The sequence below is a fragment of the Numida meleagris genome, chromosome 20, assembly GCF_002078875.1.
Source record: "Numida meleagris isolate 19003 breed g44 Domestic line chromosome 20, NumMel1.0, whole genome shotgun sequence".
Classification (NCBI taxonomy): Eukaryota; Metazoa; Chordata; class Aves; order Galliformes; family Numididae; genus Numida; species Numida meleagris.
Window position 1 is genome coordinate 2,725,895 of NC_034428.1, and position 69,092 is coordinate 2,794,986.

General features: G+C 50.2%; 3 protein-coding genes and 2 long non-coding RNA genes across 31 annotated transcripts in view; 2 read left to right on the plus strand and 3 right to left on the minus strand.

The window, feature by feature from the left end:
- Positions 1,193–11,849, plus strand: LOC110408532. 21 transcript variants are annotated; one of them, XR_002444398.1, is made up of 9 exons: positions 1,193–2,957; positions 3,225–6,410; positions 6,991–7,225; positions 7,380–7,947; positions 8,054–8,166; positions 8,240–8,386; positions 8,511–8,639; positions 8,746–8,836; positions 10,029–10,602. It is a non-coding gene; the product is annotated as an uncharacterized LOC110408532 (long non-coding RNA). The 21 variants fall into 21 exon arrangements; XR_002444400.1 differs by having other exon boundaries at positions 3,766–6,410; XR_002444388.1 differs by adding an exon at positions 11,477–11,849 and having other exon boundaries at positions 1,194–6,410; positions 10,029–10,807.
- LOC110408534 lies at positions 11,170–13,301 on the minus strand. Its single transcript, XR_002444401.1, has 3 exons — positions 13,103–13,301; positions 11,848–12,040; positions 11,170–11,297 (listed from the first exon to the last, which is right to left on the minus strand). It is a non-coding gene; the product is annotated as an uncharacterized LOC110408534 (long non-coding RNA).
- C20H1orf159 (chromosome 20 C1orf159 homolog) lies at positions 16,932–32,886 on the minus strand. 6 transcript variants are annotated; one of them, XM_021417332.1, is made up of 12 exons: positions 32,666–32,786; positions 31,967–32,088; positions 28,335–28,490; positions 28,109–28,199; positions 26,242–26,542; positions 25,964–26,039; positions 23,968–24,072; positions 23,060–23,125; positions 22,239–22,373; positions 21,107–21,132; positions 20,747–20,777; positions 16,932–19,695 (listed from the first exon to the last, which is right to left on the minus strand). In XM_021417332.1, the coding sequence occupies exons 6-12, from the start codon at positions 26,010–26,012 to the stop codon at positions 19,598–19,600; spliced, it is 510 nt and encodes a 169-aa protein (XP_021273007.1). In that variant the 5' UTR covers positions 26,013–26,039; positions 26,242–26,542; positions 28,109–28,199; positions 28,335–28,490; positions 31,967–32,088; positions 32,666–32,786; the 3' UTR covers positions 16,932–19,597. The 6 variants fall into 6 exon arrangements, with proteins under 6 accessions (XP_021273007.1, XP_021273002.1, XP_021273001.1 ...); XM_021417327.1 differs by lacking the exons at positions 26,242–26,542; positions 32,666–32,786 and adding an exon at positions 32,788–32,886; XM_021417326.1 differs by lacking the exon at positions 26,242–26,542.
- RNF223 (ring finger protein 223) lies at positions 42,291–49,743 on the plus strand. 2 transcript variants are annotated; one of them, XR_002444379.1, is made up of 2 exons: positions 42,291–45,571; positions 47,973–48,107. XR_002444379.1 is itself a non-coding variant. In XM_021417333.1 (2 exons), exons 1-2 carry the CDS (start codon positions 47,610–47,612, stop codon positions 48,818–48,820), a joined length of 900 nt encoding a protein of 299 aa, XP_021273008.1. In that variant the 5' UTR covers positions 45,578–47,609; the 3' UTR covers positions 48,821–49,743. The 2 variants fall into 2 exon arrangements, 1 of the variants encoding a protein (XP_021273008.1); XM_021417333.1 differs by lacking the exon at positions 42,291–45,571 and adding an exon at positions 45,578–47,661 and having other exon boundaries at positions 47,973–49,743.
- The window catches only part of LOC110408529 (tyrosine-protein phosphatase non-receptor type 11-like), a 27,482-nt gene continuing 9,006 nt past the window's right edge, over positions 50,617–69,092 (minus strand). Inside the window, exons 2-16 of the mRNA XM_021417325.1 lie at positions 63,850–63,972; positions 58,505–58,699; positions 57,266–57,458; positions 57,054–57,173; positions 56,775–56,888; positions 56,292–56,388; positions 55,692–55,771; positions 54,897–55,052; positions 54,302–54,433; positions 53,844–53,998; positions 53,609–53,676; positions 53,144–53,295; positions 52,829–52,929; positions 52,348–52,467; positions 50,617–51,987 (exon numbers count right to left, since the gene is read on the minus strand). Of these exons, the coding sequence (XP_021273000.1) occupies positions 52,383–52,467; positions 52,829–52,929; positions 53,144–53,295; positions 53,609–53,676; positions 53,844–53,998; positions 54,302–54,433; positions 54,897–55,052; positions 55,692–55,771; positions 56,292–56,388; positions 56,775–56,888; positions 57,054–57,173; positions 57,266–57,458; positions 58,505–58,699; positions 63,850–63,972 (1,771 nt within the window). The 3' untranslated portion in view covers positions 50,617–51,987; positions 52,348–52,382. The remainder of the gene's footprint in view (positions 51,988–52,347; positions 52,468–52,828; positions 52,930–53,143; positions 53,296–53,608; positions 53,677–53,843; positions 53,999–54,301; positions 54,434–54,896; positions 55,053–55,691; positions 55,772–56,291; positions 56,389–56,774; positions 56,889–57,053; positions 57,174–57,265; positions 57,459–58,504; positions 58,700–63,849; positions 63,973–69,092) is intronic.

Below are 69,092 nucleotides of genomic sequence, written 5' to 3' on the forward strand. Positions count from 1 at the left end.
AGGGGGGCTGCAAATGATTCGTGCCGTGCTCCCTCGGGTGAGCAGCGTCCGTCTGAATTTGCAGCACCGTGCCCGGCTCTGCTTGGATTTCATTTCCTTCCTGTAAAAACCATTCCCCTCCCCTGCCGTTGTCGGACGCTCACTCAGCTGAACACACAGACTCTACGTTAGCCCTGCTTTGCGGAGGGAGTCACTGCGTTTCCATCCCACGGATGGCCAGCACGGCCACAGCAGAGCTGGGAGCCCTGCAAGGAGCGGCTTTCGCTGCTCACATCGCCAGGTCCAAGGCACGGCTGCCATCAGTGGCAATCACCGCCGACCCTCATGTTTTAAAAAAAGCAGAAAACAAGCGTTTTTGTCCTTTTATTCCACTGGTGGTTTCTCTCCTTGCTTCTTGAGCAACCCTACCGGTGTCTGAGCGCTTTCAGAAGCGGGTGGGAAGGTGGGAAGTCACCTGCGGCCACAGCTTTTAATGCGCAAAGGGCAGCAACGGGAACCGCCCCGCCACTCATTTCAATGACCCCAGTCCCTTTTCTTCCTGAACCACTTCCCAGGCTCCCTCAGAACACCGCAAAGCGCAACTGCCACCATCCCTCGAGAAAACCCTTCCTTAAGAAAAGATAAAGTCAGGCACTTACTTGCTCTCTCCCGCCGTTCACGTCTATTAAAGCACACACAAAAAAAAACCTCGAACCAAACAAACCAAAGCAAATTCCCGCTTCGTTCGGCCTTGTTCACCTTGAGAAAAATAAAAGACAGGGCAAATGCCACCCAATACCTTACGAAGCACGGGGAAATCAGGGCGGGAGAGGAGCACCCCGGAGGAATCTCGGAAGAGCGGATTTCTTCCAAGTGCTTCTCAGCGCTGTTATCTCCGCCTTGGCTAAGCGGAATGCTGGTGAAAATCTTTGCCTGGTACAGTGCGGAGCCTCTGGTTCACAGGCCAGGAATTCTACGCTGAATAATTTTTAACTTCGGCTCTGGGAGGAAAAACAGCCTCGTACATTCTGCCCGCTCGAGTAGGCTTTGTCTATTTATTTCACGGAAGGAGAGCTCCTGATTTTCGGGGGAGGTGGGGGACGGGGACCTGCGTGCAGCGCACCCTGAGCTGCCTGGGGCGGGGGGCACGGGGGCACGGGGGCAGAGCAAAGCTGAGGGGGCTTGGGGGGAAATGAGAGGGCTGAGAAGCGGACTTTCAAGAGCTGTATATGATGACTTCCCAGTTCTTTGTTCTCACTTTTTAAAAAATAATTCTACTGATGTGCAGATGATCCCATCTCACCCACCCGGAGCCACTAAAGCAACAGCAGTTGGTAATTCCAACGGACCACATTGTTCTACCTGTCATGTTCCCTCGTTAGAGGGCTGGCTGAAATTCGGGCCACACCGTGCCACGTTGCCACCAGAGACAGGAGAGCCTGCCTGAAGCCACAGAGTCAGCGTGCAAAGATCTGGGGCAATAAACAAGCAAGGGAGCGAGCCACCTTGGCTCTGCAGGAATCGCGTCGCCAACCGGGAGAGCTGGGAGCAGACCCCATCTCCTGAGCTGTACCCGGGCGTGCCGAGTTGGACACCATGACCCTCATGGGTCCCTTCCACTTTTTGGGTTATTCTGTGATATAAAAGATCAGATTTCGGAGCGGAGCATTCTGCAGGGCCCCCTCCCACCTGGAAACATGGGCCGGGAATGCTGGGAACGAGGTGCGGCCAAGCGCTGCCCAGCATCATCCCATGAGAGCCACCAAACCGGCGGCCAGCAAGACAGTCTAATCCTACACCTTGGAGCATCTGTCCTCCTCGGGGAGATGGAAACGGAGCGTGGCCAGACAGGTTCCAGAGAAGGGGGAAACGCTCACTGGAAACAACACTTGGCTCCAACGACTGTGTCTGGAAGCTGTGGCCACGCGCCTCTCTGGGATGTGCAAACAGCCACGCGTGGGGTTGTAACACGGACGCATCCACCCGCACCGACAGCAAAAAGCAAGAATTGAGAGGAAGGAAAACCCCACGGAACTGCCCAGGTGGACGATGGGGCAGGTCTGGCAAGGGAAGAATTAGTCAGGAACACATTCAACACTGTTTAAAAAGGGGTTCTCCGTGTGCGTCTGCATTGAAGTGTGACTTCAAAGACGTACAGACGAAGGGTCCCCACCAGCAATGCCCTCCTTGACAAATGCACGCAAATCCTCCCGTGCACCTCGAGAAAAAACCTTCCCCCAGACCCCCCCGGTCACCAGCACGCCTCCCGGGGCTGTGTTTGTACAACACGGCCGCTTCCAAAGCAAACAGACACCATCAAACCGCAGCGGCTATTCCATATTGAGACGCATCAATAAAATGTGATTTATAGCATTGTCACGGGAACGTTTTGTCCTTATCGAGCTCAAGATAAGATAGGAGGCATTGAGAAAGGCTCGTTAAAGCGCAGTCTGGCAGTCGGCACATTAACGAACTTGCTTTTCAAAGCTTATTAGCAAAGAGGCAACCGGTGTAAAGGAACAGCTTGCAGGAGTGGGTGGGAGAGGGAAAGCGGTGCTCACACCACGGCTTCTACCTTCAAGAAGCCCACTTGTTTTGTGATCCTGAACTATTCCGGAGCTCCCGTGCGGATGAAGAGCTCGCTGGGCTCCTCCCGTCCCTATCTTTTTCTGGCTCAGAGTTTAATGGGAGTATCTCAGAAGCCGTTTGAGTTTTTCCTCCTCTAGGAGCGCCCTGCAGCCGCACTTGTTTGTCGAGGGGAGGTTTTCAGAGCAGAAAGCCCAGGCTTGAAGGCGGACCCAGTGATAGCGATAGGGAAGGCCTTGTGCAAAGAAGCAGCAAACCGTGCGGCGTCGGTAGCTCTGCAAGCTCTGCAAGGAGACTGCTTTGCGGCACGCAGCCTCACACCCCCCAGTGCACGAAATCTTCGGCCTCTGAGCCCCTCTGGCACCAGCAGAACGCTGAGTTACATCCTTCAGGTTCGGGACGTCCCCTTCTCGGTCACCTCGCTTTCATCCCTGTGCCCTCTGACTTCTGCCCCCCGCCCTTTTCCCCACCTCGATGAGCCGTCCTTATCGTCCTCTTCCTATTTTTGAGTGTGCGTTGAGATAAGGCAAACAGATAAGCGATCCCTCCCACAGAGATTTACTTGCATAATCTGAACGTTTACTCCAATTAGAGCACAAAAGGCCTCAGTCCCTCCATCCCCTTTAACTCCATTGCTAAGGTCAATATTTGCCTGGCAGCAGCTCCCACCACCCAGGCAGCGGGGACGGACACGGCAGACGCTGGGAAACAGATCGCTTTTCATCGTGCATTCATTCGAAAGCCGCCTGCAAATGGGAAAGCATTGCAGAAGTCATCACGAGAGAAAGGACAGCACGGGAGCGGTTGACTCAAGGGCACGGGGAATTCCCCCGCTTGAAAGGCCGAGGACCAAGGGCGGGCGTCTTCTAGGAAGGCACAGGATGGTGGCTATTTAGTTCCCAATGCCCTGAGCATGAGATGCATCCCAGGTCCCCAAATCCCCCCTTCCTGCGGCCGCGCGTCCTGCCCATCAGCCTCTCGTGTCTCTCTATTTCTCTGCTGAGGATAAAACGACCGTGGGAGAGACCGCCGCTGCCAGCAGAGCTTTTACAGACAGCTTGCCCAATAGGTGCTCCTACGGCCACAGCCGTCCCGACCGCTGGGTCAGAAGGAGGGTTCTCCATAAAGGAGAGAGAGGCTCGGCCTCCGAAGGCCCATTCTCCACTCTCCGTGGGCTTTGCAGGACCTCGGGCTTTGCAGGACCTTGGGCTCTCCGGTTGTCCCAGGACATCTCCCGCAGCCCGAGCGTGGTGAACGGCTGCTGACACCTGGTGGTGAGGCCCACGGGCCAGCCCGGCGCTGCAGAGGACGGAAGCACCTGTAGGGGCTCATATGGGCAACGTCTGCAGGGAGACGGGGTACAGAGAAATCCCGCTGCTCCGGGACGGGGGAAAGCATCCAGCAGCCAAAGCGCTGGGGGAAAAGGAAGCAGCTCCAGGCAGAGCATCTCTTGCGAGGCTTTAAAGTCCATTTGATGTCTGCTCGCAAACGGGAGGAATCATTATGAATGTATGTGAAGCGATTAGCAAACATCCACATCTATTAGGCATAAAGGAAAAAAAAAAAAATCCGGACCAAAATAGCTGTCAGAATGGCTCCCTTTGCTCCTTTATGCTATTTGAGCTCATCGTTTGCAGAAACTCAATCTCAGCTCTTTAAACGAGCATATGGTGGGGAAACAAGAGGGAAAGGCAAAACGTTTCTGCCCGGCTTTACGCGCAGAGCAGGCTTTGTGCGATCAGAGCGGGGAGGCTGCAGAACGTAAACACGGTAATTAAGGCACTCGTTCTAATTGCAGGCAGTTAATTGCGCTGTACGCTGCATAACTGAGCCACCCCGAGCGCCGCGAGCCGCACATCGTCGGAAATCCCTCGTGTGTTCTTTAGCCCGACTTCGGGGATCCTCCGTTCCCGCGTCGGCTTTTCGTCCTCGCTCAGCTCTTTGGTATCAGGATCGGGCCCCGCATCTTCATTTTCTTACACTAAAACGTATTTGCATGGGGTATACCCGCGGTTTCCAACCACGCCTTTGGACCTTGCCAAAATCCAGAAGCCTTCAAGCCAACGTTCAGCGTCAAGCCTGTCATCGCGACGGATCGCGAGCTCTTATTGCTCCGTCTCCCTCTCCATCAGAAATCAATCGAATGAACCGCGTGGTAGAATGAGGACACCATCTCCGCTGGAAAAAAATAAAGCCACCCCCATTATTTCACACCCCAAAGGACTCGCGGCGACGGGGCACCCCGTGGGGCCGCGTGGGTACCACTAGGGGTCACCCCCGTCCGCCGACGGTCCCGGTGCCGAAGCAGGGTCGCCTCCTGGGGCGGTGAGCATCTGGTGTACGGGTGTACTGGTGGTAGGGGACTGTTGGACTGGATGAGCTTAGGGGTCTTTTCCAACCTCGAGGATGGAATGATTCCACGATGGGAGGGCCGGGTCTGTCCCCGCGCGGCGTGCTGGCGGGGTGTGTTGGGATCACACGGCACGCACTGACGGAGGCGTGCAGCTGCCCGGCTGTGTTTTGAGAGGAGGAACCTCTGGCAGCTCATCCACGCTATCCCATCGCACCCTCCTCGTGGCCGTAGCGCTCTTTAGACACGCTGGAGGCCAGCTCCATCCATCAGGCTGCAGGTGGCACTGAGGTCTGACCGGAGGCCTTCTCCTCCCCTCCAGGCACCGCTCGGCCGCTGCGCAGCCGCGGGGCTGCTGGGTGCACGCAGCCTTCGACAAAGCCCCGTGTGAGCACGCAGCACAGGGCCAGCTTTGTCCTCCCGAACAGGCTCGCCTTTCTTCCCACCAAGAAACACTGCTGCGGGACTCCGCACCTCCCAGGGAAAGCAGGAGCTCCCAGGGAACAAGAAAAGCCCCGTTCTGTGCTGCGGAACAAAGGAAACACGGAGCAAAAAGCGGCCTCCGCTCCGCAGCGCACCCCAGCTCCTGCTCCAGCTGCTCTGCACCGGGGGAACACCAGCACCGAGCCCTCCCGGGTCCCGCAGGACTGCAAAGCGGCGCAGGAGCGAGGAGCCGGCACCGGTGCCGGACTGCAGGTTGTCAGCAGACCCCACCATCCCATAACGTTAGGGTTGCAGAGCCGCATCGGCAGGGTGGTCTTTCCTCCTGTGTGTTCCTGTCCAAGGGACGCTGCAGGCTGTAGCTAGACAAGGAACAAACGGATTGCATCATTCTGCCACGGTGAAAGGGGTGTTGTGGGTACAGCACCACGGAGCTGCTCCCATTGTCCAGCTCTCCTTGCTGCCCCACATCCAAGCCATCGGATGAATCCATGAGTCCGGAGGTGCCGGTTAGCACCCCTGCTTGACAGGACGCCTGAGAAGATAATTAGCGCCCGTTTGCTGCTTTCAGAGAGCAGATTCTGAGTGTCGCCACGTCTCCAAAGAGCAGGGTTACAGAGGGGCTCTGAGGATCTTTGACAGCCCACAGCGAGCAGAACGCGTGCAGGATCGGGGCAGCGCAGGGAGCCGAGCCGCCGAGCGAGAGCGACCGAGAACCCGGGCGCCTGCTAAGCGGGGGATGCGGGGTTTCACCCTTTGGATGCAATGGGAGAGTGCAAGCGCTCACACCGTGTGGAAGGGCAGAAATCTGCTTTGCGTCTTGAAATAGTGACGTGCTAAAAGTCCTGCCCGCAACCTGCACACCGAGGCTCTCGGGAACCCGGCACAGCATCGTACCGCTGCCGGGTTCCCCCGGCTCTTCGGGGCGCATTGCATGCACAGGGACATCATTGTCAGGGAGAGCCAAGCCTGATGGTTTTAGCACAGCTGTCAGGACCCAGGCCGGCCCTAACGAGGCCCCCAGGTGCCGCGGGGCTGGGCTGCCCCAGCACAGGTGTGCCTTGTTGGGAGCCCAGGGCAGGGCCTGCCCCGACGCCTCTTAAACCCCACCAGAGCCTGCTGGGAGTCACTGGGGGCTGCTGGGAGCTCCTGGGGCTCACTCCCTGCTTGCAGCAGCATGCTGCTGGGCTCCTGCTCTGCTGTCCCATTTTTTTGGGGGTGGTGCTGGGGTTCTGCTGGGCTTTTTTGGGTGCTGGTTTTTGCCGGGCTCCCCTGCTGTTGTGGAGCCAGCACGGGGATGGTGCTGCTGGGCTCTGCCCTTGCTTTCTTCTTTTTGGAGCTTTCTTCTTTTTAGAGGTGCCATGGGATTGCTGTTCCTGGGTGCCCTGCTTCTTACTCTTTGGAGCTGCTGGGTTCCCTCTGCTTTTCAGAGCCCATGTAGGTGCCTTTGTGAGGGGGACTGTTGGGAGTTTCCAGGAGCTGCAGCGATGAAGGTGAGCAGGTTTGGGCTGCACCCTTTAGCCTGATGCTGCTGGGGGTGAGAAGCATGGCAAGGGGCTGCTTCAAGAAAAGAGAATGCTGGAGCTATCTATTTAATCTTATTTGTTTTCTCTCCTTTTTGTCTCCTCTTGCAGGGTGAAGGCTGCAGCGAGGATCGGCCCAGACCGCTGAGCAGCTGTAGCAGCGATGGGACCACGGAGGGGAGCACGCTCCCTCATCCCCAAACCCTGGGGACCGTTGCACACTGGGGGTTCCCCTGCTCTTCCATTGGGGTCAATGCAGCGCTGCTGCCATGCTCCCCATCAGCTCTTTCTGGGGGTTGGCCCAGGGCTGCCGCCGAGCTCCCCGAGGCCGAGAGCAGCCCTGGGGGTGAGCAGGATGGGACCACGGTCCTCCCCAGCCCTATTGCTGCTGGGGGTGAGGAGCAGCACGAGGGTCAGTGAAGATCTCAGGCCCTGCCTTTGTGGTTGTGCTTTATCTCCCTCGATCTGCTTTTTTTTTTTTTCTTTGTCTGCTGTTGCAGTGAGGCGCTTTGCAGCAAGGATCAGCCCGAAGCCGTGAGCAGTTTCCTCAGCGCTGGGGCTGCCGAGGTGAGCGCTGGGGTGCGGGGGTGTGATTCTTTAATTTTTCACTTTCTTTTCCACAGACTTGTAGGGGTCGGAAGGGACCGCTAGAGATCATCGACTCCAACCCCCCTGCAAAGCAGGTGTCCAGATGGGTCTCGAATATCTCCAGAGAAGGGGACTGTGCCACCTCCATCTCCCTCCCATGAAGAAGCTCCTTTGCATATTGGTGCAGAACTTCCTACACTCCAGTTTATGGCTGTTTTTTTCCCCCCCCCTGTTGCTGTCCCTGCAGACCACTGAAAAGAGGTTGGCCGTGTCCCACCCTTAAGGCATCTATAAATGTGTATCAGATCCCGTCTCAGTTGTGTCTTCTCCAGGTTGAACAGACCTGGGTCCCCAAGCCTTTCCTCACAGAGAGCTGCTCCAGGCCCTGTATCATCTTTGCGGAGCTCTGCTGGACTCCTTTCCACGAGATTTTGGTCTGTTTTGTACCAAGCAGCCCAGAAGTGGATGCAGTACCTTCAGGTGAGGCCTGAGCAGAGCTGAGCGGAGGGGAGAGGATCCGCTCCCTTGACATGCTGGCCATGCTACTGTCTAATGCACCCCACTCATCTATCTTGTGCTTTTTCAGCTTTGTTATCAGGATGTTTTGGATGACAGTATGGCAAAACCCTGCTGGGTCAAGGTGGAAGACATCTCCTGCTCCCCCCCCATCTGTGCAGCTGGTGATGCCATTATAGAAAGGTATGAGGTTGACAGAGTAGGATTTCCCCATGGTGACTGTGTGCTGATTACTTATAACTTTCTTGTCTTCCAGTTGCTTGGAGATGGCAACCAGAGCAAGCCGTTCAGCCTTGTGGCCTGGGTGCGGGGTTCTCACCCCAGCAGCCCCTCAGAGGGGGTCTGTGGTGTTGGAGGGAGGATCCAGGTGCTGTGAAGCCATTGGGTGGCTCTGCAGAGCGAGGTGAGCGTGGTCTGCGCATCCCCAGCCCTCGGGACGGAGCAGCACAGCCCTGCCGTGCAGGAGCTCAGGGTGCCCGCACAGCTTCCTGCAGCGGGGCAGCCCTGAGTTGTTCTCTTTCCCCCAGGTCTATCTCCCGGAGGAAGGCTGCCAGCTCTTCCCTCATCCCCCTGCTGCGGAGATGGGGTGACAGAGCTGGGTTCCTAGAAGGCTGCTGAGGGTGTGCAGTGTCCAGGAGGAGCTGAGAGGTGTTATGGTGAGTGGTGTGTGATGGTGGCCCTCCTTTGGGTGGAGGGGAACCTGAACTTCCTCCCTTGGGTCCCAGCTGAGTGCTATATACTTATTCTTTTGTTTCCTTGCAGTCCTTGGAGGGAGCAGAGGCTTCTGCGGCCAGCGCAGGTCCCCCAGGGCAGCGGTCCACGTTTCCCAGGCTGCGGAGCAGCAGCATGACTGGTGAGTAGGTGCTTTCTTTTTTTTGGGTGCACTTGGTGTGTGTCAGTGTTAGTTGTTTCCACATTGGGTGCTTGGAGGCTTAAATTGGCAAGCGTGGTGTTGTTTTGTAAGGGAAGGAGTTGTGCTTGGGGCCCCTCCTGTTATTTGGGAGCTTTGGCCATGAAGTTAGTTAAGTTTGTTTTATTGTGACTGTCCTTGTTGTTTGATGGTGAAGAGGAGCACTTGTAAGGGTAGCAGGCAGAAAAGGCTGTTGTCTTGGTGTTGCTGGTTGTAATGTCCAGGGCTTTCTGTTTGGAGGCTGAGAGCAGAAGTGTTTTTGAAAGAGTGTGTTTTCTTTTGAGGGTTGTGTGTTGTCCCAGTTCTTTTTATGGAGGTGGTTGATGGGAGTTATTTTGTTAGTGTAAGATGTGTGTTTGAAAGTGGAGTATTATTGCTTGAGCTTGGTAGTGTTGCACAGATGCTGGGGGGGAAAAGAGAGAGGGGGGTGGTTTTTGGTTTTGTTTGGGTGCTGGAGGCCAGGGTTTGCACTATCTCAAAGAGATTATTTTTTTTGGGTGGGGGGTGGGTTCTGCTGTCTGTCATGGGGGGCCCCTTTGGGCCCTCCCCCTGGGGGGGAGGAGGGGGCCCCAGCTGTGGGGGGCCCCTGGGGGGGGTCAGCTCCCCCCAGGGGAGGAGTCTCCCCTGGGGGGCTGGGCTCAGGGGGACCCCCAGCTATAGGGGTCCCCCTGAGTGGGGGGGGTCAGCCCCTCCTGGAGGAGGGGACCCTGGGTGGGGGTCCTCCCCTCCTAAGGGGAGGGGTCTCCCCCTGGGGGGGTTTGAGGGGGACTCCCCCGGTGGGGGTTAGAGTCCCCTCTTAAAGGAGGGGTCTGAGGGAGTACCTTGGAGTTGAGGGGCTCCTGGGTGGTGGTGGCTGCTTTGTGATGGTGCTCTTAGTCCTGGGATGGAAGGTAGAAGCTGGGGCTCGGAGGAGTGGGGTTCTGCATGAGGAGAGAGTTAAGTTTGCTGCAAAGCGTAAGTAAAAGCCTTCTGAAAGGCACCTTGGTCTATGACTTAAGAGGTCAGCGAGCTGTGGGAATTGCTGCGTTAAGCTAGCAGGTTATAGCTGCTGACTTCTGCTGACAAACAACAAGCTATCTTTATTTGCTCATGTACTTAAACACTGCTAAACTTAAGTGCTTCCATGTTCTCACAGGGCTCCTGAGGTGGATACAAGGGTCTAAGCCTCTGCTGCTGCTCAGGGTGGCGTGGTTTCCCTTCCATCTGCAGAAAGACTGAGGTGGCAGCAGAAGTGGAAGACTTCAGAGAATGCGTGCGGGAGAATGCACTTGTGAATACCTGACATCTCTAAGCACCAGCGGTAGCTTACCAGCAGCTTGAGGCTTTCAGGTTCCCGGTAAAGCTGCTGCGTTCCAGGCACTGGGACTTGAAGTAATGCTCTTGAATGGGAAAGTTCTCTCTACTGTATAAAGAGAAACAAATCAGTAAATCGGTCCAGCAGAAAAATACAAAATACAAATGCTTCTAAATGTCCTTACCTTATCATAAGAGATGTGTTAGAAACTAGATGTATTCATCTATTTGTGCCTTTGTAAACAGCAAGTATAATTAACTATGACAAATGAAAACTAAGGTTCTGTGGCAGAACTGAAGTTTTTTGGGGGGAAAAAGCTGGGAGGTGATAAGATGCAACATCTTCATGGAAGAGGTCAAGCTAAATGTGTTCTCCTAGCTTTCATGTTAATAAACCTATGTATTCTTAAACTGTGCTCATGAGTGGAATTTCTGTTTAGTAACTTCCCTAATTTTATGAATGTCTGTGTACTCTTGTGCTGTACCTGAAATGTTGCAATGCTGTTTGCGAAATGTAATATTGCAATGTATGTTGGTGTTAATGCTATTCATGTAGTGTATTTCCTTCTCTTAGCAATACAGAGTTGCAGAACAGATTCATCTATGAGCAATGTAGGATAGGTGAGTACTTAAGAGAAGTTGTGCTTACTGATGATTTCTTGTTGTGGTCTTAACCTTTTGCTGTGTCTAATTCCTTTACTTTGAACCTATTTCTGATTAACTTTGTCTAACTTTTGTTATTCTCCCTTCAAAGAAGCAGGATTTAACTCCTCCTTTCACTGTGAATGTATCTGCCTTAGCTTGCTGTAACTGCTAGTTAAGTGCCTGTGCCCTGGAGTGCTAATAAACTTTCTCCTAGGCCAGGTTGTAAGTAGCAAAGGTTTCTCAGTTCCTTGAAAATTCAAAAGTAAAAAGAACTTACCTTCTCAAGAGGGCAAACTATATTGATAAATATATTTCTGTTACTGAATATGAAGTTAACTGTTCACAAAAAAATTAAATGCTTTTCTTTAGCAGAAGGCAGCTCACGAAGTCTGACGGAGGGGGAGAAAAAAATCTGCTACTCACCCTCTTTGCTCTCTCAAAGCTGCTGTGCTTTAGGCACCCTTAACTGAAAGAAAGCAAGTAGCTGCATTGGAAAACATGTTCTGTTATGTAAAAGTCTGTATTGATATTAATGATAAATAATTATTAATGATAAGTAATATCAATAAACCTCTAAGAGAAAACAGTCTTAGATAATGACTGGACCACTGCCACCCTTGTGCTGTGTCTGTATGTTTCTTCCAGGAGAACACAAATAAAGAACAAGCTGCATGGGGCTTTAACTACTGCTGGAGCTGTAGGGTGCCCTGCAGGAGAGCGGGACCGGGTTGCTCTGAAGGGTCCCTTCCACTTCAAACGATTCTGATTCTACTCTACCCCTCTTTCCTCACTGGTACTTCAGCATTCCTTTGCTGTTACAACAGTACTCGGCTAGGTCAAGGAGAGCAGGGGCTCACAAACAGAGCGCATGGAAGATGCTCAAGCGTGCATGTCTGAAGTAGTTCCCATTTACCTCTTGCTCCCTGAGTTTTCAAGTGGTGCTTGAATTCTGTATTCGCATTGCACTTTCTAACACCGTGCAGCTAGAAAGTCCAGATCCCATGTCACACGCTTACCGTGTGGAGCCTGAGCACTCACAGCCCTCAGTGTGCTCTCCAGTGAGCCTGAAGGTCACGCTGCCTTTTTGTTCGAGCAGCTGGTGTAGGTCAGTGAGCAACGACTGAAGAAAGCCCTTCTCGCTGCAGCACGGTCCCTCTGCTTGCCTCGTTCAGCCTGGATCTTGTTCCCCGTGTGGCACGAGCTTGAACGCTGAGGCACAAGGGAAAGGATGTGAGAAAAGAGAGCTAAGACTGCACGCTGTGTTTCCCAACCCTGAGCTGCGGGCATCCATTACAATGCAAACGCCAGCTGCAAGACAACATTCACAGTGACAGACGTGTATACAGGCTGATGAAAGCCGCTGGAAACTTGCACCGAGGCCCCGCCGGCCTGATTTGGTGCTGTTTCTTATTTCCACGTTTCTTGCCCAACCTCAACCCTCATTGCAATGGGATGGTAAAATGATAACGATTAACTGATAGCAACAGCAACAAACTTATTGTTATGAGCAGGGCTCGGCTGCTGCCTGTTGCGAGATAACAAAACCTCTCCCCCGTTATGAAAGTGGTGCTGCAATCGTTCTCTAAGCAGACTGGAACATCAGCTTCCATTGGGAAAGTGCTGGTTTGGCTGGGAAAGCCCTATTTTTTAATTACTATCATTTTTTAAAACATAGTGCCTCTCACACACTGCGTTTAATTTATTCCGTTTGAAAAAAGGAAAAAAAAAAAAAAGCTGACGATCCAAATGTTGTCAGCAGTGAAATACCCTGTGTGCTTCAGAGCTCACCCTAATCTATCATGCAATTAACTTAGTTAGTTAGGATCTTTGCCATCCTCCTTGGAAATTGATGAAAAAGTAATTAACAACGGATGCTCACTTGCAGTTGCTAGAAGCTGCCAGAATGATTGACAGCCTGGAAAGAACGGAGGACTTGGGCTGGTGATTTGCTGGCGTCAAAAAAGACACGGGATGCTCCTTTCTACCCCGTGTGCAAACTCACTGCGTGGCTGGCAGAACCGCCAGCAGCACCCTCATCATCACAAACTCTAGAGAGGAAGAAAGGCGAGGCGGAAATCTCAACACGGTCAAGCCAATGCCCACAGGAGAGGAAAATTAATAACAGATTGTGGCAGATGCATCAGGACAGCACCTCCTGGCTACGGGAGGAATCCACAACCCCCAAAGCAGCCCTTGGGTTGGGTTTTTTTCTTTTTTTTTTTTTCCCCACCCTTTTTTGGAATTAGACAGCATTAAATTAACTACCCATACCTAGCCGCCTCGCCTTCATCCAATTTGAAGAGCTGGAATATTGATGGCTGAAGCGCTGACTGATAAAGCCGCTGGCACCGGGGAGCTGAGCTGTTTCCTGCCTGACCGAAATGAGATTCAGCAGTGAAAACGAAAAGCAAGCTCTCCCGTGATCGTATATTTACAAGAGGAAATTCTCCTCCATTAAGTCTCCCCACTCTTTTTTCCACTTCCCGTCTCCAAGACCGAGACCGTTCAACCTGGACACGGAATCTCACCCTTTGAGACTCAGACTTGTGCTTCTACCAGAAGCGTAAGACAATCGTTGGCACTCAGCTGACCGAATTTGGCGGGGAGTTTCTTAAGAAAATAACACCCTTATTTTCACTTGATAAAAGCAACCTTCCTAATTCCGTACACCGGAGAGGAAGTCGAAGCACAAAACGGCAACCTTTGAAGATTTGGGACCACCAAATAAAGCAGAAAAAAGGGTTACGCTCAGCAAGGCGCGCTTTCCTGCAGCTGGAAAGAAGCCCTGGGCCGTTTTGCTTGGGTGTAACTTTGTGCAGCCAGGCCCACGCCAATGCACCAAGACACCACCCAGCCGGTGGCAGAACCCAAGCCCACAGGAAGGCCCGGGGCAGCAATGCCTTTGGAAGGCGACTGACCTCACCCGGTGCCACGCGGCAGCTGGATGGAGTTCTCCAGACTTGCCAAGGCTCAGGTCAGCCCTTGGAAACTCAGGAGAAAGGCCAGCGCTATTTTACTGGTTTATCTATCTAAAAGACAACGACCCGAAGCCTAAAAACAACGCGAAGCCTCTCAGCTACCAACTTCAGAAACCTGATGAAGTTAACGTCACGTAAATAATACTGACAGACGCCTGCTGAGGGATCAGTGCTCGGTGACCTGTGACACCGGCCGCCGAAAGAAAGGAGCCCTGCTGGAGAGCAGGGCAAAATCAACGCCGAGATACAATTCAGCTCATTCCGAATCCCAGCGCGTAACGCCAGGCTCCATCTAGACAACTGTATCACGACAGCGACAGAACCCAAGCTAACTATGTGGCCTGAGCAAAAGCCTGTCCTCCCTTGCCTTCGCTGGTTCTTCTGTTAAGATACAGACCCTAAGATACAGACCCTAAGCTCCCATCAACCGTGCATCAGCTCCCAGCAGCTCCGAGCCAGCAGGATGGAAACCAGCACCGACTGAGGAACTGTTTACACACAGAGCTAATAAGAACTCGTGCCTCTTGGGTGGCTGTGTGACCGTGGGCCCGCTGCCACGCCATCAAGGCCACAGGGTTTTCTGAAGGAGAACTTCTTCAAATCCTGCTGACTTACTTAGAACAAGGACAACGGCAAAGCTACCGCACGACTGTTTGCATCTAACTGTGTAAACCTGCCCTTATCAGACAAGGTTGTGCTAAAAATAATTCTGCGGCGATAGGGGTCCCTAGGACTGAAGGATCGTCTGTCTCATCCGTAATTTCCTGTGCCGCCACGGCTGAGTTGTAGTGTGGTTCTGATATTAAAGGTCACAGCCCACCACCAAAATACGACTAACTGGCTTTTTCTTGTTGTTTTTCCTACCTTCTTTTCCCTTGTTTACCAGCCGTGATGTACGCTCGATTTTCACGCAGAAAGCAGGGGATGCTGATGGGGAGCACAAATCGTGTCTTCTCGGATGCGAGACGCGATGCAGCTCTCCCACGAGGGTAACAGCGGGCTAGAGAAAAGGAACAGAAAGCAGAACAGGTGAATGAGTCTCCCCAGATCTCTCTCTCGCTGATGCCGTGTTAGCCTACAGCAGCACCCTATCTGGCAGAAACAGAAAGTTAAGGACAACTCTTGGTAAAAAATCAAACCAACCCAAGCTACTGTCGCATCCCTGTAGGCACCGCCTCGCCACGGCACAGCCCCGCTATCCCGCTGAGCTCAGCCATTTGCAGCAGGCAGCGTTTCCACGCGCAGCTGCATCTCACCACCCTGCACCTACAAAGCTCAAGCAGGGGAGAGGAATCCTCGGGACTACACCCACCAGCTTTGACTAATGCCTAAATGAAGGCGGGTAGGGCTGAGATCGTTACGGTTGCACAAAGCAAATTCATGCAGCTTGCACCTATTGGCCACAGAGCAAAGTACCTAAGTGTGTCTGTATGCAACGTCATTCCTGTTTTGTTCTTTACGCATATGCCACCAGCCTGCTGAAGTGCCCATCACTGCTGTAACGCAATGGAAAGCGCAGCAAGGACAGCAGAGTAGCAAAGTCCCAGGCCGCAGCAAGCGAGGGCTTGCTCAAATGCAACAGCCGAGGGCTCAGAAACAAAGGAAAGAAGCTGCTTGCCTTCAGAAAGCCTTCGGTACACAGAGAACTCCAGCAAGATGCTCTCACCTCGACTGCCAGCCCTTAAATGAGGCCTGGGAAGGGGTGGATCCTGGCTCCACCCCTTCCTATCACTCAGGAACCACATTGCATGCACCTGAGCTCCCCTGGGCTGGCCCTGCCTTCCCACCAGGTGCTCCATCACTGCTTCAGGCCGTGACTGAGCATTTCTGCTACAGCTGGATCTCAGATTTTAACGAACCGCGAGGTTTTAGACTTACGATTTTAAGAAACCATCGTCATCGCCTTTCACCTGCGGTGTGCTCACCTCCAGACAGGGTCATGTGCGTAAGGGAGGCAGCTCCTCTCGGGTGTGCAAAATGCATCTCACATTGCTCCCTGTTGTTACGATGCATCTTCTTACCATCCTCCCCACTTCACCTGCTGCCAGCTTCATCTGAATTCGGCCAGGTGGCTAATGGCAAGGAGGAAAGGACACTCGGCACCTCCTCCTCCCAAAACCTGCTGTATTTTGGGCTTGCCGGCGGTCAGAGTCCATTTAACTGACAAAACCACTTTGAAGTCTTCTTCCACCGGGATCATTTTCCAGGTCGGTTTCTCCTTGGATGTTACGCTGTCACCTTGGCTTTGACAACGGAGCTTTGACCCTTCACAGCACACGCAGGGTAGACATCAAGGCGTTTGGCTTCGCCTTCCTCGGCAGCGTACTTAACTAAAGGCAGCATCCCATAGGCGAGGCTATTCAGCTAGTTCTGTAAGGGGAGAAGTGCTGCCAAATGTCACCAGCCGTACTTCAGACCACGTGGCTCAGCATCCCAGTTTCTTTGGGCTCAGCTCTTGTGACTGCAGATTATGCTGGCGACTGCGGTGGAGAACACAAAGACGCGTTAGTACAAACAGCAAGATTTGCACAAAAAAAAAAGTGAGAAAGAGAAGTGCAACGAGAGCACCGAATTCCCGGGGAGGGAAGGGACGGGAGGAACGCTTCCTCCAAGGGAACGATTCCCAAAATGCCCAAATCCAAGCCCACGACCTTCCCTTCAGCTGGTAACTTATCCTGATGATCTCGACTTCTGGTACGCTCGGCGCTGTAGAGCAGCCTGCTCTTTTTGGACTTTTCTTGCCCCACCTGCTCTTCTCTTTGGATGAGAACAATTCAGCCGTTTACTAGAGCCGCCCTCTCCACTCAAGAGTTTGACTGTAGACTTTGTCACACTACAGGTAAGGTAATTCAGAGTTGCTTTTGTCCCACAGTTACACGCTACTGCAAACGCTTGTTCAGGGCCTATTTCTTCAGGAGCTAAAGAGGCAATCTGCAGCTGGGCAGCCTGGCTATTGCGCTCTTGAAGCAGGCAGCACCATCAGGACTTCTCTTCCCTTCAAGCTCCAGTTCTAGGGTAGGTAACGTGACATGCGAGCTGAAACACGGCTCCGCTTTGGGCGCTAATTTGGGTGCTCCCTTCGTTCTGCGTTTGAAAAGGAAATGTATGAACGACCTCCGGAGTCATTAAAAAAAGCTCAGAGATGTTTATTTTGGCACAATTAAAAAAGAAAGACACAAATACGTTAAATACCATGGTTCGTTAAAGCCAATGTTATATATTACATCTGGTATTACGGCGGAGGGAGACTGAAACCAAAACACAGCCTACATCGAGACTGACAGTGCAAATGAATACAGAACCGTTTAGATCAGGGGTTCACTGCATCGGAGAGCAATAACAAAAGGTGAGGAGATCCCGAAACAGAAAGAAGAAGACAGCAACACGTATTCACTGCGTTCAAAGAGCGTGCTGGGGAGAAGCAGCACAGAAAGGAGAAGAGATGAGGCTGAGGAAAGACTTGACCGCGCGGAGGTCGGACACGACCAAAGTTACAATACGCACTCGAGGAGAAGACAACACTATGACATGAACGGTCCTTCAATAATGAACGAGTAGAAAGAATGCATTAGCAACTAAGCCATACGTGGATGCGTTATCACGGACGGATTTGCGAGCAGAAACTCCCTCCTTTCAAGAGGTGCGGTTTCTTGGCGTTACGTTATTTGCATAGTTACTCCTTTTCCTCAAAAGGTTAAGACAATATTCAGCCACGAAGGGCAGGAAAAACCTACAACCTCCAAACAATTCCTACCTGCGGGGGTGGGGGGGGAAAAACACAACACAGCGGCACAAACACGGAAAGACATTGAAATCACAGCCAAAATTGCTGCTTCCTGAACAGGGAACGTACGAACTGCAAGCGCGTTTCATACCGAAAACTCAAGTGTCTCAAATGGCATTGCCTGCTGTCTTTAGTGCTGCCTGCTAGAACAAAAGCTTTTTAGATGCTTGGGACCAAAGGATGCTCTAAAGCTTTTTGGATGCCTGGGACAGGACGCTCTGAAGTTCCTCTGTGCAGCAGCTCGAGGTGGTGCGGGTTTTCTTTTGGCTTTGTTTTTCCCCTTGCTTCTTCATGGTTTTTTCTTTGCCCAAGCTTGTTGTTTGGATGCTACAAGGGATCTCGTTTACATTGTAAGGAGAGAGATGCGGGTACGTACAGCTGCACCGGGACTTGTATAAAAACAGGCCTAATCAATAAGATATCCCTGCCCAGCCCAGTTCTGTCCCTGTAACTCCAGATAAGCTTTTAACCCCGGAGAAAAGGAATCCGGATAGTAAGGTCCGTGCTCTCCATATGGGTATGCCATCAGCTTAAGACAGCTACGTTCCCGTTCTCTGAAGAGAACTGACTGTTCCAGTTTCCTGCCATTACGTTCGTGCCAGTGGCTGATGATGAAAAGCTTCAAAGTAATTTATTTTAGGAGCACAGACCCGTAACAGAGCTCCAGCTAAACTAAGACAGGCCATAGCAACACAGGTAGGTGGGAACGCACAAGCTGCTTAGAAATAATTCCACATATGGTGGCAGTGACGCTTCGACCGATTTAGCAACCTCCAGCTTTGCAGTCATTTCCCCGTCACCCACTCTCAGGCCCGTACCATTGTGCCCACCGTGCCAATTGAAACGTTCACATGGCAACAGTCAGCCATGCCAGGAACCAGTTTGATGAAAGGTAGCCTAGCCCAGCCAAGGAAGATTTTACAGCTACTTCAATTTCCTGAGCCACTACTCGGCTGGCATGAGACGGGCAAGAACGAGCATCTGAGCCTGGGGGCTATTTAGGCTGGTGCTTTCAACAAGGACTCTGCTGTAAGGTGCTGGCCTGCGGAAGTCAGGCATGTTAACGAAGGGCTTGACAAAAGAAACCCCTTATTGCGTCCACAGAAATTCACCTGACCTCTCCAGTTCATCTTGACACTCACTGACACGTCTAACAGATGCACAGATACCCTGGGGGAATTTTGGTTTCTTTTCAACTGCTTTGTGGAAGGAAGGAAGTTAGCAGAGACTGTCTTTGCGGGACAGATGTAGCAGCACACCAGCTACAAAGCCACAGCAAATGGTTCTTCACTCAAGGACTGAGCTGAAGCTATCTGAAAAGCTTCCAAAGCGTAAGAATCCGTTGGGATCCAGCCTATACCAGCCAGTTTTCAAAAGTACTAACAGTATCTGAACAGTGGGTATGTATTTAGAGTAAAAAACCAGGGTCAGCTACTTCAGCAGCTGAAGAGGATGCTTCAGGAGGTGTTTTTGTGTTGGTTTTTTTTGTTTGTTTGTTTTAATATTACACTTTAAGTATCGTTACATCATCCTATCACATTAAAGCAGTGGCACTTAGTGTTTGCTGTTACAAACGGGTTCCTACAAATAACTCCACATCCTCGCTTCCCCCCGGTATTTTGTGTCGGCCCGCAGCACCGAGACGTTCCACTCCGGGGACACAGAACACATCACAACACAGGAAGAACTTGCCAAAACCGAAAGCGTACCAAAGACAGACAGATTCTTTAAAGATTAAACGCAGCATCTGTGGGAGACAAATGAAACCACAGAGCTGGCGTAGTGCATTTCGAGATCACCAAAGCAGTTCACAGAACTGGATGTCTCTTGCCATCAGCATCTTTGCAGTAGTTCGTTTCCCTGCTAACATTTGGCACAAACTCTTTGACACAGTAATTTGGCTTCCATTTAGGTCCGCTGCTTGTTGCCTGGCACTTCAGTGGATTCAGAAGAAGTTTCTCCAACACTGCGCACAGTTACAAAGTCCCCAGTCGAGAGGGAAGGCTACACATTGCTGACCCTGGTTTCGGAAGAAGATATCATAGCAGCAGATGCAGACGTCACTAGGGAGCGTTCTCGTCTGACGTATCGCGGCTTCCGAACTGAAACGGAGGGCACGGAAACACCATTAGCACCTGCTGCAGAAGCGTGCCTTCCTCATTCACTCACAGCACCACAAGCCATCCAACAATCCCCGAGCGGCCAGAGTCATTCTGCCCCTTCAAATAAGCAAGTAAAAGAAAACCCCACGCTCCTGCGTGGAGCTGAGAAAGAAAAGTCCATAAATACACTCTGTGTATCCTGTGGTTCGGTTGAGTGTATTTTGAGAAAGCCATATTTAGACACTTCATGCTTTGTTAGGTTCTCACGGGCTCGCTAATCACACAGGAGCAGTACATACTATTTCCCAGAAGTAGCACAAATTTAGATGCCCACCGAAAAGCAAGTTTTGGTCTTGGACTACAAAGATTTGGCCTAAACCACAGTGCGTTACAGTGCAAATTTCACAGCAACGTCTATAGGTTGAAATTAGGAAGAACTGGGGAGAAAGTTGAGACGAGCCGCCGATTAATATTCCTCCGGGAAATGTATTTCTGATCGAGTTTCACGCTAATTAAAATCCCATCTTGTCAAAAAAGCCAACCTACAAACAGCCCACTCCCCACATACACACAAAGCGCTATATTCCAAACAGTCTGCGTCACTTGATTCGAGAAACTGAAGCGCTTCAGATCAGCGAGCGTGATAATTAGCCAGCCTGGCACTGGAAAGAAGATTCCAATCCTGAAAGTGGGCTCCAGGCTGCAATATTCTTCAAAAACCATTTCTTCCACCTATTTTTGTCTCTACTAGAATAAAAATAGATCTCTGCCTTCTCTGAAGTACAGTCCTCCATCAATACTGTACGGCTACGTTAATTAAAGCAATAAATCCCACCCAGCAGGTCTTCTGGACTTACTTTACTAGATTTCTGTGCTCTTGACAGGCTCCACAGTTCTACGCTAGGCCTAAAAGTAATTGTTTTCACTTGCTGTGTATTCTTAGCATAACTGCTTTGAGGCAGACGGCCCGCTTTCCAGCAACGAACTGCACTAGAGGGAAGCTAACATGCAAAGTGTTGGTAGCAGTACGCCCCGCGGAACAGTTTCTCACCTGAAGTAGCTGGGGGAGGTATCATGGACGCCTGTATAACAGGAGAACAACTGTGTCAAAATAAGCACCTTGTTTCTTCAGCCTTATTAAAACAAATACAGGAACATGACAGAACCTTTCAGGGTTCCGATAACATTTACTGTGTGCGTTGTCTTAGAGAGAGCAACTCAAAATCCACATGGTCAGTACGCATCATTTATGTTTTTTCAAGTTCAGACAAAGAACACAAAGCATCTTATTTTCCCTTGTTTCTCGTATCAGATTAAGTAGCTCCCTCGTGAATTGTTGAAACTTTAGGTTACTGTCCACGTGATGTTTTAGGCTTGCTTACTCTTAGCAGAAGAACAAAATCTTACTTACTGTTTCACTAGGCTGGAGAACAGATGCTAAGAGAGAGAGAGAGAGAGAGAGAAAGCATCATTAATCTCGACCTGCTAGTTGTTTTGGTTTTTATTTTCATGTTCAATACATGTGTGCAACAGAATAGTTCCCCTGATAAAAATACTTCTGTCACAAAGACCCCCAGAACAGATTAGAACACTCAGAACACCCATTCGTAGGGTACGCTGTAGTACTCTTCTCAAGATTAGAGATAAAGGGTTGCGAAGGTCTTCCAAGAATGACTTATTTCCCTTTCTAAGGAAGTATCTCTTCAACACAAAGAAGCTCCAACAGAATAACAGCGCCTTCAGCCAGCTACCAGGAGAGACTGGCACAGTGATGTGCCATTAAGTTGCCATGGCTAGGTGTGGCATTCTTAGCCAAATGACTGAACTGATTGCTCCGCTCACCCCTCTCTTTTTTTTTTTTTCCTCTTTTTAAAAATAACAGGAAGCCTATTTGTTTGGTTGACCTAAACCAGTAACCAGCTTTCTGTTCAACAGAAGGAGCTCTAACATAGCAAATGCAGCGCTGGAGGTCGTCACAGGAAAGATTCAAAGAGTTTGTGCAGAAGAGGCAAGATGGAGATGCCCCTTTCGAGTCCCAGCAGATCCTGTGTTCAGAGGGCAAACAGGTGACTGAGAAGCACGATAACAAGAAACCTCTAACACCGTTCCCTTTCTCCTGCTGCTGACACATCCTTGGTAAACAGGATACTCTTCAGTGAGACAGTTCAAGAAGAAAAAGCTGCTCTTTGTACAGCTTTAAGCACCTGACATTTTGTATACTGAAATACACGCGGTGTGTTGAAGTGCCCCGTGTGCAAAAAGCCCGGATCGGGTGCCTAACATTCAGTGACAGCTCATGTCTAGTGGGACAAGGAGTCTTTGAAAGCTACAAAAAGCAACAGCTGGGTTAGTGAGAGAGACTGTGTAACGTGCAGCTAAGCACCCTTAGCCTTCAGAACTGAGAGCAGACATCCTCTGCACTGCGGTGAAAAAAAAAAAATGATGCTGTAAGCACACAGCAGGGAAAAGTTTTAATTTTGCATTGTCTTGCAGGAACAAATCTTTTCAGATTTTTTTGGGACAATGACTTAGAAGTACGTTACCTTTGTTCCTTCTGTAAAAAACATTAGGAAGTTTATTGGCACGTTTGAGGTAGAAGAAAGAAGCGACAGACAGAATCAGGAATAAGCTGATGAAAAACGTCCCTAAGATGAGAGAAGCTGCCACTTCTGGACCTCCTGTAAAACACAAACAAAAAAACAACGACAGCATCAACACAACCAACCAGAGGAACGCCCATTATTCACTACAAATCCCTTCTAACAGAAGGGTTAAACAGAAGACAGGACTTCCTGCTAATTCCAGAAGTGGTGGTGTTTGGTTAGGGTGATTTTTTTTCCCCTATTTAAATAAAGAGGTTAAGCAGAAGTCAAATATTCCTTACTTGTATTATTCTCATCAGCGTTGTAGAAGGGTGGTTGTTTTTTATTTTTTTTATAAAGGAGATTAAGTAGAAGTGATTTCTCATCACTGATTTAAAAAAAAAAATCTATAGAAAGACTAATTGATTTTCTTAGACACGTCACAGGGGCGTCATATGTCGCCTCACCCCTAAAAGAAGCAAAGCTCTTGCTGGGTAAGTTGCAAAACTGGAATCAGAAAACCACTTCAAGATCACTAGGACGAGATGAAAGAACCATTCAGCAAGATACAGTTACCTGAAAATTCAGCTCTAAGGCTTACAAAAGATTCCTGTTGGAAGGCTAAGCAAAACAAGTAAAAGCAGCTGCCACCTTTGGAATTAAATTTGTCTTACAGGAAAAAAAAAATATCACAACTTGATCCAAATGCCACGTTTTGAAGGGGTTCGTACACAGTGCGTAGTTGCAAGGCCTACATCCCATCATTATTCCTGTCTACTCACCTATGTTCTGTATGAAAGGAGTTACAGTGCTTATATTCGTTTGCAAATTCATCCCTCTGATACCAGCTGTAATAAAAAAAAGCTTTTCAAGTGAAATCTGACGACGGAGCTGTTGAAAAACTTAGTGAGAACGTATTTATCAGTACTTATTTGAAATCATACAAGAATCCTGGTTTCTCCAATAAGTAAACAAATTTAAAAAAAAGCATTCTTAACACCACCTTTAAGAATTCTCAGAGAGGAAGTGAAAACCATTCACTGGTGCATTTACCAGACCCTTAGATCAAGTTTCTTATCTCCTTCACTGAAATATTCGCAAGGGATCGAAAGAATCCCACCTCTCAAAAGCCACATGCACAGAATGAATCCATCCTTCTCAATACAGATTTTCAGGAGCTCAAGTACTGCCTGAGCTGTTTTGTTCCCTGGAAAAGCCCCTAGCAAATGTCTTTTCTGACAGGAGAGATTAAAGCACGCACAAAATTCGGTATCGACTATGTTTGACACAGGTCCTAGCCCGTGAGATTGATCATTTTCATGTCTCAAACTTAATTTTAAGGTCTTACATTGGGCCAATCTGTCTTTTTTTTTTTCCCCTCTAAAGTGTTGCGTTTTGTTTCACAAGTTAGGTACTCCAACACAAGATTCTGAATTCTTTTCCCTTCTAGATTCTGGAACGGGTCCACAGCACTGCATAGTTTCTGTCAACTAAATTCCAAAGCCTCTACAGGTTTCATTGCACGTTCAAAACCTCCGAGGTGCAACAGGGCTTTGGAAAAGGTCAGAGTTTTACAAAGGGTAAAAAAAATACTCTGCAATACCCGATGTCTTCTTGAACGGTCTTTGCTGGACTGCAGAAGCAAGGAGAGACCTCATTACCTTAAATATCAGTGTGATAAATGACTCACTGTTTCTGCAGTCAGTCAGATTGTAAACAGAAGCAACAGGAAGAGTTTCGTTTTTGCACTTAATGCAGCTGCTACTCCCATCCTCGTTCCATCGTCTGTAACAACCTGCGTAAGAATAAGACGTACAGCGACGTGAAAAGAACAAAAGCAGCACCAGAGATATTTCCTGATCTTCAACAAAGAGGTAGAGGTGACAAATGCCACGCGCCCTCCTGGTGCAGGCTGGAGCTAAGCTTGGAGATTTCAAAGCACCTATTCCAGAAAAGATATCACCTCTTAAGTAGCAAAAAGGAGAAAGTTACCTACAAGAAAAACTCCAAGAAGGCAATTTTAATGTAGCTCCGTTCAATACTTCCTGCTGGTTAGCTTTAAGAAAAAAGGGGTGTGTCTAACAACCTGCAACTACCTTCTACAGTACTAAAAATGCAGCAGCGTTCCGCCATTTATTTTTAGAGGTCGTGCACTACTAAAACGTAACTTAACGCCATTGTTGTATAGAGCATAGAAAACAGAAACAGGCAGGGACAAAGATGCTAAGGACCTGACTGTGCTTGGATGAAAGAAGATGTTGGCGTTTCCATAGTCAATCAACTGAAGAGTGGCAAGCTCAAGACAGGAGTGCTGCTGTGATTTAGTCTGTTTCCACGCCTCAGTGTTCTCTGGCATTGCATTATTTGTTTCACTTTAAGAAGAACCCAAGCCTGTTTAAACTCTTCCGCGACAGATGGCGAGTGTTTTATATCAGTCACCCCACCACGCAGGCTGGAAAATGATTAAACTTGCATCTTCTACGACTTCAGTGTTCCAGTCTCTCCATTTATGTTTAAACGCACGTACTGCTATCTCTTTTTTATCATCAGAAAAAAGAAAAAAATTTAGGGCACATCTTCAATAACAACTTCATTTAATAAAATAAAGCTGCGGCGGTTTCACTTGAGGCTTAGACTCAAGACATGAAGATGAGAAAGATATTCCTCCTAGATCATATTACAGTCTACATTTTAGAGCAAAAAACTTACTACACTGGCTAAAATCCAGTTCTCTAGAGCCTTGAGCCAAACTGGTATCAATTATCCCATAAAGCAAACCATTAGTACGGTGCTGATTTGAAAACAGCTCTGCTACTATGGTTTCCTTAGAGGGAAACGGCACGTCTGATGCCCACAGCAATAAACTACATCTGACTTTTCATCTAATTACAAACAGGCCCAACGCAAGGGCAAAGCCCTTCTATGGAAATAGGAAGGAAGCATCCAAGCCCTTATCTGACACCAAAGATTTCGGTAGGTTATCAGTTTACAGTAAGACTTCAGAGATTGCAATCCCATAACTTGGAGACTACGCTTAGTCTAAAACCATTTAGGAGCAGAATCGAACGTCGCGATGAAGCAACAGTTAAAGAACCTAACGAGGCAGTCAAATTAGATAGGCTGATAGAGCTTTAACAGCCATCAGAACAACCCAGAAACGCGTCCCAATTTTTAAATCGCTAATTCTCTCATTACCGTGGGCTTTGAAGCCATTTTCCTTCCTTTACTCTGATTTTAAACACAGAGTATGCAGCATTAATAAAAAAAAAAAAAACACCTCAATTTAGGAAAAAAAAAACAAACCCATCAACTTAAACTGGCACAGGGAAGAACGAGGCATTCTGTGCTAACAAGACAGCACCGAAACTGTTCTTAACTGCTACAATACAAAGCAGCATTTTTGCTTTTTATGCCCCTTTTATGGACTTCTAAGTATCCAAAATAGCTCTTACCTAATCCAACCGCACGCTAAATAAAAAAGAATGCGTAAAACCTTAGAGTCATCCATTCTACTTACCGTGCAAGGACAACATTTATGAGTCATAAGCAGCACTACCTCGTGCTTGTAAGGAGAAAGTTCACCTAGTTTTTTATTCTCTTTCCATTCCCCACTAAATCAGATGATGTATTTTGGTGTTAACTGTCAAAAATAACCTGGAATTTAATTAAGGAATGACACACCGTACCTGGACTGCACTGGTTGGCTACCGGACAGGAACTGTTTGACTCCAACATATCCACACAACATTCTGTTTCTGAAACCTAAGGAAAAAAAAAAAAAAAAAAAAAAGATTACAACGTATTTCCCCACAGTTCTCAAGTTTACAAAAATACGGCAGTAAACATCTACAGAGAACACAGGGGACCAAACAGCAGCTTGTTTCCTTTTGCATTAAGCAGCATTAAGAGCAACGAGACGTACCACTGAGCTGATTCTGATTTGGCAGCTGCTCCCCACACTTACACATCAAAAACACGTGTACACGCTCCCGTTGGAGTCCTGAGTCCTGTTTGGACAAAGCCTCAAAACACAGCTTTAGAAATGCACTCGATAAATTCCTCCGCAAAACACAGTTCAGAGGGGGAGCGATTCTTCCCACAGCATCAGTTCCCCTAACAGAAGTCATTCCTCTGAGGACGCAGTGGTTGTTACACAAATCTCAAAGCAGCCACGAGGACGCAGGGTTGGTGGGAATCAGCAGAACAAGAGAAGTGTTCACGGTGACTACTTCCACGGTAGCTGATCACAGAGGCTGTTGTAACTTCTGGTAAGACAAGCATTGAAGATACGCTGCTAGATAGTTCCCAGATCATAATCACCCACTAAGTTGCCCTTGTGCTGAAAACAGAGGAAACGGCCTTGCTAGAAGTTAAGACAATGGGATTTGTTTTGAGTGAGCACTGTTAAGTCCTCCCATTCCCCTTTGTTAGTTCCCAGAGACCCACACAGAGTCCAAACAGTTATGCTGTGCCTCCTCTCCCTCGACCTTGAAGAGTTTTTATACTGAAACCCTTCACAAAAGTTCTTTAGGATATTGCCAGCATTTAAAACTACAAAAGATCCCCATAAAGAGAAACGCGCCGTGTTAATGTTAGGTTGCCAATACTGCTAGTAGAGCAGCAGTCAAAGGCGTTCTCACACACATGGGAAATCCCAGAAAGAGCTTAAAATAGAGACAGGCTATTAGCAAAACGACTGGCAAAAAACAGTTTTCATTGAACGCCCATATTGCAGCTGAAGATAACATCTACATATGGCAAAGCAATCAGCAGAGATGCAAAAGCTTCTTCCTTCAACATTTAACATAAAGAGTAACTTCACATATCCCGAAGGCAAGACGAGCTTATTTTTTTCCTGTTGCTTTATATAAAAGCCAACTCCAAAATGATTTACAAATTACAACAAGCTGTGACATAAGCTTAGAGATAGATGGTTGTTATCAGCTCTGCAGTTCTTCTGACAGAATGTTACTGACACTCGGTACAGACTTGGCCACATCCACCCTCTGAGTCTGCACCAGGAAAATAAGTCACAAAACTCCTATGCCTCTTCAAGCTGTGAAGATACATTCCCCTAAAGCACACAGCAAGTCAAATCGGTCTTAAGAAGAGATTAAGTATTCCTGGTCAAAAGGGACAAGATCTGATCTGTATTCATACATACAGACAACGTGGATACATCTCACATAGAACAGTCAGTATTATTCTGCTAATTGGCAAAAAATCCATCACATCCAGGGGTGGCAAAGATCAAAGCTGTCAGGAGAAAATGGTTGGGACACAGAACTGAAATCAGAAGGCTGATTTCACACTGTTAACACGTCACAAGGGAAGCGAAGAGCCAGAAAACCTACAGATAACATCCTGGAAACCAATTTCTTAGAAGGTTTCGCTGGTAAAATTCTCCCGAAAGCAGAATTTTGTATCTGACCTTTTTCTGTGACACGGAGCAGAACCGGCTTCACAGCTCCGCAGTCATTAGAAAAGTTCACTTTTTGGTATCCATAGTTTGGAGTTTCTGCAGTACGACTACCAAGCAGCTTGAAAAGTGTTTTCTCAATCACGGAGGTGTTTTTTCCTCACGGTGCAAAGCTTTGCCAGTTGCATTCCTGCTAGCCTAGGGGCACATGACTGGCATGAATTCAGTGCTTTAGTAGGCACTCGGACCTCAGAGCAAACTCACCCGCTGTAAATGCTTCAGTTAATGACTGCCAGCATCGTTCATTTCTGTCTAATTACAAAGCCTCCAGTAAACCACAACAGGAAGGGAAAATACACCGGTTCTTCTAGGTTTTACAGTACCCAGCATGACAAAAATGCAAAGCACCTACCGAACTTTCTGTAGATTTGCTGGCAACTTCCGCTACGAGTCTGGTTAAGAGAAGGACATACGGCACCTCCATGCCCAGGAAAGACAGAAGTCTAAATAAGAACAAGGAAATGGATTGTTAATGACAGAAGTTAGACTTTCCCTTTGCTAAGGAACTTTTGCCAACACACTCCTTGTATTCAAACACAAAGGCCTTTAAATTAAATATGCCGGGGGGAATGACTTACCTTGGTTCAAGACACAGATTTGAGACATTCAGAGTTTTCCCTCCAGCTGCAGAAGGGCAGGTTCCTGGCTATGGCAGACCGTGGTTGCTAAGAAACAAGGAGCCTTATCAGTCTGCTCCAAACTGGGCCACGCAGAGACTGTTCCACACCCAGCATCTGAAAAATCAATGCGATTGCAATAGAACAGTTACTGCCTGGCACCACCGCTGATAAGCCTCCCCGCAGTCGCAGGCTCCTCTGCCTGCAGCACTGAGCTGTGATGGATCTGTATCAGGGCAGAGAGCACATGCCACTTGGAAAAGGCAACGCTGCAATTAATTTTTCCCATGACAGCCCAATCACGAAGCGTTACTGAAGTCTGTCTGCTAATAAGCCGTATTTCTCAACTGCCTAAAATCAGACCTCCTCCATGCACAGACTATGTAACGTCGGCTTCGAGCCTTCTGTCCTCCCCCCTCCTTACCTCACACTGAACCCCACACAACCTAAGCAAAGTCCACGCTTCTTAGGTTGAACTGTTTGGCCCAAGTACTAGGAGTTACGTCACCCTCTGTCTGCATTGTTCAGACGCTTCCTATGTCGGTGCTACAGTATCTGCCCCGTTTTTGCTCAATGGTGGGGGTTGGAAGCTACACCCAAACCTCACAGCCAGCGTACCTGCAGCCCGGTGGCTTCAGAGTCTTTCCTATTATAAATAAAACATGGCAGCAGACGAGCTCCTCTAGCTAGAGCGTCATAGGAGGAAAGAAAGCCTTCGGCTTGAGGGAAAAGCTCTCTAGTGAGTCATTTCCCAAACTATTTTTGCTAAATAAGATTCCAGCGGATGAACGTCAAATTCCTCTGAAATACGTATGGCAACCCTCGGCAAGCTGCTCCTCTGAAAAACAAAACCACCGCACAGTTCCTACCGTTCGCTTCCACTCTGCGTTCTGAAAAAAGCACTTGCACAGAACCTGTTGCCTCAACTTCAAAACAAAGTTAGTTCAGCTCGATGGGAAAACGTCTTACTGCCCTCTGTTATCAGCTAAGAGCTCCAAGACCAAGGACTGAAAATCCTGAAAACCGCGCTCCAGCATGATTGCCACAAGTAATTTGTACAGCTAACGAGGATTCGGACAAAGCAGGAAGAGCTCGCACTGCCACGGAAACTTTTCCATGTAAGCATAACAAAGATGGAGATCTGAATTCCCAAATCCGTGCCCCCAGGCGCTGATGTTACTTTTTTAAGCAATTCCTGTGGTGACAAGGCACCTCACACACAAACACCTGCTCTAACAAAAAAGGTGGATTCATCTCCGAAGATGAAAGGAGAGCCTTTCTGCAGCGCAGCACGTACCTCCAGAAGCCAAGAACACCTTGCTCACAGCTTTGAAGGTAACGCTTTCTTCCTGAGCACATTTCAGCTGAACAGAAGCTACTTATGACCCAGTAAAGGGCGGCTGAGGCAGGCACTGCGTTTATCTAGTTTGACAGAGAGCTTTCCACTTGTGCCTGACAGTATAGGAGTACTCATACAAATGCTATGAATAATTCCGCTTCAGATTACGTGGGTGCTGCATTAATTTATGCATTTTGCCTTTTAGAAACAGGGTATTCTAGGTGCTCTCCTACTGCAGCAGCAGTACAGCTTCAGGGTTTTTCACGGCAGTCCAAGAGAGTCTAACGTTAAGTCAGCCTTGAGGATGTGCACGTGGATGGAAGTATTTTAAACACACGCACAGAGCTTGCCTTATTGCCTCTCCTCAAAGATTAGGTATTGCTGCCTCTCCTCTGGGGAGAATTGTCACAGTTGGTATAGACATCCACTGATGAATTCTTCATTGTTTTGGGAACCGTGCACAGATTTTTCGTCAATACCTGGTAATTATTATTACAGCCATAAGCACTAGAGGAATAGAGACGAAAAAGGCATTTGTTGAAACAACTATATTCTTGTTATCTAGAAAAACACTTAAGTTCAGGAGCAAGCTGTGCTAAACAAGAAAACATTTGGGAAACCAGCCACTGCTAAGTGCCTGATCCTCCTCTTTACACAAGCTCAACATCGGTTGCATTTCCACTCCCGCAATAAATTAAGATACTAATCAACAACACTGTTGCATTTTTGGGCAGTGCTCACAGCCCCTACCGACTGTAACAAACCAGAACATATGTCCTGCAGCTGTTCCAGCAGAACTAGGTCACTAGATCTATTTGTTCTCAAATCATCAGCGAGTTAATGTATTTCATTATACTTCTGTGAGAGAGACACGCGCTTCCTGAACTTCAGATATACACAGCTGAACTAGTTTTGACCATGTGGAAACAGACGAACGCGTTGCTTTAAAATCCCTGAACACATCAGACTTCTATTCACTCAGTTTACGTTGTGCTCCAGGTCCCAGAACCACTCCTTCACATCCTGCTGGATACTTTTTCTGCCAGTAACATATTAAATAACAACTATCGGAATGGGGGGGGGGAAATCAAGCCATTAAGGTAATACTAGATATCTACGTGTTCTTTAAGTTTGCACCCATCGGCAGCACTAAGCATCCTTATTCTTTATTTGTAATAATATGAAAAAAAAAAAAAACCAAGCATACAGCTTTCCTGAAGTTTGGCTGTGCCACACCTCAGCAAGGCTGGAAAGCGCTTCTGATGTGCGAGTCCAAGAACAAATTAAGCGCAGGACTTCCAAGCAAGACAGCGACGTTAAGCAGGGATTTGGACCGCTCGCTGGCCTCCACTTGCAAAACCACAGAAGTCATAACTCATTTTATTGCTTTCCAGCCACGAGTCGATCAGAACCGCTCCATTAGCGACCTGGACAGCATTTTATGCCACTATTTTAACTTTAGAAAGGGGAAAACCCTGGAGAGTTTAAGATTTTCAGTACACGCTGTGACTAACCACGTCTCAGGATGAGGTAGCTGAGGCTTGCGTATTTAAATTAAATAGGAGAGTTTGATCAGGCTGTGACACCCACAGCAGAACAACTGACAAGCTCAAGGAATACGTTTTACGTTTGGCAGCGCTCTCTCTTTGGAGTAAGGAAAAAAAAAAAGATAGTGTCACGCACAAGCTGGAGCCCAAATTAGAATGTATTTATGCCTGAGACGCCAACACAGTTAGGAGAACACAGACATTTTAATTAAAACTAGTATTTCACACCAGAACTCCACGTTTGAAAGAAATCTCAAGTCGCTGTCAGCTCGGATCTCAAGTGACACAACACGCATAAGCTAAACACGTCAAGATTCACCGAGTAAATTCTTCCTCTTGCTGCCTTTATTAAAAAAAAAAAAAAATGGGAAGCAACTCATATACATACTACGCACTCTGATGCTTTCCTCCCACTTTAAGTCTATATTCTTCATACATACAGCTGCGCATCCCTCACCTCTGTTGCCCCGACAGTCTCCCTCTTGCTCCAAGTGCTGCTGGAGCACTGTGTAAGGGAATTCTTTCAGGTACACGGGGAAAAAAAAAAGGCAGTAAAACAGCACTAAATTTCAGGCGGTTTTACAGTTCACTTAGCAGATAGGAGGGGAAAACAACATCACCCTCCTTCCACTGCTTCTTCCTTCCTGCCAGGACCTTGATTTGGCCGCAATCAAGGCTGTATCAGAGAAGTTAAAAGGCAGACTCACAGATCTCAGCCTGGGAAGGCCTGGGCTCCTCTCGGCAGCGCTGTGGCTTCCCAGGGCCACGCTGGAGGCGGACGGTACGCGGCTCACTGCTAATTTCTCATTGACACCGTTTCACAAAGAACCTGCGCAGCAGAACGGCTGTGAGTTACACTCAGAAGATACCTTCTGGAAGCAAGAGCTGAAGAAGGACTTGTTTTTCCAGCTCTCTTAGCATACACCTGCAAAGAGACCCACTATCCCTTGCCCTCGCACCCAAACGACTTTATAATGGGCCAGCACCCAGCAATTAACACCACACACTGCACAAGGCAGCGAAGCTCTCCGCTCTAGGCTTGGCTCCAAAGCAGTTACACTTCCACAAGCACCCAGAGCACGCCAACACTCAACGTTTACGGTCGATCGGCCAGCAACCAGAAACGCATCCTGTTATTACAACAGGCGTTACGGTCTCACAGTGAGAAGAAACGAGTACCAGCCCTATTCGGCCCCGCAGCCCCCGGCGCACAGCTCACACAGCGGCCACCGAGGCAGGGCCGGGCCTGGGCCGCGCCCCGGGGCCTCACCCCCCACACCTGCCCGCACAACGCGGCGCCACCGCCCGCGGGCTCGGCTCGCCTCTCCCTCCGCCTCCTCAGCCGCCGGCCCGCGCCCTCCCACCGCCGGAGGGGGCCCCTTCACCCGCGGCAGTCCTCTCCCCACCTGAGGAAGCGCCCTCCGGCAGCACCGCCGGCAGGTTCCCGTTCGTACCCCCCGCCCTCAGGCGGCGCCCTGCCCGCTCCTTCCCGCGGCGCCCTGGGATTTGTAGTTCCCCCGTTGCTCACCGGCCCTAGGGTGCGGCGAACGCGCCGCCGCTCCGAACTACAGGTCCCGGCATGCACCGCGCCGCGCCCTACCTGAGCCCTCCTCCTCTCAGGTAAACCCCCTCCCTCAGCCCGCTCCCGCAGCGCCTTCGCCGGCGCCGCTCTGCTGCGCGCGGTGCCTCATGGGAAAGGGAGTCCCGCGCCTCACGTCAGGCTGAGGAAAGGGCGGGATCCGGCACTACAACTCCCAGTGTGCACCGCGCGGGCGCCTCCATTTTGAGCGTTGCTGGGCGACGCGGACGCCCCCAGGAGGAATGGCGGGGGGGCGGGCTGGTGGGCGGCGGAGGGGACTGAGGCGCTGAGGAGGGAGTTGTTCGCTGAGGGAAGAGTGCTGAAGGGAGAGGCAGGGACACGTTCACCTGTCCTCTGAGTCTTCTGCTATGCAGGAGTTATTGTGACAAAATGATTAAATAAAGTATGAAAGAATTACCAGGATAGGGAATGACAGAAGGATGCGTCTAGGCCATACTCCTCCCCACCCGGCTTGCGTAATTTGATGTCTGCTTGCACCATCCTGATAAGACACTCGTGATAAGCACTGGGGTTTCGGGGAGCAAACGAAGCCCTGCGAGCAATCCCAGAAGGACGGCGCCTGTGGAGCAGATATGACGTCGTCCCATCTCGCCCTAATTACTGCCAAAGTGTGGCACGAAGGGCAGAGGCCCCAGGCAAAACTGGGATTTGAAATGGGTGGCAAAATAAAAGCTGCGTTTCTGAACTAGGCCTTCCCGCAGAGGAAGGCACCGAGCTCCTGAAGGGGTGAACTGGAATTGCACACCTTGCTCGAGGGAAGCAAGGATGGGGACAGGGTGGGGACGGACCTGCTGGCTTTCTGCTCCCTGCGTACAGCATTCCACGACACGTGGGATTCGTAAATGAATACACAGAGTAACTGATAAACAATGCACACGGTGCAACTGAAGCGCCGAAACTGCAAGTGAGTTGTTACGGTTGGTTTCACTTGCAGTTACACGGGGCTTTCAGAGCTGCGTAATTCGCACATTAGCAGAGCAGTTAAAAAGGCTCTCAAATACCTTTAGACTCTGCGAGTTATGCGGTGGGAAAGCACCAGTTGACACACAAACTTGCTCCATTTCTCAGTGACTCCATGGAGCTCGGCACCTTTTCCCCACAACTCACATCTGTGCAGGTCGAGATATCCTGCTTTATAGTGTATGGATGGAGATGGGAAAGGTAGAAATGGTGGCTTTTGAATAGTAGGGTCAAGAAACACCTCAATTTATGAGGCAGGAGAAAATTCTGCCCTCTGACAAGCATGGCGAGTTCTTTATTATTACTACTGAGGGCAGCACTGCTGTGAAATGCAGTTGCTGGAGAAGAACTGTAGATGCTGCAAAACAAATGCACGAAACATCTAGTCCTTAGTTGTTGCCGTTGCAGTCCTCCCGAACTACGTTTCTGCTCGCGAGCGCATGTTTCTCCAGCACAAATGAGGAAATAAATGAAAGGGATATGTGGCTCAGGCAGATTTTTGTAGTGACCGTTCCAATCTGAGGGCGGGGAGAAAGTGGGAGATTATGGAAAGTTTCATTGTTTGTGTGAAAAAAATGCGAGCTGCCGTGATGATTCATAACATCCAGACAAACGATTCATAAGTTCTTCTCAGACGCTGCCTCCTATACCTCAGTATGGCTTTTAATTCCATACAGTAAGAATTAATTAAATACAGTAAGAATTATTTTAATCCAACCTTGCTCGCGATTTTGTGGCTTTCAGCTGTTGGTTGAGGCAGTCACCGAGGTTTCTTCTAATGGACAAAGGAAGCAAGCTGGCCCAACTGCTCACTGATACGGCATGCTGGAAGGATGCTTTGATAGCTTTGGTAATGGGAACGAGACTAAAGGTTACTGTATAAAGCTGCAGTCCTTAGGGCACAGTCTGTTTCTTATTTCTTTGACCGATGACATTTTTTGGAGAATACCATATCCTTAAGGAGAAGCTGGGAAAATGGAATTGCGTGGAGCAGAACACAATCTGTACCCGTGCTGAGAAGTTTTCCCAGATCTGAGCTACTCTGCTTCTATTAAATTAAAGCGTCGCTTCTTATATGTGGTCAACACTATTCAAACTTCCCCAAATTAGTTGTGATCTTTAATCTCCTTCTCTGGAACGGCACCTCTCAGCTGCTTGCCTCTGATTGACGCTGTCCCACATATCAGGGTTTCTCTTTACTAAGCAAGAAGTGCTCATTTCACAGTGACGGTTTTGAAGGTCTGGCCCTGATCAAAGCTGTAACAGGAAGGCTTAAGCGTTTTCTCTTTCGCATCAGCTTTCAAGGGTAGAGTCTACTGCTAGATTTGCATTAATATTAAGGACAAGCTTAAAAGCTTTCTGCCTTTAAGAAGAATATACATGTTATTTGTAAAAAATTTAACAGGATTCAGACAACGCATACCAGATGGTAAACAATACTCCATTCCACAAATACATTTGCTCATCTGTACTTTTCCTGGAAGATTACCTGGGCGAGACACAGCGAGGCACTCGAGCAGAAGGGTATAGCTCTGGAGCGGATCTGACCTATATAACAGAAGTAGAAACATCGGTTGTCTTGTCGGGAGAATCACAGCCAGCACTGACATAATTTTATGGTCTGCTAATCTGGTGGCAATATTTCTGTTAACTGGGGAAACAGCCTGATGTATCGCTGACACATAAGGCAGCCTTTTTGGAGAGCTGTGTTACCAGTGGTATTGGGTGAATTGGGCAGGTTCTACGGTTAGCACCCCAGGCATGCCCAGCCATTCATTAATCGAGAAACATGAAAAGAACTCCCTTCTCATTGACTGAATTGGGGAAAGAAAGACCTTTTGAGAAACACCTTCCAGTCAAGCCAAGAGATATCTCAAGCGTTGGCCATTTGAACTATCTATGGGGGTATCTGCTGCCATGTGCGATGCTCAAATCCAGCAGAAGTCCTTGAGGGGTAAGTGGGAAGGGGATTATTCCAGGGCAGTTTTCATGGATAGCTTGAAACAAATGTACTACCACTGAAACAACTTGTTCTACTATTTCTTTTAAGGCAGGATTTTAATGCCACCAGAATGAATGCGTGCATCAGTTCGCTTACCAGCTTTGTTTTAATTCTAAGTTTCCTTTCTACAGTTTTTCCCCTCAAGCTTATGCTCTGGGATGGAAACTGAAATCGCTTTTTATGACAAACCCTGAAAGTCCATGCAGGAGATGTTCCAGATTTCGGAACAACAAAACAGATGGGCACGATGGCTCTTTGGTTTAGAGCTGGGGATGAGAAAAACACTCCACCCCACCCACAGTCTAATTATGAACAGAAGGCATTACAGATGATGGGATGGTTCTTCTGGCCAAGGTTGCTACCAATTGTGATAGAAGAACTCATGTCCAAAATCACCCTATATTACTTTCCTGCCTATGCTGTCTTAGAAGTACCTCAGAAGTGCAATGTAAAAGAGAATTGGGATGATTTGTGATATTTCTATTAGCTAAACCTTTCGGTACCAGAAGCAACGCTTTGCAAATTGGATTTGTGCTGTTGTCAACGTGGTTCTTCTCTCCTTAGGTGTTCCTCCTTTGTTATGTAACAAAGCCTTCCTCTGCAAGAAGTGGGAAGTGGAAAAACATAAATATTCATCACTCTTAATGAACCATTTATTTCCGCATGCTTAGTTGAAGGTAAATTTACCAAGTATGCATAATGAAATGAATTAGTCCTAATAAGGTTTAAATCTTGTTCAATTTCCGTGGCTTAGTCAACATTTTCCATACATTTCTCATCCGAGAGAAAGGGAGGGAGGGCAAAGAGGTGGGGAGGGAGAAACCAAAACGACTCCTGAGGCTGTTGGTGTGAGAACAAAGATCCAGCATAAACTACATAAATAAACATGAGAGCGTATGAAGGTTGTAATGAGTCTAGTAATATACAGCTTTAATTACTATCACATCGAAAAGAAATTCTCGATGACGTACTGACTTCCGCTTGAGTTTTATTACAAAGTGAACTGCATCCCGCAATGCAGAGCATCGTGTTCCTGAGCAATCGGATGAACCATTTCTCCTTTTACAAAAATACAGTGTCATAAAACACATGCATATAAAAAGCAGAAAAGATCGGTCCTTCCAATACTTTTAGTGTGTGGTCAGGCCCACGTAGAAACTCATCTTTCCTTTTGCACCACAGAATGAGATGTCGGGCAGCCCCGGTACATCTGAGCCTTTATCAGAGCGGCACAGCCTACGAAGTGCTGGGGGAAATCTGCTCTCCTCACCTGGAGAGCTTCTTTATCTGGGAGATGCGAGCGGCTGCATTTCCTCGCTGCCGTGTGCATGGCCACGGCTCAGTGCAGTTCTCCTTTATCGGAGCCTCTTTCAGGTTCTCTGTTCACAGAAGGATCGCTGAGCCATGGAATTATCAGCTCACAGCTCAGTACTTACAGAGCGTGCAGGGAGAGCACTGAGCAAGTGTGGCTCTGGTGTTCATCACCAGCACCCGAGAGCAAAGCCAAGCAAAGAATAAACCAAGAAACAACAAAACCCCCGCTTCCTCAGCCCTCCATTCAAGAGATGGATTGTTTCTGAAAGAAGAAAAAAAATAAATTACAGCAAAGGAAGCAACAAGGAAACAGCTTTGCGCAACAGGATTTCCTGCCAGGAGCTTTGGGTCACAGCCACTGGACGGGGTGATCTGGGGGCTCCCTGCTCGCCAACTGTGGGGATTCTGCCGTTTATGGGGCTGCCCCTGGGGGCTCAGGTTGGCAATTTGTAAATATCTTTCTCATACTCAGGAAATTCACAGCATACTTCAAAAGGCACGCACGGAGCTGCAGGAGGAGGAAGGAGCCTGGTGCGGTTTTTTATTGCTTTTATGAAAGTAAATAGCTGCCATAGTTGGGGAGACTGGCAGCGCATGACCCGCAGCCTCACGTCTGTATCTGTGGATCTCTCCATTAATGCTGAGGGCAATTTTCTCTCGGCTGTTCTCACAGCTGAAAGCTTAGCAGAGCTCGCCTAGTAAAAGCTATTACCGCTTTGTACAAAGCCTTGCTTTTGTGTTCCTCACAAATTGAACTTCAAGCTGTCATCTTGAATAACAGGGGAAATCCATTGGCGACTTTAAAACTTACATTTTGATTTTAAATGAGCTCAGCTTATGGCAAGAGAGGCTCGTAGAAAGCCACCTGCTCGCCAGGTCCAGCCACACAACACACAAACCACCCTGTCAGGTAACACATCTGTGGGCACCAGAATTGTAATTCCAACTGCCTTTCTCCCAGCTTCCACAATATCATTGGCATATCTCCATCTCACCAAGAAAAAAGCATGAAGAAAGAAGAAAAAAAAAACCCTTGCTAGCATTGGGCTTGCCTATTTATACTGCAGTCCTCCCAAATTAACACCCACTCAGTGGGCAGGGCTCCAACAGCTTGCTAATCAGAGCTCTGATCTGGAGTGGTTTTAACTCTATGCTTGCTTTGTATTTAGCAAAAGATAGAATAACTTATTTTCCTTTCCCCACTTCTCTTTTATTTAACAGCTAGTTCATGTCATCCCATACCTCCAGTTTTCTGCGTCCAGAAGCAATGCGTCATCCACCATGGGGGCACCCAAGGCCAGGTTGGGCAGCTTGATTTAGTAGTCGGCAACCCTGCCCACGGCAGTGGGGTTGGAACTGGGTGATCTTTAAGCCATCCTATGATGCTTCAGTTCTTTTGGGGTCCAGAAGCAACATGCCATTGTTAATGGGTTGATAGTTGGACTGATGGGTTGATGGTTGGATTGATGGGTTAATGGTCAGACTAGATGATCTTAGTGATCTTTTCCGACCTTAATGATTCTATGATTCTATCCTCACATGCAGCAGTATGTAAATATGACTTAGTTCACAGTAAAGACAAATGAACAAGGCAAAGAAATGAAAAAAGTGTTCTATTCATAAAGGTGAGACAATGAAAAGTCAATCACCAAACCCAGGCAAAAGCATAAACAAGAAGATGGCACATCAGCATGAAGCAACAAAAATTTAAGGAATTCATCTGCCTGCTTATGAAAACAGGTTTTAACCCTTCAGACAATGAGCAGAATGCTTACCATGGTGTAATTGTCTGCATTCTGCTTTCGGTGTATGAGTGACCTGGAATGCAAGCTCTAATCACGGCTGTGCCCAAGGGTTCTTCTGTGCCCAAGGCCATCAGATTCCCAGGTGGACCTCAGCACCTCCTGGACCTTCTGGACCTTGGCACCGCGCGGAGCTCATGGAGTGCCACTGTGCCTGATGTGCTCCTGGCTCCCTGCTCCATCACCACCTGGGGGCATGGCGGGGTGAGGCAGCGTGTTTACCCAGGGCTTCATAATGCGCAGGAAGTCGTCAGAGGAACCAGCAATTTTCCCGACGTCCACTCATGGCTATAAAATCTCTACTCCATAGGCCTGGAGGGGGGTGTTTGTGAGCTCCCGCTTGCTGGAGGCACATCTCGGACAGCAGCACGCTGCCTCGACGTTGGCTCACTGGGACCTCTTGCAATGGGGTGTATTTAGTTCCCAGGATGATGTGAGCTGGGTTTCTGTTTCCTGGGGGTGGGTGTTTAGGGGAATGAGCACGGGATCGAAATCTCCGAACCCACGTGCTCATGCAAGAAGGAATTTCCTAAACAAAAGATGTGTGGAGCCATTGTGTTTGATCTCTCTGGTTATACCCTGAATCACTTATCTTTTCCTTTCTCCTTTGGTGCAAACACTGCAGGGACAAGAGAAGGCTTTCTGCGTGTCTTATAGCTCACCCCTCTGAGCACTACAAAAGTAAAACTACTGCGCTTTCTCCCTGTTACTAAGAATAAGACTAAGTAGGATGTTCCGTAGTTGAAAGAAGAACCATGGAGATGACCTGCCTCTTCTGTCGGAGCCTCATCCCTCCTCCCTAAAGCAACACAGCCTGTAAGTGGTGCAGCACCACCTAGCCAGGCAGCGGGATCTCGTCTTTACGACATGGCAGCCTGTTTTCCAGGACTGTAGCTCTCCAGCGATGCGATGGCTCTGCATTGAAATGCGAAGGAGGAGGTGAGGAGGACGGGTGTCTGTCATCTGCACTGTGTCGGGAACACTGAAAATAAATAGAAGCGATGCAGAAAGTAAAAAGTAAATCACAAACTTTTGTCCCAGTAAGATTTGTTGCAGCAAAGAAGCAAGGCTGGAGGCACAAGCTCAATCAGCACCTCTGCGCTGAGAGTTCCCATGCATGAAAGATCCATGCAAGAGTTCAAATACATTCTCTGACATCCTTCAGAGAGACAGAGTGGCGATGGGAGGAATCTCTGGGGCACACAGTTCCGCTGGTATCTTCAGCAACACGTGTCTACACGACATCCCTGCAATCTGAGCGCTGCCCATGAATTCAGAATCAGGTCTCTGGGGGCTGCTACCTCGGTCTAGAACTCAATCTTTCATCCCGCTAACTAGCTGCAGGTTTTCTATGGAGAACACACAGCAATTATATTCCTTTACTTCCTCACTTTAAAAGATTTCATTCTTCTGTAGTTTTCGCCGAATGAGAGGCAGGGCATGAGATGCTGAATTTTTCATAGAGCCAAAGGTCTGCTCCTGGAAGCTGCAGAGCATCCTCGGTTTCTTCTGAAGTCGGTGTAAGTAGTGCTGTGTAGCACAGGATTAGGCTTGAAGGAAGCAAGTGTAAAAAAATAATTTGCATTTTCTATGTAAACTAGAGTCAGTATCTGTATTGGCAGATGGAAGGCGGTTTGCACTGAGAATACAAATACTATAATGCACTCTGTGTTTTCGCATGCATAAAGGATTCTGCAGTTCCATTCGTTGGAGGGGGCCAAATCCTACAACGCTTTTTGGAGTTCCTACTTCCACTGCTCTGAAACAGAGCTCCTTTACAGTAAAAGCATGGGGACATCGCAGACCGAAGGCGACAGAGCCGCTAACCCCCTGGAATTCTGGATCCCCAGTGATGGAGTGGTGAAACCAGCTTGTGTCCACTGAAGATCTGGGGAGATACCGCCCAGGTTTGGTCTCTCTAGACGCACTATTACAAAACAGCAATGTTCCACTCATCCCCAGAGGGAACGGTCAACAGACTCCAGGCCCAAGGAGAGAGCTGCAAAGTGCTCCCATGTCCTACTTTGCTAAAATAGCATAATGAATATGTATGTGGAAAATGGTGGCAGTGTGTTAAAGGACATCACCAGTGATGGCCCTTTCCCTTCGGATCATGAACTGAGCTGGCGTCTCTCCTTGGAGTGCGAAACACAGGAGTGTCTCTGCAGCTCAGATCCATATGTCGGAAAGGATTTGGGGGCAGAGTCAGGCCTAGAGATGAAAGTACGAATTAAACTTTTACGATGTCATAAAGAACACCCTGATGTTCTTTTTACATCTCCCTGTGCAGGTAACGGCGATAACTTATCTGATGCACCAGAAGGGCGTTTTACCCTTGTGCCAACTTTGCCTTATCTCGCTGGGACTCGGCACACATCTCCACATCTACTAATGCATTTACAAATTCACTGAGGGCACGTTTTGTGTTCTCGCCCCACCACATTCTTTGGGATCAAAGTACAAATCGCTCTCTTCAGCCCAGGCAAACACGGAGGTATTTTGCTTACAGAACTTCTAATCAGCCTCGCACCTGGGAGATGGTCCTATACTCCCTTAAGCAGTTGAATGATTAACTGCATGCAATAGTAAGACAAATAAACATCCAACTGGAAATGTAATTGTGAGAACTAAGCCTATGGATCCTCCCGAGGTACGTGCTGGCCATTGCTGATGTGCAAAAAAGCATTCAGCCACCACGTGGAGCTGTCAATTCTCCATCAGTACTTGAGATACTAAAGGATTGCAAAGGAAATACAGACCCCATCTATAAAATACGGATACAAAATGATCATTGTTTAAAAAAGACAGCTGTGTTGTCATGTCCATCGTGCGCCCATCGTGCCCGTCATTTCTACATTGCAGGCGTAGGTGGGAGATAAGGAACTGTTTCTCTCTGGGGCTTTACAGGCATTTCGCTTCTGCTGTTGCAGGATTATGATAAGGCTCAGGGAGGTGTAATTAAGCTTCTGGGATGGGAAAGGGGACGGTAGGTGGAGTCCTATGCCTGTTCAGTGCAGAAGAAATAGAATGTCATTGAGGCCAAAGGGGGCTGGTGCCCTACCCCAGCTGGAAGTGACGGAGGTTGCCACGTCTGTTTTTCTGCCAGCCTTGCTGAGCCCTATGGAGAAGTTCTATTGACTTCTCAGGTCATACACAGGGACTGTGGAATTCCATCTGTGGGGATATCAGCAGAGAGCTCTGAGGGCATCAGCATTTACCGCAGAGGAGCCTGTCCCTCACCACCGTCAGCCCCTTTCTGCAGCAGCCTGTTGGGGTCCAACATGATGAAATTCAGCTCCAGCATGGCAGGATGTCCCCACTCAGGTGCATCAGCCTCCCGACAGCTCCTCCTGCTCGGATGGGTGCATGCAGCCCATTGCAGGATGAGGCATCTCTTCTGCTGCATGCATGCGAGTCTGAGCACAGCTGCGGAGCGGAAGGGAAGGATCCAGGCAGCAGAGGGCAGGAGGCTTGTTGCATAAGCAAAAGTCATCGGGGAATCGAGATATCCCCACGAACATTCTGACATCACACCCCGTTTCCCAAATTCAGCACGTCCCTGTGCGGGGCGGGAAGTGAGTAACCGCAGGGACATGACCTCTGTGGGACAATGTGAGAGCGACTCATGGTGCGTTGGTGAGAGCTTGTTGGGGCTGCCCCTCTCGTCCTGCAGCGGTCCCTCTCCTCTGCAGCACAGTGGGTGCAGCTGCCCCTAGGCTTGCGACAGCAGCCACACTCCCGGGTTGATCCCTTTCACCTCCTCCAACATTGCACTGCCCCAGCAGCGGGCTGAAACCTGGAGCAGCTCAGCCAGACTTTCCTTGCAAACCGCTGTAGAAGCGCACGGACATTTGGGACGGCCACAGTCTTCACGGCCCGGTATCACGGATCACTAGTGATCCTTTAAACCACAGTTTATCCGTTGATCCCTGTCACTTACCCCTTTAGAATTAAGGGGCTGGAACAAAGGACCTGACGTCATGTGCAGGGAATGGCTGCTATTCCTGCTATTCAAGAGCGGCCATGAGTGCCTGAATCACACAGCCCCGAGCTGCTGAGCAGTAATGATCACATGAGGTGTGGGGCTATCAGGAAAATTACCACGTTGCCTGTGTGCCTTGTAATGATTATCTAATCGTGGCGCTTTCCTGGTGACTACAGGAAGCGAAGGACGGTGCTAAGTTAGGTGCCAGGTGGATCCAGTGTTGGAGTGTTTGAGTGAGATAAACCATGGGGCAGCTGGTTCCAGAGCTGGGCCACTCAAGAAGGGCATTGCTTATAGGACTCTGACACTGTTTCCCCTTCCAGCTCCTGTTTAAAGGCTTCTCCTTGTGCTCTGCCATGCTAAGGTGCATGGCTTCCCCTGGGGATGCTCCCCAGTGCATTACTCAACACCTTCTGGGCTCCTGTGCACCAGAAAGCTTCCCCTATTGATAATGTCCCTGATAACCATAGTTACTGGAAGGCTCAGATACATCTCTGAAGCGTCTTGAGATGGCCTGATAGAAGCAGTTACAGAAGGCCAAAACATAATTACATCAGAACTATCCCACGGTGAGGTGCCGTCTCACTTACATGATGACTCACCGAGCTCGTTCCTGACGGGACGGACTACATGCTTCGGAATTCCGATAGCCACAGGTACAACCTGCTGCTGATGAGGCTCCACTGAATGCCTGGCCAGGCAGCTGGCTGCACGTGGAGCCAGGCAGATGGAAGCTCCGTGAGCTAGCATGGGAAACAGCCCTTCTTCACCCTGTTTACCACTCTGCAGCACTAATTGTAGGAACGCTGTAGGACCACAGAGCGTACCTCTTAAGGATGGGTTTGTAGGCAGGAATAACGCTGCACACCTCGGAGCTCTGTCCTGCAAGCCCGAGCCCAAGCAGCTGGCTCCTGGTGCTTCTTGTTGGTTTGTTGTGTTTGTTTCCCAGCCATCATTATTGAGTGGCTTTGATTTACCTAAAGCATCGATGACAACAAGCCAAGGAAACCAGCTGAAGCCACACTCAGCAGCCTCTTTTCACTACTCTGTGCTATGATTGCTTCTTTCTGCAGCAAGGAGCCCAGATTGCAAGTCACACAGGCCATGTCTGCAACCAGCTGGCTTCCCACATCCCCTGGAAATAGTACGCATCCCTGAGAAGCCCTCAGCAACTTCACCTGGGACGAGAAGGGCTGGTAAATGGAGGAGAGCCAACAGCTGAATGCTGCAGTGTTTCCATCAGAATTATTAGGATGCTGCAGGGGCAGGCCTTTGGCTGGGGCCACCGTGATCCTATGTGACAGGGCACACGGCGTGTCCCAGCCCAGGGAGGGGCTGCGGGGTTGGATTGCCACGCGTCACGCACACGGAGTGCGATGGGAAAGCAAAGGCAGAGAAAATGAGGCTGACACAGGCAGAAGGATAAAGGGCTTAAAGCGGGCTTGGGGCTGCCTTTAGAGCTTGGAGGAGCACTGATCATCCTCCTGATGATCAAAGAGGGAATTGCTGTAGCTCCACTGAGTGCACACGGAGAGATCTCGGCGATACCCAGCGCACGGTGCTGAATGCAAAGCACCGACGTGTGCGCAGTGGTACTGAACATCGCTAACTCCGAGCCCAATTTAAAACCAAAGTGCCTATGCGGGTGACTCAGTGGGCAAGCCCTCCACGAGCCTGACGCACAGCCCTCCCCCTGCATCCTGCCAGGCAGCCACGCACCGTGCTGCCAGCACAGCAGCAGAACAAACAGAGGGGCACCACGAGGGGCTGCGACCCTCCTGCTGAACGGACCCCACCAAGGGGCAGATCTGGGAGAGCTCCATCTGAACCTGCTCTCTGTTTCCCAACTGTTTTTTAAGGGACTCCCTAAATACCGTCCTGAAAAAAAATCCACGGTCTCACGTTGTTTTGTTTAAGGAACTGAGCCAAGAAAATAATTATTTCTAACAAATGAGAACTAAACCAAACCGTGAAGGTTTTCCCATCCCTCCTTTCCCCACCTGTTTCCTTATCTGCATGCGAATTTAAAGTTGTTGGCTTGTTTCTCTGAGCCACAAACCAGTGCCCTTTGTACCACAAAGGCTTTGCACTCTGAACAGCATTTCTCTGCATCAATTACTGCCAAAAGCTGCAAAGGAGGAAATTCCTCCTCTTGCATCCCATGCAGTATCATTTCAATAAAAGTCTATAGGAGCTGGAAGCAGAGTTGTACGATGCACTGGAAGCAAGGTGGCATTACAAAGAATTATTTAAAAAGGTCCAATCTGGGCAAAGAGCTGTAAGAACTCGCTGGGAAGAGGAAGGTGTTCCCCTGCACAGAGGAGATGACCAAACCAACACCTCCCACCCGCCCTCCGCGTGCCATCTCCTCTTATCAGGGCTTCCTGGGAGCTGGCTGCAGTGGAAGAGTGCCGGGAGCCAATGGGTGACGCATGGCCGTGGGCAGGGCGGGCGGAGCAGGAGCTCACCTGCAGCCAGGAAGGTATAAGAGGCTGCGGTGTGCGGCCGCGCGGCCACTGATGCGGAGCTGCTCAAACAAACCCAAACGGAGCCTGGGAGACACAGAGCCTAGCTGGAGAGAAGACACTTTGGGGTGGCAGTCAAGAGCCCGGAACATGCTTTTCTCCTTCTCTGCTGCTCTCTGAACAGGTATTTATAGCGTTTAACCTGCTGCGCACCTCCTCGCTGTCTGCTCCAAGGCACAGCTGCATTGGGAACGGTGTTACAGGGCTGGCGCCGAGCTGCGGGGGCTCTCAGGTTTGGTTTTATGGGGGTGGGAAGAAGCTGTCTACAAGTTGCTGGGAAGCAAAAAGTACTTGACTCAGTCAATTTGAGGCCAGGTGGACGCGTGCCTGTGGGATGGCTGAGCTCAGTTAGGGAACGGTTGAGTTGTGGTGCTCCAAAGTTCTGGTTGGAAACAGCTGCACAAGCTGAGGAAGAGCGCTGCGACCACAGAGGTCTGAGCAACGATCAAAGTTGTTTGTGTTAAAATAACCACGCGTAGCGAGAGAAATTCGCTACCAAAAATAAGCAAGGTTGGGCAGGGCAGCGGTAGCGCCTGGGAGAAATCTGGTGCTGGCTTCCCCACGAAGCAAACCCAACAAGCATCACTTTGAGCGAAGGGAAGATGAGGGCACAAAGGCTTGTGCAGCCATCTAAGAGTGCCCACTGCGAGCAAACTTCCTCAAGTTTATTCTTAAGACACTGCTGCTGTGCTATGGCTGTCATAGAAAAAAAAACCAGCAGAGCATCTGCCAACCCAAGCCGTTCTATCACTCTGTGATCTTTTTCAAATCGGTTATGGAACGAACATTTGTGGAAGCGTAGGGGTGGGGATCTGCAAAACAGGATTTAGTAAAAGCAAAAAAAAAACAAAAACCAACAAAACAAAACAAAACAAAACGACCAAAAAGAAGGCAACAAAGCAGGGGCTTTCCTGTGTCTTTGTGCCAAGCGGGGTTGGGTTTGTAATTCTGCAATTCATCAGCATCTGCCAGGTAGTGCTAAAATATGCACGCTGAGCCGCAGCCAGGGAAAGAGACAGACAACAAATATTCCAGCTTGCTGAAAAGCTCAGATAAAAAAGCGCAGACGGAAAATTAACTTGAGGAGAGGCTCCAGTGAGAGAAGAAATAAAGGAAGTGTTTAAGCCAGTGCTTTGCCATTGACAGTGAAGTTTCCTCCCATAGGTGCAGTCCGGGAGCTTAAGGTTGGTTTTGGTTGTGGCAGTGCTAACCACAATGGGAGATCATGTCCATACATAAGGGAGATATTTCTGTGCAACGTTAGGAATAGGCAGATCTTCCCCATCCCTTACATCAGCCTTTCTGCTAAGAGTCTGCAGCCCGTCTTGTTGAGCCATTGCAGGATGGAAGGCAGGCCTGTAATTACAGAACATTTCTGACTTGTCACTGGTAAATCTCTCATCACAAAGAATCAAGCCCGGCCAGTTCAGTGATACGCCCTAAAAAAATGTTCCCTGGGCACACGGCAGCGTGGCCAGCGCTGAGAATTTCCTCCAGCCAAACACTTGCTTTCAGGGATAAGCACCCCCCTATCTGGAAAGCCATACAGCTGGTATCAGAGTGTGCTCAGAGCTGCGTTTCCAGCCCCAGATAACTGGGATTCAAGGTAATACCCAGATTGCTGGAAGGCTGGAGGAACTCAGTTGTAAATCAATTTGCTGGAGCGGCCGTATCAGCCGCTTTAGCTCAGGGCTCCGCTTGTACACGGAGAGAAAGCAGAAAGCAGATGGCAGCACACAGCAAGGCTTGGGCTGCGCTGGCGCTCCTCCAGCACTGGGAACAGGGAAGAGCTGCACTTTCCTGGGGAAAGCAGAGCAATAAGGAAACACTGGCGAATTCCCCCTTGCTCTGGCCCAAAAGCCATTTCCTCCAACGATTCGTTTCTTGCTGTGTCACGGTGACAAGATAGAACAAACTTGGTGAGATAACAGCGTTTCCTCACTCCCTGGGTCCCGCTGCTGCATGGAAGCGTTCGGATCCCACCGTGCACCAACAGCCCCATTGGTGCCACCTGGCAGCCCCAGCACACAGAGCACCCCGAAGAGCTTCACCCTGCTGCTGCTCCGCCACTGAACAGTGTTATCTATCTCTTAGGCCTCACCATAGTATCTGAGTGCCTCCCAGCCCAATAGGCTGCTATAGGGAGGTCCCTCCTTGACCCCATGGAGTCCTCTGCTCTGCTCCCTGCTCAGGTGTTGGGCAGCACCACCCAGGGTAGGTCCTTTATGTTTTCTCTGCCCAGAGCGAGGTTTGGGGAAAGGCTGCAGCCATCTGTAGAGCCAGGGTGACTGTGGTGGAAAGGCTTTGGCTGGATGGCGGATCTCTGGTGGCTGCTCGCTTTGCAGGTTGGTTACCTTCACCTTCGGCACGCAGCATCAAACAGGGAGCTCTAACAGGGATTTTCCAGCCTCTGGAGGCATCGCAAGCCATGAGCTTGCTCTTCGGTTGTGGGGTTAAAGATAGGTCTGGTGATGGGTGTCTTCGCCCTGTTTAAAGCTAAAGCTGTGCTTGTCCTTCTCTTGCAGAGTCTCCCAGGGCTCTATTCATCTCCTCGGGCTCCGTCATGTCGTGCTTCACCCAGCTGTGGCACTCCAGCACGCCGGACTCTCCCACCAGCCCGGTCCCCGCATCTCCACATGAAATCCCCATTCCCATCAGCCCTATCGTTATCACCTCTCCAGTGGACAACAAGAGGAAAGCGAGGTCCCCCACCGACAAACCAGGCTCTCCAAACCCAACATCCCCAAAGCCAGCCTCCCCTGTCGAATGCTCCATCTGCTTCAACACCTACGACAACACCTTTAAGACCCCCAAGCTGCTCCAATGCTCACATGTTTTCTGCCTGGAGTGTGTGGCCCGCCTGAGCAAAGGGCTGCCCCCCAACCACCCCGAGGACCAGCTCCCCTGCCCCTTCTGCAGGCAGCTGACCAGCATCCCGCTGGAAGGTGCCCCAGCCCTGGAGACCAGCAAGGAGCTGCTGGCCACGCTTCCCCCCGAGCTCCAGGAGGAGAAGGTGCTCTGGATGGAAGGCACCAAGCTGTGCTGCCGGCAGGCTTCGGATGACCCCGAGAACCCAGACTCGTGCATCTCCATCGACGTCGCCATGAGCAAACCCGAAAGCCCGGAGGTCCCCCCGACGGGGTTGGCGGGGAGGCTGTCCCGCTGCGACATGTGCGACGACTGGAAGCGCATCGTCCTGCTCTCCGCCCTCATCATCATCCTCTTCTGCATCATCCTGTGGCCGGTGCAGTGCGCGCTGAAGACGGGGAACCTCCGCTGCTTCACGAGGACTGTTGCAATGAGCAGGCCAGAATATCTCCCCCCGAAACACACCACAGCAGCCACGCCTGTGACACAGCTCCCGTTCCAGTAGCACGAGGCAAGAATGTGGCACACCTCCCCGAGAGCATCCCTCGGTGAGCTCGCAGACCCCGCGGTCCCCACTCCCGTTCTGTGCCCACACTTGGATGCACGCACTCACCTCCAGCAGCCCAGGAACGCTCCCGGGTGCTGCCTCAGCTTCCTGCTGCCAAACTCCATGGAAACCTGAGCCTCCAAAGCTGCTGCAAAGGTGTGATGGGTGACGGATAAGCTTGTAGGACTGTTTGCCCACAAGCTGGATATACCAGGTGACAGCGGCTGTAGCTCCTTCCAACTCTTTTGGGGAATTAAGGGCTGTCTTCATGGTTATTCCTAAGAGGAGCTGGGCTTGGGAGGGTAAAGACATGTCGAAGCTGCAGAAGCAGATGAAAATTCACCTTATGCCACACGCTCGAAACGTTTTGGTTGTGGATTCAGAGCAGGAGGTGTGAAATGCTGCCTCCTGCTGACAACGCATCGATCCATCCCTGCTCCTCACCTGAGCTGAGCACCGCCGAGATTTCCAACAGAAAATAATAGCCATCCTACTGCTGTTATGTTTTTCTCTCAAAGAAGGTGCTTAAAAAAGAAAAACCCCTCATCCTTTACCTGGAAAGGAGACCGAACTCGCCCTGAGCACAGCATTACACTGTGAGCCCTCCGTGAGCTTCCTTCCCACCGCTCCCAGGCCAACTGCTGCTCAAGTGACCAAAGTTCCACCTTCTGACAGCTCTACCCTCCTCATCTTCCACGGTGTCAGTATTAAGACACGGGCCAGTTGCTTACACTCTATTTTTATTTAACCCAGTGATCTTCTGACAATGGTCTTCATGAAGAAGGCGGCTTACAATTAAATCTTGTTTATTCAAGCACATGGATGTGAGACAGGATTGTATGCAAGTACCATGTATGTATTAAATTATGTTTTATACAATGCAAGGTGTCGGTGTGTAACATTTGCTCCTTATTTCCCCCCTTACTGGAGGTGTGCACCCCCAGCTCGTGGTGGCCATGCAGCAGCAGCACAGCTGTACTCTGCCCTTATCCTGTACCTTCATACTTACTGCCATCCCAGTGGTGCTGTCCCAGGCGCAACCGCCCCTGAAAAAGGAGAAGCAGCAAAGACTGCTCATCTTTTGCTTCCTCCCAGCTGGATGAAAGATGTTTCCAGTCTCTCTTTGCAGCAAATCTGATCTGAAATATGAAAGGCCGAAGCAACAGCAGAAATATCCTAAGTCTGTTGCTACGCAAAACTTCTGGAAAGCTGCTGTGTGCGTGCTGTACCTGCAACACCTTTGTTGTTTAGCTGCAGGCTGCTATTATCTGTGCCAGCCACTGCAGAAACTACTCCAGGCACTACAACAATTTCTGCCAAAGGCCCTGGGCTCAAAAGGGATTCTCCCTTGCATCATCCCATCCACTCCCCACTGCTTGCTGCTGGAAGGATATCTTCACAGCACCAGCTTAAGTGTGCTCTTGGAAAAAGCGGCTCAGTGAGACTTAGGGCAGAGAAGGTACTTCCATTGTAAAAGGTGCATTTGAGATTAAGCCCCGCAAACTGGCACTAGCAGAGATGAAGTGCTTTGTCGCGTGCAATTAAACTACTGCTCAGCCTCACTGATGACACCTGAGGGCAGGGGGGAGGGAAACCAGCATCTTCAGCCTCATCACACCCATTGTTATGGTGGTCAACAGTGAGCACAGAGATGTGCTCACAGTCCACAGACGTTCAGGAAGCCCCTTGTCCACACTGATTGTCAGTCACTTTCCCAAACCACTTAAAAAGAGAGGGGAAAAAAGAAAAAAAGCCTCGAGAATATTCAACATTTATTAAAAGTGCAATAAAAATAAAACAGTTTTCCTGTCCCACGAGAAGGGACTGGGAAGACCAGCCAGGAAATACAGCCAAGGGATGCCAATGTGCCTTCATTCAGCCCCTCCTGCTCACTGCTCAGGGCTGGCACTCGGACACCGAGGTCCCAGACAAGGCAGAGGGGCAGTGACTGCACGTGGCCAGAGACCCCGGAGCACATCAGCACCCTGCGTGCTCCAGAAGTCAACACTGGCACTCTGACCCCAATGAATCCTGCAGAAAGGGGTTCTATTTGCAGACCGTAGGGCTGGAACAGCAGGAAGCCCCGGCAGACACAAGTCAAGATTCATCAACAGAGCTGGAACACTCCACTCAATAACACACTCATCTTTGTGGCACTGGACAAATCCTAAGTGCTCCTACAGCACCCAGCCCAGCAGACACAGCACTTGCTTTGTCATATAGTTGCAGGGGGAAGGAGAGGTCACGCAGCAAGGTAACGGCAGAGCTGCATCAAGCTTAGAGGGGCCCAGCTCTACAAGTTCAGCTCAGCCCAGCATCCTAGGGTGTGTGACTCACTCAGGGGGGCTAAAAGCACAGTGCACAGTCAAAGCTGCTTTCCTGCTCATCAGCCACGCTCCAGCTAGGTGGGCTTTCAGGGCTCAACACCCACACCAAGGTGAGGGTGCTCACCTCTGCCTCCCAGTCCTGCCACGACACTCACACGCAGCTTCAGGCACGTGCACTCACCTGCTGGATGGCAGGTGGGCTTCGGCAGGGTTGCATAGAAAGCTAAAACTGCTACAGCCAGAAGTGTGAGGAGAAGAATCAACAGAGGCACAAATACCTGGTTTCCAGGCAGCGCTGCTTCCCACCTTCAAGGCAGCAAAGTTAGCCTGGAAATGAGTCTAGAAGCAAACACTTCTAGCTCGGAAATGATCGACCTAACGAATACACTGAAGTGCACTAATACTTGACTAACGCCCTAAGTGGGCAACCCTGGGAAAGCTCCTAAGCAAATAGGCATTTCCATCATTCTTAACGATTTGCATGTAAAAAATAACAATCTTAAGTTAAAAAAAAAAAAACAAAAAAACACCAACAACAATTAAAACAGCTTTGATGCCCGATGAACGTCCAGAGGCACTTCCACATAGATATCAACCTACTGATACAGGGGAGACCAGGAGAAGGTCCTTCTCAGGAATAAGTCAGCTCAAGGCATGTTCTTAAGGCGAAGACTCTGCTTGCTTCTTAGCTCCTCGCTGAATCCAAGGTGCTCGGGGAAGGCAAAATGGGCAAAAAAGCATTGTCCGCAGTTGCAGCATGTGAAAAGGGTGGACGTAAACACTGTAAATCCTGCAGTCCTAAACAAGAAGGAAGAAAGAGGGCACGGCTCACACCTGGGAGAAAAGCGCATTGGTGTGACACAGAGATACTCCCAGCATCCAAAATCTCACTGTGTTCACATAATCTCTCCCCTACAAGATCGGGCACACTTTAAAACAAGCATGTTTGCTTATTGAGATCCCATTACCACACTGCTCTCTGTTCTGCCCTCAACGGCTGCCCACAGCCACATCTTTAGGCTCTAATTTCATTAAAGCCAATTTGGCTTCCCTGATGCAAGCAGAGCCGTGGAGATCTGCATGCGCTAAAGCACACGGGACAAATGCAACATAAACAGACAGCAGTGACACTCAGCTAACTGAAGGGAGCATTCCTACCTGCACAGCCTCCGTACAGCTCACCTCCGGCTCCTCTATCGCCCCGTGTTACTCATCCCTGAAACCTTTGGGCTTTTGATGTTGACGTTCTCGTAGACGGAAGCTGACTCATCATCAGCCCTGTCAAGAAACAAAGCCTTGTTGTGAACAGCCTCGCTGCTCTGGATGCATTCCCAGAGGCAGGTGGCTGGTCGGAAGCAGGCAGTGGCCTGGCCGAGTTCCCTTTTTCCCTCCCCGTAGTCTGTGGGGCTCGAGACACCGCAGGCCAGGGGCTATTTCCCCTTCTCCTTCACCGCAAGAGGAAGGTGGGCCGCCATCGCTATACTGACAGTGTGGTGGGATCACCTGCTTATTTTGAGCCATTCCCATCCAACAGACAGGAACTGGTGAGGTTTTGGGAACAGGAGAGGAAGGATAAATGCTGGGGACCAGGCTCCGGCCGTCCTGCTACTGCTACAGGCAGTCCTGCTCCCAGACTTACACAGGCTGGGCTCGTGGCGGAGGGGGCTGCCCTTTGGCTCTGCCTTTTTCCACAGGAGAGTATCCAATATTCAAGTAGTCTCGCTCCTTCCTTTTACTTCTCTGAAGGAGAAAACAAAGATATTAAAATCCCACTCAGAGCCAGCATAGAAGGAAGCCTTGCAGGATCCCACATGCCAGCAGGGAGCAGTGCCTGTGGGTTTATTCCCATATGTTCAGGGCAGCACTTGGGCTCCAGAATGAAGGAAGTGGTTGCGGTGCCTGGTGTGGGGCAAAATGTGCCCTTGCTCCTCCAGCCAAGCTGAACAGGATTCACCTGCTCTTCCTCCAGCCTCTTCTGCTCTGCCTCAATGAACTGCTGGACAGCCATGTAGACAAACTTGTACTGGGCCTCTGTCTGCACCATGCCCGAGCGCTGCCTGCGTACCATCTGGATCGTTTTGGGGATGTCAATGTCGCAGTCCAAACCTGCTCAAGAGCCAGAGAGTGGGAAGGGGCAATCAGGTTGAAAAATTGTTCTTGCTTATCGCTCTTCTGCGGTTTAAACAAATAAATACAACCACTGCTGAGAAAGGTCAACCTGCCTAAATGCTCCCGGCTAAGAGAACTGAGGGTCCAGACATGCTACGAAAGTCCCTCTCACCCCAGGTTTAGATCCAGTCTGAACCCAAAATGAGACAAACCCATTGCTGAGAGATCACGGGCCACTGCTTGCACCTGAGCAGGCTTATCCCATAACAAGGCAAACAGTGAAAGGCACAAGACTGACACAGAGACATACCTTGCCTGTGAATAATATCCACCAGAATGTCAATCACTATGATGGTGCCTGTGCGTCCTATTCCAGCACTGGAGAAAGAGAAGGAAGGCTATATTTCCCTATGCGCATACCTGTATTACCTCTGTTTCCCAACTGCCCACCACCAGCTCATGTGATGAGCCAGTTGCAGGCAACAAAGGGAAGAGATGCCCTTTTTTGTCCCCCATCCCCATGGCAGAGCTCCGCTGGTTCCTACCTGCAGTGCACTATGATCGGCCCGGTGTCTGGAATGCTTCTCTGCGTCCGATTCACTTGGTCCAGAAAACTGAGAACCCCTCCTGGTTCATTGGGCACCCCGTGGTCTGGCCAGCTGAAATACTGGTAGTGTTTCACCACCCTGGGACGCTCATCCTGCGGGGAGCAGAGACCCAGTGCCCATCAGAAGGAGCACCAGAAGGCTTCTCCTTCATACACTGAACCATTAAGGTTGGAAAAGACCACTAAGATCAAGTCCAACCGCCAACCCATCACCACCACACCCAGTGTACCACGTCCCTCAGTGCCACCACACCTACATTCCTTTCCCATTAACAAAACTGGTGCAAAACAGCCCAGAACTTCCACCAATGGGACCATTTGGTAAAAACCAGGAGATGCCCCAGACCCCAACCCTGGGGCTGGGGAACCGCCACGTGCCAGCAGCAGAGAGCTCACCCTGTCCATATGCAGGATCTCCAGCTCCCGAAGGTAGTAGCCCTGCGCCTCGCGCTCGCTGACGTTTCGCACACAGATGCACCCGTACTCCTTGGCACAGCCCTTGTCTGGCCAGTAGCGGAAACACTTGTTCTGCAGCAACACGGGAGAGCTGCTGGTGAGCCAAGAGTGGGGAGCTGGGGGACAGATCCCAAACGTCTCACCCAGGGATGCTCTGCGGTCAAAGGGTGAGCAGCAATAGTGCAAAAAATTTAAGGAGAACCACACATGCAGAGCGTTCCCTTGAGGTGGGGCTCGGATAGGTTCTGCAATTACTTTCCTGCCTCCCAGCAGCTTGCAACCTCCTGCTCTGCTTCCCAGCTTGCTGCAAGAAGCCCCTGCCATCGTGGGCAAGGACCTGCAGTTGTCCAAGCAGGATAATACAGTTAGGTTGGCTGCCCAGACTAATTCATCACCGATTCCACTTCACATTTTAACACAAGCCCCTACCAGCTACCCAGCCTTTCGCTTCTGAAGGCTTTGGAACTGGTTTGCATCCAGCCTCCCAGGTTGGCACAGGATGCAGGTGACATCGGGGCTTGGCAGCAGCTCTCACCCTGCCCCGCTCCACTTCCTTGGTTGTCATGACAATGACGTGACTGTTCTCTTGGTACACCATGGTCCAGAAGTCGTTCACGGTTGTCTGCAGGCAGCCCTGGGTGGCTATGTAGATCTTGCAGTGCTCCGAGTTCCTCCCATCCTCAGGGATGCTCTGAGGAGAGAAGGAGAGCAAGGGGACTGAGAATTGTTTTAGTGCACCCAACAGCAGCAAAATTTTGCTGTGCAGTATTTGGGAGCCAGCCCATTTTCCTCTACTCATCACCCGTGGACATGAACTGCTCCCATCACCAGCTTCAACAGAAGCCACCATCACCAGTAAAACCTGCCTGCCTCCAGGGACCTTTGTAGCACACGGTCCAGAGCACAGGCTCAAGCCACCAGGCACCTGCAGAAGTTGCCTGTGAGGAAGTGACCTTGAAGGTTTCCCAGAGGAAGGTGTGTAAGTGCCAGAGCAGCACTGCTGTAAGTGCTTCGAGCAGCTCTCAGCTTACAGATAGCAATTATAACTTGACCCCTGAGATAATGGGCAGTGACAGAGAGCCTAGGCCAGTCCCCTGAGACTCCCTGAACAGGTAAGGAAAGCAGGAGATAGAGTTAAACTCTTAGATCAGGGAAAACAAAGTGTTAGAATGATGAGATCCCTGAGGATACAGCAGAAAAACCCAGTGCTTGGCCTGGAACCAGAGAAACAGAATGGCTCCTGACCGGCTGTTCCCTCAAGGCTGGTCCCATTAGTGCATGTCCCCACCACAAACACAGCCCCCACACGCTGCCTTCCCTTCCCAAGTACCTTGATGTAGTTGGCATTGATGTAGTCTGAGCCAGGCACGCTCTCATCCACGTCTCGGAGTGCCACCCGCGTGGTGTCAACTGAAGGAGAGGAGCACAGAGTGAGCACAGGAGGGCACTGCCATGCACAGGGGCACCCGTGGGCTCCCACGAGGCTCTTACAGGGAAGAGACACGAGGATTTACTGCAAAAAAGGGTGCATGATGCTCTCCTAATAACACTTAGCAGTGCGTGCTGCCTGGTTCACAGCCACGCTGCCACTCCAGGGTGGATATTGGTGATAGGCAGTGCTACAGACTGAGCTGAGCTCAAGTTCTCCAGTATCTCCTTTGGAGCCTCTAGCTCTGGCTCCACGTCACTTTTTAACTATGCTTGAGCATATGTGGACTTTCAGCACAAAGAGAGGATAGCAATGTACCCATGTGCTAAGCAAAGGGGAAGGACCAGGTTAAAAAGGGAATGGAGGAGGCTGTGAGCAAACTGGATCACTCCAACAGGACAGAGTACTCCTCCCTCCATTCAGGGTGACCCAGCCTTACATAAGGCTGTAGAAAGTCATAGTGAGAAAAAAAGCCCACAACAATATTCAGCATCTCCTTACAGGGAAGGATGTTCTTGTAGCGATTCTTCGCCTTGTTCTCAGGTCGCTGCCCCTCCTTCCTGGGGTACAGGAGCTTGCACTCCTGCTGTTGCAGCATCTGTGGGCAGAGCACACAAGAACAAACTGTTCTGGGCACACGAGGGGACGTGGAGGCTCTTGTAACTAACTGCTTGGCTTCCCAACGCTGAGGGAGTGCTGGCAGGAGGGGAAGTGGGCCGAGATACAGCTTGGTGAGGGACCTAATTGGTCCCTAATCGGAGGAGAAGGCAAAGAGCCCTGCAGGGAACAACAGGCACACAGCTGGAGGATGGAGGAGAAATATGAGAAAAGGCAATGAAAGAGGGCCAAGAAGTAACTGAAGACAGAAAGCAGGGAAAGGAACGATGGCATTGCAGAGAGATGGAAAACCATGGCACTCTCACGCAGGGACGATGATGCTCACTTGCAGGCACAAGTGGGGCAGAGCGTGGCAGCCTCCCATACCTCAAACTCCTCCCAGAACCCTTGCTTGGCCTTCTCACTGTGATCTGCCATTTTGTTCAGCTCCCTCACTCTGTTTTCAATGTTGGCCGCGTTGATGCGTGTGGCATTGAATGGCTGAAGGACAGATGGAGACAGAGCAGAAATCACTTTCAACAGCAGAAGGACTTCCTTTTCCCTTGAAAAATGGGTTCCCAGAGGGGGACTGGCAGGAGTCAGATCCACTTTGGAGGCCAGGTGGCAAGTCCTGAACCAACAGCTGTGTGCTACAGCAGAGCTTACCTGCTTCAGGTGGACCACAGCTCCCGATTTCTCCACCATGGGGTTTTTCTTATAGTGCTCCACCAGGTCTGTGAGGGTGTCAAACCTCTCTCCTCCCCCCACGTCGTACTTCCCATCTGGCTGCAGGAGAGCGACAGAGGCATGGTGAGACTCAAGGCACAGCTCCCGGCTGGGGCAGCGTGGAGGGTGAGCACGGGCAGCACGTTGCCCACCTGGTAGTGGATCATCACATGGGTCACGTGCGGTTTGCGGTCCCCCGTCTCCATCTTATCCTCATTTGTCAGCACCGACAGGACGAAGTCTCCCGGTTTGCTCTGGCTCTCCCGCACCAAAAAGCTGCCTGGCTTCCCCTTCTCCGTCAGAAGCTTCTCTGCCTCCTTGCCAGTGAGGTGCCCATGGTACCACCTGCAGAGGAAGGCGCAGAGCATTGCCTTTAGGCAAGAGCTACTCTCCCTGCTTGGGATGATGCTCATGGGGCACTCATCTTTGGGCTCGCAGAGTGAGAGGCTTTGGCATGCTTTGGGAGCAATTTTTGGAAAGGACTTTGCTTTTGGACCTTGCTGTGGTCACTGCTGCGCACCTCCCAGGTCACCTGGAGAGAGCAGGGGGCTGTGCTCAGCTCTTCCAAGCCCTGGTGTGAACAGGAGCAAGCTGCTCCACCTCCTGTGGTTGCATACACCTCGCATGCACACACCCCTGTCCTCCATCTCATCCCTCCTAATGCATTCCCTTACACTTACACTGCAGCCCTAGAGAAACTTAGTCTGCCTTTGAAGATGCTGGCCTGCCAGCCAGGAGCTCAAAACACTTTTCCAGGGGCAATGGGATGGCATCACACTACATCTCAACCACTCTGGCCCAGAGGGCAGAGTCTACAGAACAGCAGTCAGTGACGCTGAGGCTTTTAAATCGCCCTCCCAGCCACTCCAAGCCTGTCTGGGAAGACCTCTAAAGAGCAAAATCCCTTCCTGCAGGTTATAGGAGACACCAGTATCACAGGTCTGTGCGAGCTGCAACAGAAGGCAGGACGGGGCAGCATGGAGAAGCTCAGCCCTGCTTACAGCATTGCTGCTGATCAAGGCCAGGTCCCGGAAATGCTGCAATCCTGACGCACCCTGCTATATTCTGCCACCTCCGTCATTTCTTATATTTAGAGGACCCGGGCCCTTTTCCCTCTCCTCTCCCTGGTGCAGCTAGATGTGTGGTCTGGAACACAGGCTCTTACAGAACTCCTTTGCCAAGCCAGACTGTTCTTGGCGGCAGAGCAGGGGGAAACCCAGCCGAAGGGGCTTTCCACTTCTCCAGAACTTCTCCTAACAGGAACGGCCACTCATCCCACGCTGCAATCTGGTACGAGTGGCAAAACCTCGCTGGCAGCAAGGCAGACCACGAGCTGGAGGGGCTTCCCAGTGCCGCAGCTGGCACGACAGCTCCCACTGGGGTCAGCTTACCTCTCCGAGGTGGGGTCCTGGCAGTTCAGGGGGTACTTCAGCTCGATGACATTGCTGTTCTTCTCCCGCAGCAGCCCCTGCTGCTCAGTGTAGTACTGCACCAGCTCCGCGAGGGTGGCAAACTTCTCGCCTCCGTACAGGTCATAGTAATCCCCTGTATTCTGGATCTTAATGTGCGTCACCTCATCGTTCCTCCTGGGGAAGAAAGGCAGATGGGACTGTCAGCGGGGCAGAACGGGCACTCGCCTAGCCTCCCTACCCAGAAGGACACCTTTCCAAGAGGCAGGGTAATTGCATTTTAAATGCACTCAGCAGCCACTCCACCAAGCCCAGCAGACGTGGCTGGAAGTCCAAGGCTTGATGGACAAGCTCGGTCAGAGAGATTTGTAAATCTGGCTAAATTTCTACTTCTTTTTTTTCCTTCCCTTTTTTTTTTTTTTTTAAACTGTGCTGAGCTTTTTCCCAGCCTCTCAGAATTTGTTGCTAAAGCAACCATGACAGCGAGATGCAGGAGACCCAAGGTGGTGCAAAGCCGCGTATCAGGTCAGACAAAAAAGCCATTTCACGGAGCGTGAAATTAGAAATGCTACATTGCTCTGTGCACGAGGTTAAACGGGAGGAAGAGCTCTCAGCTGCGGCGCTGTTCCTTTCCTGCAGCAGAGTATGGCCCTAAGCAGAACATGCAATGCCATGGGAATACGTTTCTGATAGCATCGGGCAGCTAGCCCCAGCTTCACAAAACCACCTCCTCTCTAGATACCAGGACCGTGGGATGAATGGGGAAGGACACAGCAGCCCCTGACAGTGATGGGATGGCCAAACCACCCCTGGGATGCACTCACATCACCCAGAGATGTGCCTGCCTTTGTCTTGGGGATTAGACAAGAGGAGAGCAGAGCAGAGCAGAGCTGGACAATGAGTTCTATGCATACCACACCTCCAAGAGCCCCCAGAAGCTTGGCAGCAGTATGTTAACAAACCCATGTGCCCTCCTCTGGGCCTGCCTTTAGCAGAGACACGGCTTGGGCCAGCAGCACTCAGCCACAGCCCCCACATGCCACGAGGTGCTGCCCAAAACGCTGCCCTGACAGATGGCCACAACCCCACGTGCTCCATCCTGGCTGCTGGTGGGGAGCTCATCAATGCAGAATCCGTAATTGCAGGTTGCGCTCGCACAGCTCTTCTTGGATGCTCTGCCTGGCTTGGGTCAGGCACTGAGGTGATTTCCAATTAGAGCCAACCCAGCTGAAACAACCAGCAGCACAAACGGGGACAGCATCCACTGCCATCCCCCTGCACCAACAGGGGAGCACGAGGCTGTCAGCCAGGGCCGAGCCATGGAAACCTGCATCTGGGGTGGAGCAGTCAAACACAGAAGAGACACAAGATAGAATCAGGCTGCTCATGGCAGCAATGCTTTGGGGACAGACCCCAGCTGTTGGCAATGCCCGGTGAGGCACCGTCAGCTCCTCCCGGCCCATCTGCTGCACGTGGCTCCAAGCAGGCCGTGCCAGCCGTCCCATGGGCAGAGCCTCCAAGCGTTCACCTCGAGGGCACGAGCAGAGCTTGCAAAATGGAAACCAGAGCAGGTCATGAGGAAAGCTGGGAGCAGGCCGCGAGGGACGGCCTGGAGGCCGGGCTGGCCCCTGATTACTGTGCGCTTTCAAGCTGCTGCTTGGCTCCGGCCTTCCAGGCCAGCAGCTGGACATGAGGAGCCCTCCCACCGCAGGGAAGGCAGCGGATGAAGCTGTGCTTGGGCCATTTGGCTCGAGGCTCCGGAGTTCCCTTCTCCCCACACGTCTCAGTCTGTCGGCCTACAAAAGGCTCCGTTCACGGAGCCACCGCCATCCCATCGAGCGCTTCAGGGATGAAAAGCAGCGAAATAATCGGGATCATTCATCCCCTCGGCCCCCAAGGTCAGGCTGAACACAAAGGGCATTGATCCATTCCCTTCTCCCTTCTTTTCTTCTCACAGAGCTTGCGTCACCTCGGCAGCGCCAAGCTGGGGCAGAGCTGGGCTCCACACGAGCCCATCCATGGAACCATGCCCTCAGCGCTGGCTGCTGACATAAAGCACAAAGAGACACCCAAAGAGGCTCAGCTGCCCCGTGCCCGAGGGCTCGGCTGCTCCAACAGCTTCACTCTTTATGCAAAAGGCAATCTCTGACCCTGAGAGAGACAGGAGGGCTTGTGCAAGGTCCCAGTGAGCAGCGGAGAAAAGATGGAACATGGAAAGACCCTCTTCAGCGCAGGAACTTGAGTATTCAGGAGGAAGTTTGCATCACATTCAGGATAATTTGGAAAAAGTTAATTCACTGTCAGCCAACATTACGATTTCTAAAATGAATATTGTTCCTCAAACGCATCCAGTGCACAATTTAAATACAAAATGAGGACATTTGTTGAATTGTTGCCTTTCGTTTACGGTAAGCATTGAAGTGGTTATTTCTGTCTCTGTGAAAAACTGTTCTTATTTCCACTAACAGCACGACTGCCTCACTAGATATACAGCAGGGTTTCCTGATCCAAAATAATCCAGCTTGTGAATCTGAGCCTAATGTTTTCAGTCCACATTGCGTTGACAGCCAGGGCAGATGCAGCCTACTCTTCTTTGCAGTGAAGCAGAGTTGAGAGGAACGTGCAAAAAAACCCAACACACACACACCCCCCCAAAAAAACCAAGCCCAACAAAAACCAACTCAGCTCCACAAAACAACAAAACTGTTTGTCACTGAGAGCAAAGAACCACTTTAAATATAAGAAATATAGTTCTCTCTTGCATCCCATAGTCTCTAAGTCATGTGCTTTTCCTGCTTGCATCAGACAGAGAAAACCTAGAGTTTCACAGCGTGCACGTATGAGCCCTCTGACAAGCTGCAAAAAGCAACCCAAAAAAGCCCCAAAGGCTCTCTATGCAAAACTGGAAGGTTTTCCCACAGGGCTCAGAAACTTTGCTGAATGTTTGGTTTCAATTAGATGACAGCTTGGGCTCTCAGACGAAACTCACTACCCACCAACAAGCGACATTTCCACGCAATCTCAGAGATGCAGCCAAGTGAGTTTCAGGGATTAGGTATGGGTTTTGAGTTCTGCACACCTGCCTGAGCCCTGCTGGAGGTCTGCACCCCCTGGAGCTCCAGCACACCAGGACCATCCAGGCATCAAGCTCCGAAGAAGCAGGATCAGACCTATCCCTCACTAAATATTTGTATTCAGGGCTTTACTAGGGCTGGGAGTTGCAGAGGTAAAGAAAGGAAGGGAGAGCAGACACAGGATTTCATGGAAAACTTGTAACTTCTGCAATGTTATTTCCTAGCTCCTCTTCAGGGATATGCATCTGGATGTGCACCAGCACGTAGGTCACCTGCTGTGTGGTCTGGTCAGCCAGAACTCCATCGCCTGCTTTCCTTGCAGCCCACATCCTCTCCCTAATTAAACAGAGCTGCCTTTCCCCTCGCTGCCTCTCAGAAATGCTGGAAGAAGCTGGAAGGAGGGCGAGAAAGGAGAAATATGTCTCGCTTGTTCTAAAGGAACCTATTCATTGTGTACTCTGATTCCCAAAACCATCTGCACGCATCTTGTGGGGCCGTCAGTTTCGGGGGGGACAGGAGCATGTCGTTCAGATAAAGTAGAAGCAGAAGCTAACCAGCGACCACATCCAAGCAAATCTTCCATGCTCAGGACTACTGAACAATCCTATGGAGACAGAAAGATGGGATGAACCAGGGAGAGATGAGGACTTGCAGGTAAAAGCAGTCCATGAAGAGGATTCTTCCCTTGTCTTCAGTTCGAGATGCCTCTAAGCTGGTGTGTCATGGTTCACGTGCTTTCCTGGAAACATGGTACGTGTCACAGCTTTGGTTTCCTTTTGGTCAGACTTTCCACTGAGTGGGCTGCATGGTAGTGCTCAGCACCATCACACTAAGGCACTCCATGCTGCTCTGCTCTCGACACATAGAGCACTACTCATGATTGAAGGGCATTTCCAGACCTTATGAGCAAAACAATGTTTAATGACAGCGCTTGCTGCTGTCAGCAGCGGTCCAGCCCCCTCCAATAACCTGCCACTGAGAGCAGAGAGGGGCAAAGAGGCTGGGACAGCACAGGGGAAGCAGAGGACCAGGAGATGGGGAAGGCGACTAACTGCAACAGCAGCAGTGTGCAGGGCAGAGCCAAGGGAGGGAAATGACACCAAATTGCAGTGTGACTCCACAGCCCAAGTGCAGTAATGCAGGTGTGGGCATGACTCTCATAGCAAAGCAATTCCCTGCTAATTCAGGGTGATGACACTGCTGGTTGGGCATCTTTCCACGTCACGACACTGTTGCACAGACACGACCTGCATCTGCTTGCACAGTGCCTGGCTCAGCAGGTGCTGTCAGGACTTTGCTGTATGGTCAGGCAACACCCCGACTCACAGCATTACGTGAGAAGAGACACAGAGCTCACGTGAAGCCCAACCCTGTTTCACATGTATCCCCTTCGCTGTCATTGCTTGCTCCAGGCAGATCTCTGGGTTTATTTCCCGTTCTAATTAGGCAGCACTTCCACCTCTCTCATTAACTCTCAGCCACATCTCATTGCAAGACGACGGATGAGCTAGTGGAGTTGGATCCCTGCCCTGCCAGAACGCCATAGGAGCTGCGATGCTCCATGCCCCAATGGTCAGAGCTGGGAGAAGCAGGCAGCATTCCCTGCCACAAAAGGCAGTGTGCACAAAACAAGGCAGCTGCAAACTCCCGCAGGAGGAGGAGTGCAGGTTCAAGCACAGGGAGGACTGCAAAGGGGAAGAAATGAAGAAATTCTCCATCCCTTCTGCTGTTTGCACAAAGTTTCTCTAAACACTGCGTTGGTGCAAGGATGTATAAAGTCGTTGGAGTTTCCTAAACAAAATGAGGGTTGTTTAAACTAAACAGAAATCACCATTTCTGCATTACAAGTGCCTGCAGGAAGCTCTGCTGAGCTCTCTCCCTGCAAGGCACCAGGCTGGGTGGTTCTCATGGCAAGGGGTCACAGCACAGCCTCCTCCCCTTATCCTCTTATCACGGGGACTTGCTGGGTCAGTGACACTCTTTGCCTCTTCCCCTATGGACACAAACAGAACCCCCCCCAAAGACAGCTTCAAGACGTTCCACTTAAGTAGAGATGAGATAACTGGGATGGAAGATGCTCTCCCCAGAAACTTGAGTGAGCACGTTATCTTCCTCCTCTGCACCAGTGGCTCTAGAAGGATGTGCCACGAGAGGAACCCAGAGACGTCAGCTCCGTGCAGAGCTTTCTCCCTGCTAATGGGAGCAGGGTGGACAGCCCCTTCCCCACACCTTCCCCCGCTGCTGGCTCCTTACCTGACAGAGAGAGTGAAGTCTCCAGGGTTACTCTTGCTGGGCCGAGCCAGAAAGCTGCCATGGACCCCCCTGGTCAGGAGCAGCTTCTCTGCCTCGATGCCACTGATGTTGGGATGAAACCACCTGCAAAGTGCAAACGTGACATGTGAAAGGGCAACGACAGCCCCTGGGTGCCAGCCCTGACCCCCACCCACCACGCTGCAGGGGCGGCTCTCAACCAGAAGCCCTTACCCACACATTGTGGTGGTGAAAGAAAAGCTCCACTACCAAAGCACTAAGCCTCTCATTCTCTCAAGCACGGATACAAGCCTCAGCCCTTCAGTCTCTCCATCTTACTCCTCTCCCAGAGAGGGTCCTGCCCTCTGGATTACAGAAAGACGTCCCTTTCAAATCCCATCCAGAGGGAAAGCCACACTCTGGTTTGCAACATGTGGCAATTAGTGTACTTACGTACAAGGACAGAGAAAGAGAGGCAGCTGACCCACAGGGAAAGATGTTTCATCATATTACACGCTGCTTCAATGAAATCTTTGTGTTTCAAGTGACATCAAACTATCCACTGACCTCATTTCTGATGCTATCACCCTTGATCAAGTGCTTTTGATGGAATCACAAGAACTGGTGTTTCTCCAGGCTTTAACATGTGCTAAATATGCATACCAGGCTAATGATTTCCCTCGTGGCACCACTTCTACGGCTCAACGTTTCAGAAGCCACCGAAAATCCACTTTCTAAATGCCGGGCTCTTTTGAGTAATCTCATGCATCACGCAAAGAGCACCCCAAGTGAGAACCACAGGCAACGCTCTCCCATTTTAGCTCATGCACCAGCAGACATCTCTGTACGAAACTGCACGACCCAGCGTCTTGCTGAGTGCCTGCCTTGGGAAACACACCCAAAGACTGACTCTACAAACGCTGCACTCATTCGAGCGTGTTTGTCTCAGAGATACACACTGAAAAGGTCAAGAAATGTCACCGTCTCCTCCACAATTGGAGATTTCCTCCCTCACACCACAACCCAAACAGTTTTGTTTAAAGCTCTGGAGGAAGGCGGCTGTATTAGGAAAGGGCCACGCAAACAGATGGTAAACAGGAATCCCAGCGTTTCCAAACCTCGTATTCCTGACATCACCAGTGACACCCTTTTAGAAACCCACCCTGCGCAGGGCCAGCACTTAGCTGTTCTGCAGAACTCCTCCTGGCATGAGGACCGAGCCTCTAATGGAGCTTAATGGAGCTCAGGGACAAGGCGAAGCTGCCAAGGGCCACACATCGTGGTTTGTTCTGAATGCCTAATGGCGATGAAAACAGCTCAGAACGCAGCAGGAGAAAATGAAGACAACATCTTGGGCACCAGGAGCAGCGGGGCTGTGCGTCCCATCTCTCTCCAAATGGATGGTTGGGTGGTTGGGAAGGGAGGGAAGCGATCCATTGCTCTCTTCCTTCTCCTTCGCAGCTGCTTTGACCAGAGCTGCTAAATCAACTCGCACCAACCCCATCCAGCACCTTTTTCTCAGCAAAATACTGCACGGGAATAGCAAGATTCCCCCTGCAGATGCCTACAGGAGAAGGACAGCACAGCCCAATGAGAAGCAGGGAAAGAGCCTACAGGGTCACGTCTGAGGGCCCGTCAACTCTGATGCTCTGTTTGTGCCACCCAGCAGAAACCTAAACCCTAAGTGCCTTTTCCCTCATCACTCCCACTGCTTGGACACGAACCAATTCACACAAGCACACACAGGCTGCTTGTTATTTAGCTTGCAAAAAGCACAAACAACGAGCTGGGGAGGAAACCTCCGCAGCCCTCACAAGCAGGAGAAAGCAGACAGGCAACTGCCAAACTCTGAAGTGAAACAAGAGGAGGGCGAAAAAGAGAAAAAGAGCCCTCTGCAAAAAGAAGTCTGCACCTCTCCTGAGGATTCCTACCTCAAAACAAACCTCATCACATTGGGCTCATTGGACTGTGAGGGAGGTCACAACCATCACAGCTGGAGGACCTTCACCAACACAACCGACTTCACTCCGACCTGGAGCAAGCTGTGCTTGCACAAACCATTTTCAGAGCTGTTTTTCACACCGGGCTTTTACTGAAGTACATTTGTTGGTAAGCAGAACCAACCCACGACACAGCAGGGGAGAAGAAAGCACCCACCCACACATCCCTTGCTGCAGGAGGGCACCACAGCCTGCAAACTGCCTCCCGCAAACCACGCCTGGAGGAGCAGCACCACTCACAGCTGTTTATAGGGCGGTCTGCAATATTTATAGGAGGAAACCAAATAGAGAGGATCCAGACTAGATGCCCCAGCCTAGGAGAGAGGAAAAAAATCAGTATTAACATCATGCCCTTGTTTCATGCTCCCTGCCCTGTGCAGCTGTGCTTTTTCTGCTGGAAATGCGTCCTCGTGCCTTGGGATAAAATGGAACGTGGCAGTGGGGATGCTGGGTGCCAGCATCCTTCTCCATCAGGAGATGGGCTCCTGGAAATGCCCGAGGTGCCACAGAGGGACAGAGCTCTGCCCCAGCACTGCCCACCACCAAACACCCGAAAGCCATTGCTGTAGGGCTGGGATGTGCTCAGGGTATCCCCAGGGAAGCCACCTCTGAGTGCTCAACCGTTGCGTTGGGTCTGAAGGGCAGCTAGCCCAATGCAAGCTGGAGAAAGTGGAGCGTTTTAATGGTAGCTTGTCTTTGTTAGGCTTGGAAAGGATCAGAGCTAATCTGGCTCAAGAGACAACGCCTACGCACGCCGTGTGCGGTGAGCACTGCTCGGCTCAAGGAGCTGGAAAAGGGGGACAAGGGGACTAAGGCCACCAGCCCTGGGCCCCTGCCAAAGCCACCCACCTCCCAGCCCACATCCAGGGCAGGGTGCACTCTGCTCTTAGCGGCCAAGCAAATAAACAACAGCGGGCTTCTTCCAGCAGAGAAACGAGCAAGGTGTGCGTTAACTCGACAGCAAAACTGCTTTTGCTTTCACGATGTTTCCATGCTAAAATCATTAGCGTTCACATCTTGATTGAAAGCTGCTCTACACAGGCACGCCTGCACATTGAGCATCTCAAACCCACAGCAGCCTCCTTTGTTGTCTCTAGCCCGGCGTGATGCAAATCCCATCAGAAGAGTCATTATAGCAGGCACAGCCCCAAGGGAACATGCTAAATAAACATACCCTGCAAATCTCCTCAGTTCTACATACAGGTAAATATTTTCATTTTCCTAAAGCAATTAGTACCATGACAGCTAGTCGTGATTGTGCCCAACATCTAATATCCCCCGAGACTTCTGTTAACAACGGGAAAACAACTCCCCAAAACTTATTACATTATAAAAATCAGCATAACCATTCCCATAGAAGGTACACAACCTGTCTTGCACTCTCTGGGGTGCAACACTCGCTTCTATAAAAACCTGCTTGCTGACAATCTCATGCTCAGGTGAGAATCATAGAAGGGTTGGGTTGGAGGGGACCTCAGAGATCACCCAGTCCCAACCCCTAATGGTTTATTACTCTCTCTGAGTGGGTACACACTCAAACTTAGCCAAATTCCACCACTCCCGTGGGCAGGGCAGGGTGCTCTTGAGCTCTTCCGTGCCCCTTTGCCAACAGGTTTGGATGCCACCTCGAAGAAAGCCTCCAGTAGACCTGGGATGGAGAAGCATAGAAGCAGCCACATTTCTTCATGAGATATCACCGAGGTTCCTAGTGAACCCTTCAGCATCAACGGCAGAGGAACTGCTGGACCTTCAGGTAACTAGATAAGCAAGATAATTCCTGCCAATGGCTTTGGCCTGGGCATTTAACTCCCCACACCCTTACCCCATAGCTGGACAATGGTTGAATGACCACAAAAGCAAAACAGGAGGCAAAGCAGGCAGGAGGACAAGATGCGCTGCTTTGGAACAAGTCATACACCCTTCTGCTGCAAAGCAGAAGTCAAGCTCTATTTCAGCGGGAGCAGATTACCAGCCATCAGCAATCCCAGTGCGCAGCAGGCAGCCAGGCTGAGGACGCACATCTCCAGCCAAAACCTCCTTGAGAAAGGCCAGCTTTCCACCGATGCCCTGCGCAAAGGAGCTTGGCTTTTGTTCAGCATTTCGTTGCCTTTTTTTTTTTTTTTTTCCGTTCAATTTCAAGGCACACAGTCAGTGAGAGTGTGTGCGCACAGGGACTTCCCCAGAGAAAACCCCAGCAGAACAACGCAGACACTGTGCTGGAGAGGAGAGAGGGGGCAAAGCAACCCAGCAGGGGCTCAGCGATGGGCACGGACAGCTTTGCCACCATTAAGAATGGGGTGCTGATTGCCCTAACCATGTTCAGGTCAGAGGAGGTCTCATCCTTCCCCTATGCAGGGGGAAGGGCCCAGCAATGAACCCAGAGCCCTGCACTGGGCACTGCAGCCCTGCTGAAACAAAACCCTGGCACTGGTTTCCATAGACGTCATCGCAAGACAGAGCACGGGGCAGAGTGGTTTCAGGCAAAGAAACTGACTGGCGCTGGAGCCTCATTAAGTGTTAATTAATATAAATTCACATCTGTCCTATCTCCCTGACACATGCAGGAGTCTGTGCTCATCTACTCCCTGTGATTCAATTCCTTTCTCTGCATTATTCAGTCCCCATTATTCTAGTCCATGCTTGCTGTTGGCACACCTTTCTTCTCCCCCCCCCCTCCCCACATACTCTGTCCCATTCTTTCTCCTTCTGATCCATCCACCCCACCTCCTAAAAGCAGCAACACACTCGCTGGCTGCGACAGCATCTCAACAAAGACTTTCAAGTGGGTCAGGTGCCCGAAGCAACGACTTGGCCTAAGAAACTCGCCAGCCCTTTAAATGTGGCCAGCACCAGGACAGAGACATCACACCGTGCAGCTGAGGCGCAGATGTCACAGGAAGGTCCCAAAGGGACTAAGTGCTCACGATGTGAAGTCTGGAAAGGAGAACGTGGGAGAGGACCCGAGGCAGCGTGGGCTGCTGACGTGCACCCAACGGTTCGTGCTCCTAAGAAATGCCATCTTCAAAGATGAGAAGGGTCCAAATGCAATTATGCGGTCACCTGTTCACTCCCTGGGGGGAAATCCAAGGCTACTGCACAGCTCAGCAGCTCAGAAATAGCAATTCCCAGAAGAAAAGCCAGAAGAGCATTAAAAAAAAAAAAAAGCAAAAAACCCTGCAAATGCAAACCCTCCTTTTGCGATGGATGCTATTTTCATCACTGGGTGAACCTTAAGGACCAAAGGTC

Coding starts and splice junctions, on each gene's coding strand:
- C20H1orf159 (XM_021417327.1), bottom strand. CDS start 28,180: ATGGAGGTGCCGTATGTCCTTCTCTTAACCAGACTCGTAGCGGAAGTT. Junction 23,126..23,967: donor TCTGACTGACTGCAGAAACA/GTGAGTCATTTA, acceptor TTTTTATTACAG/CTGGTATCAGAGGGATGAAT. Junction 19,696..20,746: donor ACCTCCCCCAGCTACTTCAG/GTGAGAAACTGT, acceptor CCTCCGTTTCAG/TTCGGAAGCCGCGATACGTC.
- RNF223 (XM_021417333.1), top strand. CDS start 47,610: ATGGAGTCCTCTGCTCTGCTCCCTGCTCAGGTGTTGGGCAGCACCACC. Junction 47,662..47,972: donor GTTGGGCAGCACCACCCAGG/GTAGGTCCTTTA, acceptor CTTCTCTTGCAG/AGTCTCCCAGGGCTCTATTC.